Here is a 72089-nt window from a genome sequence, read left to right as displayed (position 1 = left end):
ACTCCATCCATGAATACATTTATGAATTCATATTCAGATACTTCCATGATCATTAGAGAAAACTCAATTAATAGAGTTTGTGTGGCTGTTATCTGGTTGTTCTTCATTAGTTTGTGCTGAGTTAAACATGGATTTACATTTTGAACTATATCAAGTTATCTTACTCTGCATTTGACACAAATAATGTGAAAACAGGCTGACAGACATAAATGGACCAAAGCATGTATTTTGCACAGGGAGTAACTTTATTTTCTGGCTGACTTGTATCAGAAAAATGTTTTGTACATGTTCTATGGCTTGTATAAAATGCACAAAGTAATGAGGCTCATAATTACCATGCTATTGTCATTTCAAAGCATTGAAATGCAAAAATTAGCATTATCATTAGTTCCACAAGTTTTTTCCACATAATGAAAACAATTAATCAGTATAAACTGAATGTTTCAACTGACTAGCAAGGAATGAATTCATAGACTCCTTGGAAGTAGTACTTGCACATATTTTTTACCTTCTCCATTATGCATGTATGAAGATATTAGATGTCTGTTCTGGTGTCCAGGCATAGAAAATGAAGGTAAAATAGAACTTATTCAAACTATTTGCTTACCCTAAGGCAGGATCAATTATATCTTCATCAGTCCAGATTAGAAAAAACTATAAGTTTTTTTTTAGAATTGATTTACATAGCTCTGGAAAATCATAGCTCCGGAAAAATCATAGCTCCTCTGAGATTACATGTTTTTATGTTCCTTTGTTAAACCTATTTGACTCTCTATGGGTTCGGAAGCAGTTTATCCACTTATTCTTGAAAGTTCATCATGTTATTTCCTCATTCTTCACCCAGAGCTTAGCAGGCATCAGTCTTTCAATCTTTTATCAATGCTGATGTCTTTCTAAGCCTCCAATCACTCATGTTTCTGTCCCCTGATTACCTTCAACTTATGCACAAAACTCAATGCAGCTCTCTAAACAAGGCTTATTAATGTGAGAGAAAAAGATTACTTCTTTGCAAACAGCATGAGATGTCCCTCCTGTGCAATATGACATTTAAACTTCTGCTCAGTTTGTATGTATGAAATTCCCAGGTTGCCTCTGAACTATTGCTGCCTGTCTGGTTACTCCCCACTGTAGGTCACATTTATTTTTCTGAGGCGTGGTGTGTCATACAGGACTTTCCTTCTTACTTACCACTCCACTGTCTGATCTGTCTTGGACTCTTTATTCTAGTCCTTTTTCCTAGTGGTCCCCAGGGCTTCATTTCATGTGCCACTTTCATAAATGTTCCCTTTTTTCTACCATTCACAAAAGTAATAGTAAAAAGAAATCATTCTCTTGCAAAACAACTCTTGATAGAGCCCTTCATTCTGACAGGGAACCATTTATAACAACTTTCCAAGTACAATTTTTCTGCTGGTTTACACCCCTTTTATCTGCATCATGCTTTTCTAGCTTGTTTATCAGAATGTCACATCAAAAGACCTAGGAAAGGGAAGTTATGACATCTGCTGCTTTTCCTTTCTTTTTACGGCCTCCTAACATGTTAGACAGGGTGATTAAAATGGTTGACAGGATGACTTCTCATCTCTGTTTCTCCATGTACTTAAAGGAGTTTATTCTAGTTTTATTATTGCAGTCAAGAAGTCTACAAATATAAACACTTGGATCATACCTTTTAAAGAAAAGTATGTTTCCACATTTGTTTTCTGAAATTTCAAATATTATTAAAATTTCTCCAATAGCTAAAGGCCGTTGCTAAATGCTCCCACTTTATACTAGCTGTAAGACTGAGTACCTTACCTACTTAACTGCCCCCTGGGGCTATGGTCGCCATCCTGAAGGCGCTAAGCTTGATCCCTCTGTGAGTTTATTTTTGTCCCCCAGCCCAGACCTGAGTCACTGTCTCATCTCCATCAAGAATACTTCAGGGCCTCAGTCAGAAGGTCTATTCAGACTCAGTGGTCTTCTTGCAGCTTTTGTAATACAGCTTTGCTATAATAGGCAAAGGTCCTTCATGAAGATGTTTAAGCCTTAAATTATAACATTTGCATCTCCAACACCTATTAATAGTCTCTTCTTCAAATCAAAATGATTTACAGAGAAGAATAAATTATTTGTTTATAGAATAAGCTTATGAAGGCATTTAGTCCTGTAAAAATTGCATAGAATATTACAATTTTCTTGAACTGTAGAAATTGTTTGTGAAGAGTTAAGACAGGTTTAAGATTTGCGTCATGCACCTATTCTTTGGATGCCTGATGCATTTGTCTCAAGCTATTAAGTTTCTATTAGATATGAACTGCTTATTGTTTTCCAGGTAGTTTGATTTCTTTTTGAAGAAGTTACTGTCTCTAGAGAAAAAGCAGTTATGAATTTAAGGTGAGACATTCTGTAATCCAGTCTTTTCATATGCAACAAACAAATATTGAATCCAATTCACAGTTTTAAATAGGTAAAAATGTTTTCTGAGAGACTCATGTAAAAAACAGAAACCATACAGTTTCATTCCCAGATCACATTATCAAACTGTATTCTGAATTTATATAAAGTAAAGTTAAATGTTTAAAGACTACAGTATTATAGGAAGGTAGTCTGGTATCACACTAGAGGCAATGTGATTTTAAAAATTGCTTTGAGGTAATATTTTGCTATTGTGTATGAGTGTGAGAAAGTAAGAGCTATGAGTTCTTTATATATTTGGAAATATGGGAAATTGATTGCCATCTTGGAGTAGTAAAAATAAATGATATTTCATCTAAAGATATAAAACAAGGAATCGTTTAATCAGAAGTTAAAATACTTATCTGAGTATTGACCAAAAGAGGATCAAGAGGTCTTTTAGTCCCTGATTGTGGGAGAATTGTTTGAACCCTGGCTAGAGAGGCAAATGCTGATGTTTATTAAATGCTAACTTAAGATTTATCTATTTTTGAAATAGCTATCATTTACAAATGCATTTTAAATAATTTCTGCAGCAGCAGTCTCTCAGGGATATTTGAGTACTAAGGCTTAATCTCAAGTATGGTATGTTCATCTAAGGTATGAGCTGAGTGAAATGGAGAGACCTATGTTCAAATTCACAGATTCAAATGGTAAATTACACTTCAAGAATAATAAACAAGGATCTTCCCTCCTCCTTCACTCTAATTCATGTCTTTTTCTTTTCCTTCAGAGCAGCTACTATGCCATACACACAGGCTTCACTGGAGTGCTGCCAGGTGGGTTAGACATAGCTCAAACTGCTGATTTAAAGCGTGATACAAGTTCAGAATCATATGGAGTTCCAGAGTTTTTCAGTCAACGCAGTTTATTAGCAGCTAATGCTGCAATAATACTTTAATTTATTGTACATTTCAGGCAGGAATTAAATTAATCCCATGCCCATTGCTGACCAGACCTGGTAGTCTATTCAGAAGTGTGAACCATGCATAGCACTGAAAGACGACAAATAGATTCACAGAAATACATCACTTCTAAATCTTCTACTAATGTGTTCTATTTTCCTGTGAATTCATATCTAAATAAAGGTTACAAAATATTTTTTTCTCCCTAAACTTTTCTAGACTGCTGCTCAGATAAGGCCTGTCAACTTTCTTACTCCAGTGATTTTGCAGTACACCTTTATTTAGTTAGTCAATACAAATGCATCCTTTGGACCTTAATCCTAGAGACATTCATTCAGCTGCATTTGGTACTGACAAGCATTGATAATGAAGCTGCATATAATAGCTGTAAATTAGGTATATGGAGAACATGAGTGCTATGAAAATAAATTTAATAATAATGTAATTGACAGCAAAAGGGATGTCTAATCCTTTAAAAATTGCTTTGTTAAGCCTGCAAACAACAAGAAATATTCAAATTGCCATATGGTTGGGTATGTAAATGATATATTTCTGTCATATAGAAATATATATTTAGAATTACAGTCTTGTATGTTGGAAATGGTCTTCACAGTTCATGTAGTCCAAAGCAGCTGGACTACAAAGCAGTTAGAGAAGGCTCATGGCTTTGAATTTATTTTACCTATCAAGTTAACCCACTGGCCGTTTACTTATTCCTCTTATTTTGCACCTAGATTAGACATTTGGGGGTAGGTTTGAAAGAAAAAGGAAAGATGAGAATTTCAATGGAAAAAAAAATTCTGAAAATTAGGCATTTTTATTACATTTTGTGTCCTAGAGTTGTTTTCTCTAATTTAGTAGTTGGGGTACCTGCACTCCCCCTTGTCTTTCCCTGACCTGTTCCTGAATGTCTCATTAACTGATTGCTTGTCATGAAATCTAAAATAAACTGTTTCAGCCCTGGTTTGATTTAAAACACAGGGTTGAGCATCTTTTCCTATGACACGTGGCAATCAGTGCCTTTTGTGTGCTTGTGCAGATACCTATGTACAATTCCACTTGCTGCAAAGACAGAGCAGATGTCAGGAGCATGTGACCGTGGTGGCCACAAGGTGTGTGACTTTTGTTGGGGTATGCTCTGGTAAAGTTTTAGTTTCATGAGATCTGGTGGAGTATGCCTCACCCCAAGGTGGCAGGCCCCTGAATACAATTGCTATTAGCAGTTTCATTGCTCTTTAGCATTGCAGACAGTGCCTGCAAACAAACAAATATGCAGTTTACATGGCAGAGGCTGTGGAATTTAAGGTCCTGAGAAGAGTGAGCAAGACAATACCAGAATCACATCTCTGGACTTCAGAAGAGCACATTTCAGCCTGTTCTAGGAGAAATGGTCCTGGAGTTCAAAGGGGTCCAGGGGAACTGACTCATCTTAAGCATACCTCTTCAGGGCATGAGAATTGTCCCTTCCTTACAAAGAGGCAAGGCAGAAAGCAAGTGTGGATGAACATGGAGTTCCTGATTGAACTCAGACATGAAAAGGAGATATACAGATAGTGACAGCAGAAACAGTCTTCATGGAAGGATACACAGACATTAGAAACCCATGTAGAAATGACATAACAAAGGTCAAAGCTCAGCTGGATTTGATCATCCTGGGGGCCCTTTCCAACCTAAATGATTCTATGATTCTATAATCTTTCTGGCCCCAGAGGTGAGACTGACTGGCCTGTAGTTCCCCAGGTCTTCTTTGCTTCTATTTTTAAAAATGGGCATAATATTGCCCCTTTTCCAGTCAGTGAGTACCTCACTGGACTGCCATGACTCTTCAAGTATGATGGGTAGTGGTTTAGCCCCTTCATCTGCCAGTTCCATCAGGACCCATGGCTGCACATCTCATCAGGTCCCAGGTACTTGTTCCCCTTCAGGTTTCTTAAATTGTCTCAAACCTGTACTGCTCATGTGGCAGGAGGTTCTTAATTTTCCCTGTCTCTGCCTTTGTCTTCTGAGACTTGGGAAGTGTGGCTGGAACACTGTGCTGATGAAAATTGATGTGAAAGTGTTCTTGAATACCTCAGCCTTTTCCATATCCTGGCAACCATGTCTCCCATTTTCTTTTGGAGAGGGCCCACATTTTCCCTAGTCTTCATTTTTATTAAGGTACCTATAGAAGCTTTTCTTGTTGCCTTTGACATCCCCAGTCAGATTAATTCTACCAGGGCTTTAACTTTCCTGACCCTGACTGCTCAGAGAAGTTGAATGTATGTTGGGAGCATCCTCTTGCAGCCAAGGAGACCAAATACATCCTGGGCTCTGTTGGCAAGAGTGTAGTCAACCGGACCAAGGACATGCTTGCTATGTTTGACACTTGCAAGACCTTATCTGGAGTACTCAATTCAGTTTTTGGGCTCCCTGCTGCAAGAAGAATATTTATGTTTTGGACTAAGTCCAGGAACGGTCACCTAGATGGCTGAGGGCTGGGGTACAGGTTATATGGTGCGAGCTGGGGAACTGGAGTTGTTCAGTACCAAGGAAAGAAGGCCCACAGTAGACTTTGTTGCTGCCTATTGGTATCTCACTGGAGGATCCAGAAGAGCTGGAGCCAGACACCTCCCAGAGGTGTAGTGATGAGACAAAAGCAATGGATATAAGTGGGAATGTAGGAAATTCTAATTAAATGCTAGGATAGAGTTGGTTGGAGCATGGTGTGAATAACACCAAGGTTGCCAGTTTGATACCCATATGGGCCAGTCACTGCAGTGCTGAATTTGATGATCCTTGTGGGTGCCTTCCAACTCAGAATATTCTGAGATATTTATCTTTTTTATTATAGCAATGATAAGATACTGTAAAATTTGTATTATGTGTCCAGATTTGACTGGCCATGGCTGTGAGTAACCTGGTCTGCTGTAGACTTGCTTTGACCAGAGAATTGGCACAGTTAACTTCTGTATCAGATTTCAGTCTTAAATCATTCTGTGATTCTCTGAAACCTGTACACTGGGAGGAAGAGGGAAGACTTAGAAATGGCAATACAAAGAATATATAAGCAAAGAAACACTAGATGAAAGCATAGTATGATGAATTCTTTTTCTTTCAGCTGCAAATTTTTCAAAATATTTATTGCAGACATTTTTGCAACAAAAATCTGAAGTCTGAGGTCTTATCTGGGGTAAATTGGACAAATTTCAATTTACTGTTTCTTTTGCAAATTTCTTTGGTTTTTCTTAGGTCTACTTGAATTAATAATCTTAGTGGCCGTATTCCCCAGTTCTGTTTTCTTGCCTTTGTTCTTTCTTTAAAAATCCTTGTCATTTTAATACATAAAAGTTTTAGAACATCTGCAGAAAAAATCAACAATGGTTATAATGCCATTGATTATCTATGCGTAACGCTGTACTTTATTTAGCAAAGAACAAAATGACTCAATAATGGGTCATAAGTTCCAGGCTAATTGATCTTCTATCATCTGGTGAGATTGCCTTAAAGAATAATTAGTTCTAGCTGTACTTATGATATCCAAGTGGAAACATTGAACTGTATATCTTACATTATCACGGACCCTGGTAAGCAAAGTTATTGAAAAAACCAAACAACAAAAATAAACTCCAAAATGAAACAAATTTTAGCTATTTCATGGCACAAAGAAATTAGCAAGAAAGAAATGAGAATTCTTAATTCTACATGGTACTAGAAGACACCAGTCAAGCAGAAAATTTATTTTAAAACATAACTTTCAATCCTGAAAACCACAGGCAGTTTCACAAATATAAATTCTCTCTCCACTGATGAGCATTTGTGAAGAAAATTTCATTTGTTATGTAGTGAAGGAGCTTTACAGTTTGCTTTTAAGTGACTTTGATTAACCTCAAAAAGAGCTTAAAATACTTCAGTTGGAACTTTTCAAGAAGATGTAAGACTTCCATAAATGAATCAAAGGAGAAAAAAAAAAATCTGGATACCATATCAGCTATGAGGTGATTGTATAAATTAACTACAAATCAATAATTAATAGAATTATTGTCTGTTACAAAATTCTAACAAAATTACAATCATAAACTTTAAAACTTTTCTAAATAAAAATGTTCCATTATAAAAACATGTTTATATATAGCTATATAAATACATACGTATGTGTGTGTATGTGTATATTTGATTTTTAGTGTATAAAATTTCTGAACTTTTGATGTGACTTCAAAAAGTTAAAATCTAGCAAAGGAATTAATGAAGGTGCACTGATGAACATTAAGTTCATTGAATGTCAAATTGTGTTATTTCCCAAATGTTAAAATAGTACTTAATAGCCTTTGATGCAGCAAAATAAAATAGATGTTTTCTTTGATATGCATGTGCAGAACAAAGATGGCTTTGAAGTCTGTTTTTGTGTATTCCTTTAGCAGCAAAAACTGACATATGATTGTAAACTTTGGTTATTTGAAAGTATGAAAGCATATGAGACTTAAAAGGAAAAGTGGGACAATTTTCTTGGCAGAAAAGTAATGCTACCTTTAGTGTCAGTGATGCTAATTGACTGCACTTGAACTTTCCTAAGGCTTTAGGTGATCAGTTTGTTTAAATTAAAGGGATACTATTGTGGATAGACTTTATAAACCATAAATGATGTAGAGAAATAATAAAATGCAGTTGGAAAAGTGAATGGTTTAAAGTGACTTCTCATTCATTTTGTGTACAGCTACTGTTTGACAGTAGATTTTTGAGAACACAGGCTTCCACCAGATAATAAAATGTAGGTATGTCCCTTTGCTCATTCTGAAGAGGGATGCAGAATCTGATACATTGCCTTGTCTTGATTAGCTTCTTTTGAAGTCTGTAAACAGCTATTTGAGAGGACATTTGTCCTGCACAAAGACTAAACTAAACCAAATCTCCCTACCACTTTGTAATATTTAGATACAACCCAAAAACTTTCTGTTCATTGTTTCTGCACCCATACTTCAGATTTGGTAATAAAATACATTTTGTTTCAAATGCCCTTGGCGAAACTTTCTGTCTGCCAGCCAAACAGCTCTTCAGATTCTGTGACTCTCTAAATTTGCTGTAAATCAACAACAATTTCACAACTGTTTTATATCTACATTTTGATGACTGATGAATATATGAAATTTCTTTCACTTTTCTTATGTCTCTATATCCAGTCTAAAATTAGGTTTCTTTGGAGAACCTTTGCCATTCTTGTTCTCCTGTTCAGTGACATTAATGATATGCTTATCTTGTCATTCTCAACCAAGTCATTCTACGATAGAATTAAATGAATAGAATATCTAAAATCAGGCTGCACTAACCTGAAGAGTTTCTCTTATTTCCTCCAAGTATTGGAAAAATATGATTACTTTTTCTGTGTCCTAGAATCTTCCCCAGTACTTTAAGTTTTGCTAGGGAACTGGTGGCTCACAGATATCCTCAACCTGTAGTAGTCTCTCAGGCTGCTTCTGTGATATCTTCGGCAGCAGAGCTGGTGAGCACCTGACAAAGGTTTTAGACTCATGCCCTTCTGCCATTGTTCTTTTTTCTCTCTGCCCTTTCCTGACTTTCCATAACCTCCCACCACTCCTGCTGTCTCTGCCCTATATAAAAAGCCCTTTTCCATAGGCTCAAAGTAGCCTCTTTCCAATCTAACAGATGTGGAAATTCTTCTCAGTCATAATTCCCAATGATGTCATCAAGGGTCTGAGACCTGAGTATTCAGTAACTGTCTTGAAAGAGGTTTCCTACAGCAGTCTCAGTTTACAATCAATGGAGAAATAAAAATATTCTAGGTCTCTTCATTAGTATCTGTTTCATGAATACTTTCCTAGGCTTCTGCGTAATCTGTTAGGACCAAAATATGCATGTTAGCATGTGGATGCCTAGAGTATTTTTGTTGGTTTTGAATACTGAAGCAGGAAGGGAATGCAGAAGAGAAAGGGGAAAAGAAAATGAAAGGAAAAGAAAAAAAAGATGCCAAAAGCATATTCTGTAGTCTTTAATATTTAATACTTTTCATTTCTTCTGAAAGGATGATGTCAATGTAAAGCTAGCTCCTGTTACAAATGGAAATGGGGAATAAATGAGAGAAGCATTATCAGTTAGATGTCCTGACCTATGTAGTGTATGTGGAGGTAGTAGTAGATTATTCTTTTTAAGTATCTAGGTCTACCCAGGACTCCCTAAAGTATCCTAGACATTTGTACATATTACTTTGAAAGTATTTGTCAGAGACCTAACAAAACAGAGATTATTTACATCTGGAAGGCTAAGAAAGACATTTATTATTCTTCCAGCCTTGGTGTAACCACGTTCTGAAACTGTTTTTAATTAGTCTGGATTACTGAGGATTTGAATTTTCCTGTTCGAAGAAAGAAGGATACAATTACACTTAAATGAAAGAGTAGAAGGCTGAATCAGGTCCATAAAATGTTAGTGATGTGACATTTGAAGTGTATTTGCCATTGAATGAGAACTTGTCCAAGAAAATGAAAGTTACACATGGTACAAGGAAGGAAGAAAATCAAGGTTTGCGGTCATAGTTCCTATCCTAGTAAAATATCTCTGTAATAAAAACATGTTGGCAGGAGACCCAGGTTTACATTTCATTTCAAACTCCTAGAAAATTACTTTGACTAAAAGTAAAAGACTTGAATGAAATGAAAAGTTAAATAAGATGATGTTATCTTGAATTCTCGATGGAAGCTATTGTCCTACATAATTTATAGCAAGTTTTTCTTTGATCTTTTATGTTTACAGAGAGTATTACTAGTGAATACAAATTTTAAAGCTAAAATATTCCTATTAATTCTACAATTTATACTTAAAGTAATTATTTGGATTTAGTTTATTATGAGTGAGTGAATGTTGTAATGACAAACCAGTCATTAAAAACTAAATCTATGTTTCTACATCTACTTACAAAATCTGCCTACAGGGCTTCCATCTCAGTATCTGAATCATATTCTGTAGTTATGACAAACTTGCAGCTAACTGAAAATCAGTCACTATTTTAAGCTAACAAATTACCTGATTCTTGCTCTCTGCTGTTTAGGTTTCCATTTATCTGTCATTCTAGGGAACTCTGATGTAATGGACTTACACATTTGTTGACTTTTTTTTTTTTAAATTCCCAGAGCAGTATGCCAGAAGAACAATGAAGCTAGCAGTTGAAAATATTTAGTTGTATTTGATAACTGAAAGAAAAAAAAATCTTGAGAGAACTAAATACTTAGACTGAGACTTGGCATACTAGCAAGAAAATTTATAAAGTCATTTCACTCCATCACTAAGAAGCACAGACTGGTAAATTCTACAAAGTACTTTTTCTTACAGGCACATCTGGAAATTTCTCATTTCTCATAAGTCAGAGAAAAATCACTTTATCGGATTAATTAATTTTGCATCAGAATAATAACATAAAACTAAAAGACAACTTTGCATGTATAAAAGACTGGAATCTTCAAAAACTGGATGAGGATTATCTCTCTGTTTATTTCAAAAAAAAAAAAAAAAAAAAAAAAACAATATTAATGAACCTGTCTGTTTTCTAGTTACTGTAGACTTTTGGTGATTCCTTTAACTTAGATGTCTGGCATGGATTTTGCCAAGCAGTAAAGTGTCTAATTTTAAAGGTGCCATTAAATGAATTGGAACTAAATGAAAACTAAGTCTTAAGATCATTTCCCTTCTCTTTCTGGGTACAGCAGAGTGCTCCAAGCCTAGCTGTGCTTAGAGGACTATATATGTATTGACATCTCCATCATTTACAGACTCAATCTAGCTCATGACACTGGAGGACATAAAGAGTTTGGCTTTCTTTGTAACTGAAGCACATGGTCACACTGTTCTCTGGAAATTTATGAAGCCAAAAAATTCTTATAAAGCATAAATATTTAATTTGAAAATTAGAGTTTCTGTCTCTAATATTTCAAACTTTTATGCATGAGAACACAGTCCTGAATGGATTTTATAGATTAAATCGTTGGAGATCACAGTTTGTAGTTGCACAATTATTTGCACAACCTTGCAGAAGATAGAAAACACAAAAAAATGGGAAATTAGGACAGCATTTCAGATTCTGCCTGAAAAGCTGCTTTAATTTCTATTTAAAATTTCAACATGACATGTTACCTTTCAAATAGCATTGACTTTCCCTTTCTAGCAAAAACACTATGCTAGTAAAACTGGAGCGAAGGATATTGATATTGTCTGTTAAATATTTTCTCCATATCAATAACTATTCAGGGTCTCTTATTCTATACTGGATATATATTTTAAAATATTAACTTTAAGACAAGTTGCCTTAGTTTTAAAATCAATGCCTTTTTTGTGAATTGCATATTTTAAAAGAAATTAATAAAATAAAACATTCATTGGGGGGAAAATAGGTGATTGTTTATCACCGTCCCAGAGCAAGCTGCAAATTAGATGTATTGCATGTGATGATCTGTGAGGTTCTCTCCACCCAGATGGTAAAATCATGCCACAATTCAACAGCTCATGTGGCTTTACCTCTTTTCTGCCAGCTTCTCTGCTTCCATTGCTGTAGCCACACCCACAAGGCATTGGTGACCATCCATGAGTCACTATAGAAGTAAAGTATTGGCCATTTTTCTCATTCAGCTATTTTAGAATCTAAAGCCAGTTGGATAACTTTCTCCTCTGCAAACTGACTCCATTCACCTTCACTTTTAGCAGTTTCTGTGACTTGTTGGGGACTCCACATAGCCGCATTCCACCTTCAATGATTTTCTTATATTACTACAGAATCCATCAGTGAAAAGGGCATATTGTTTATCTTTTTCTGGTAGATCTTTGTACAGTGTGTCCTTCTCTGGCAATATTCTGAAACCTTAGATTTCTCTCTATTCAATCCATGATCACTTCCAAAATTCCTGTGTCTTGGGTTTCCTATTTGAGTCCCTTGTGAGTTCAGTGTGACCTACTTACTCCATGTAGCATGAGTTTACATGATGTATAGAGGAGATCCTCCCACTGAACACCCAGGTCAGCACCAGCAAATGGGATGCCAGGAGAAGCTGTGCATCAGTACCAATCTCTTCCAAAACAGCTCAAACACCTTCAAAAGCTGCCAGTATCTCTTTTTCAGCTGGAGTATAGTGGGCTTCAGATGCTCTGTACACCAGACATCGAAAACCTGGGGACTGATTTCTAGTCTTTTCTGGTGCTTTCTGCAAGATTCTCCAGGCAAGGCCATTTTCCCCAGCTTCAGTGTAGAGCATATGTTTGAATCTCTTGTTCTGTCCAGAGTGGCCTGAGAGCTACTGAATGGACTATCTCCTGTTTGATTTGTTCAATGGCTTGTCATGAATCAGGACCCTATTTGAAATAATTTTTCTGTGTGACTTGATGGAAAGGGCTGACAATCAGGTTGTAATTTGGAATGTGCTTTCTACAAAATCTCACAATGTGTAAGAAAAATAAAAAAAAAAAATACACAATGTTAATTTTTTGCTAATTGGTTCAGACGTTGCTGTTATTTTGTTGATCACAACCATTGAGTGCTGACAATTTCTATCTTGCTAATTTTATTCCTAAAAACTGAATATCTTGTTCAGGTCCCTTGACCTTACTTTATTTTATGGCAAAACTGGCTTTCAGAAAGATTTGGTCTATTTTCTTCCCTTTCTCAAAAACTTCTGCTGTATTGTCACACACAATGGTATCATCAATATAGCTTCACACTGTTCCAGTGCAGTCTGGATCAGTTCATGGTTGATGGTAGGGCTGTGTTTCTAGCCCTGGACAGTGGAATTCCAGGTCTTCTGAATTTCCTTCCAAATGGAAGCAAACTGTGTCCTGCTGCTGCCCAAGGAACAGAGAAAATTGCATTAGTGATACCACCTGTGGCTTACTGCTTGGTTTCCTGTGACTGCAGCTTGTATTTAAGTTCCAGCATGTCCAACATAGCAGAGCTTGGGGTGGAATGACTTCATCCAGGCCACAGTAGTCTACCATTAGTCTTCACTCTCCGTTGGGCTTTTGCACTGATCATATGGGACTGTTAAAAGGTGAGAAAGTTTTGCTGATCACTTCTCAGATCTCCAGTTCAGGAGCCATCATATGGATGAGAATCAGGGAGTCTCGGCATGCTATTGCTGTCAGAGCACCATTGTGGTAGTGACTGGCAACTGTTCTTCAACCTTCAGCTCCCCCAAAACAGAAGGGTTCTTTGGAAGGACTGATACTGGCATGGATTGATCCTTTGGTTCAGCTGGAGTGCCTCTCACTGGGGTTCGCATAGCCATGATGCCTATCACTGAGGTTGGAATATCCTGCTTCCTGTCACCAGGGTTGGAATAGCCACACGATGTTTTGCCATTGTGTTCAGAGGCCTTCCCTTCCCCTTGAGGTTATTTAATAGAACAGGACTCAGTAGGCCTGGGCCAGGCCTCAGTGCATTGCAGAGATTTGTGTCTCTGGATTTGCAAGCAGACAGTATATTTTTCCAAATATTTAAGTAGTTTTTCTGATTCTGCACTTATTCAAGGGCAATTCCAAAAGTCTGGAACTGACCACTGTCCTAGGCTCTTGTCCACACAACCCCACACACCCTGCCACTCATAGCTTTCCAGCCTCAGGGCAGATCTCTGGATGGTATTCTTATATAGTTGTTTACACCTTAAACAAGACCAGCAGCACATTCAGGAGCCATAGAAATAGGAACACCATAATTTAAAAATTCCATCAATATTCAAAATTCTCAAGAACTATTTTAATTTTGGAGAAGGAAAAGATGGATAAGGTATCTCCCCTGTAGATCAGCTCTCTGAGGAGAAAAGGTAAAAGGTGTAATTATTAATAGTTCCCAATAGATGGCTCCTGAAGTACAGAGTTGATGGCAATACTGAGTGCAAATACCAGATGAGTGTCACGACCAACAGTTTTATCATATCATAAGTCAGTGTTACAAAGTACAACAACATGATAACCTTAACCCAGCCTCCTCCAGAGATGATAAACAATGCATCAGGGAACACATATTACAAATGTGTTACATGACGCAACTAAGAACACGTGCAACAGCTCTGAGAGCAAATAAACCAGCATTGTTACCAGCGACTATGAAACTAATATAATGAATGCATATAAAAAATTGTTTTAATGCACTCCAGTCAGCTCTGTTGTTATCTCAAACCTTCAAACCCTGTGTTGGGTTGCAAAAAGGACATAGTTTGATGTGACAGGCAGTTAATACCACACAGAGGCTTGCTCACTACTCTCTGCCTCATACATATAGGAGAGAGTTGTGGGAAAAAAGAAAAAGGAAAATTCATGGGTTGACATGCAGACAAATTAATGAGACAGAAAATTAAGGGAAAATAACAACAACAACAATAACAATAACAACAATAATAATAGAATTGAAGTACACTAAAAAGATTATGCACAATGGAATTTCTCCCCACCCACCAACAGACGTTCAGCCAGTTCTGGAGCAGCAGCTCCCAGCCAGTTTTCCTCCTTGTTTAAATACTGAGTGTGACACCATATGGTAAGAATACCCCTTTGGCCAGTTTGGTGCAGCTGTCCCAACTGTGTCTGCTCCCTGCTTCTTGTGCCCTCCAGCCAACTTACTGGTAGTATGGTGTGAGACACCAAGAAGTCTTTGACTTAGTGTAAACAGTGCTTAGCAAAAACTGAAACATTAGTGTGTTATCAACATTATTCTCATCCTAAATCTAAATATATGACTGTAGCAGCTAGTAGGAAGAAAATCAACTTTTCCCAGCTGAAACCCAGACACAGTACAACAGAGCTAAATTCAGTAAACAGTGCCAAAATAGAACTGTTTAACTCGAGTGGATTTAGATCACAACTACATGGCGATGTGTGACTTCTTCATATCTCCTGAAAGTATGTGGATGAGGTCCAATTCAGCACAGTCAGATTCCCAGTTCTGCAGTCCCATCACAAGCTGGAGTCCATGCAGAGATGCCCTGGAGACTGCTCTGAGTTGACACAGTAGAGTCCCAAATTGTCTATTAAATTACAAGCTTTGTGCTTCAGGCTAAAGACCCTGGAAATACTTTTAACATTGTATCAAAATTTGAGTTAATTATGTCAGCATTCATTGAACTTGTTTAAAAAGTATTCTAGCATAATTTGAATATTTTCTAACATAGCTGGCTACACAGATTGTTTTTTTTATTCAGCTGAATATACTTTAACTCAAGCAAATTTTTTACTCTTTGCTAAAAGTGTTACATTTTCCAACTCACAGCTGTAACATGGTGCTCAGTTTCAAATATCTCTTCTGTTTGTGGAGTCATAAATGTAATGAGTGCTTACTTAGACTGTGACAGTAATGCCAAAATGAAGTATTCTTGTAGTTTTGCTCTAGAAACTCCAGAAGGGGAAAGAAGCAATAATAACAGAATAGGAACAGGGCTGTCTATTTTAAATGCCTGGCAGTTGTTTAGTAATAGTCCCCACAGTATGTGGGAGAGATTTAGCATTGTGCTGGCGCCAGAACTTTGGTTCTGTTTTCACTTCTGGTAATGTGTTCAGGGAGAAGAAATTACTCAGTAAAGTAGTTATTTCAGATTTACATTAGATAGAAAGCACTCAGGAGAAAAAATTAGGAAGCCGAAACATTTATTTTATATATATATTTATATATATAAATATCATGTAAATTTAAGGAATTAGCACATATCCAAGCTTACCTCCCACTCTGCTCACTGCAGCACCTGTATGTATGAGTCAACTTCACATAATATTAGAAGTCCTTTATATCAGTGTTTCTTTAAGGACCTCTGAGATTGCAAGCTAAAAGAAGACCAGAGATTGATAGAATCTTTATCCATCAGCATAAATATCTTAGCAGGAACCAAAAAAATAAGATCAGAAGTGAGACATGTAAGAACTGAAGGATCAAAATTTACTGAGGTCAAAGGAGCTAACACTTGCAAAGTCAGACTGTGTAAGTGATCATTTTCACAGAGTGAATCAGGTTTTGAGACAGTCTGATCTCTCATAGTTAGGGATCCTGAGACATTTGCAAGACTCCATCTCTGCTAAACTTTACTTCCAGGAAGGTTGAGTCTTCAGACTTTGCCTGAAGAACAGTTGAGAGAAACTGTTTTGCAGTCCAGGAAGGCAGACTGTGTGGGTGGGTAGAAATTCATTGATACCACAGCATCACAAAAAGTAGCTTAAAGAAAGCACAAATGCAACCTCTCTGAGAACATTAAACTTAAAAAAGACTTTTGTTACCTTTCTTTGCCAAAAAAAGAATCAGCCAATCAATGAACCAGAAACTGTGCATCTGATTGAAATTCTGTGTTGAGTCTCTTCAATAATTCCTTTGAACAATGAAGCGCAGCTTAGAGCTGGTGAGTGGAAAAACAATCCTTTGATGTCAATTGTTTCTCTTGGATAGATAAGCTTGACTTTTCTGAGGGAAAGGAGAGAGAAGGTAAATTCAAGTTTAAAAGCAAATCGAGACTGGGGCACATTGCTGGCTTTTCTAATGACGTGTGATTTAAATAAAATCAGTAATTCAAAATAGTTATGATATTGCTTTGTTAATAGATAACTGTCTTCTTAGATAGTTTGAAATCCAGATTACTTGATTAAAATTACACATTCAATTTCAATCTGCAATACTGTAAATAGTATATTTATTGTTAATTTATTGTTATAATTATGTTTTTTGAAAGTATTCTATTTTTTCCATCACAAAGTTAGCCTTGCAGATAACTTAATTTCGCTTGAACTGTCAAAAATGTGTAGCTAATAACAGCCAGTCCAAGTTCCAGAATTACATTTGGGTACTATGATAATTCATTAACAAAGTTTATACAGGAGTGGAAACCTACAGGAAATAATTAAAACTTTTTCCGTCACTTTCAAATTATTTTAAAAGCAGCTTTTTATTTTTGCTGTTATTAGGACACTTAGCCTAAAAGCATTTATTGGCTCTGAAAGCATGTATATTAATTTTGAACATTTTAATTTTCAATTACTGGGTTTGAACTTTTTTTTAGATGACTAATTAATGCAAAATTAAAACAAACTTTAATTTCTGAGTGAAATAAAATAATTAGGGCTGACTCAGCCTGTTTTTCCTGTTTTTTTGCCATTATAACACAAACCAAAGTAACATCTCAAAATTATTTTTCAAATAGTTCAGCTACCCCACAAAATAATATCTCATTTAATTTCATTTCAATATTATAGGTTTGTCGCTGTTGAGGCAGGGATGGGAATGAAATTACTCCATGTTCAGAAGGCAAAGAATGAACATTTATTCAAAATACATCTCTCTTTTATAGAGAACATCATGAAGACTAATATCATTGGTCTTAAAGTAAAAACATTTCACCTGATTGGTACACTGGACTTAGGTCAGTGTGGTAGAACATATCTATAAACAATATGAACAGAAAACAAGATAACAGATGGTTTACATTCCTCCCAGACTTTTTCCCAGGCTTAGCCTGGCCGAAATCTTTCTCCTTTTCTCTCTGACTGAACTGAGGATATCCATATAGTTTGATTTTTTTCCTTGAAACAGTGCCAGATAATAATTATACAGTGCCATAATACCCTGTGTCTAGCCCTATTAAAAAGAAGGAAAAAATTGCAGTGTATACTTTTTAAAACAATACTTTCTAAATGACAAATTTGAAACCAGAAGATGTAGAAAACTGGGTTAGTTTCTTAATGTATTTTCAACAATTTATTGATAGGATGTTACTAAGCTAGTTAAAAATGGAAATTACTTTGGCAGTCACAATTTCAAACACACCTTTTTACATGAATTGGTAAGCAACAGTACTCTAACTGCTGATAACCTGTAACGTATTATTGGGTTTTTTAGTCATGTATGCTATGTAATGTGTGCTGCACAGATGTTGTAGGTTGGGTTGGTTTAGTCAGAAGCTCAGTTAATGTTAGTTAGGTATGTTCCTTGTACACCCCTATCTTTCCCTCACAGTGGTTTGCTCCAGGTTGTTTACCCCAAGATTTCCCGCCGCGCGGACCCACAGTTAGCTGTCAGTCTTCTCACTCCTCCCGAGTTTTCTCCTTATTTGGTTCTGTCAGTCAAGGTTTGTTCACTCCCTGTTGAGTGTAAATCATGTAACCACCCCTGGAAAGTTCTGAGTCAATCATCCCACCTTAGCCTTTCTATTTGTCCCAAAACACTGTACTCACCTCTGTTATGCTAACATTGGTTGTTATAATCCATGTCACTCCGCTAATGTTTGTCCCCATAGGGCAAGGCAGGTTTCCACTCCTGTCCTCCCCTATTTAATCAGCTGTAATCTTTTGTCCTGTCGCAATTTTGCCTTGCATTGCACTGAAGGCGGGTCGCTCAAACCACTCATGGGGGAATTAAAGTTCTGAGTTTTGCAGGCAAAGTGTCCTTCTCTCATCCCTTCGCTTCCTCTCAGCGTGAAGCTACCAAAGCTGCGTTACCCACACTGGGGCACTCCGCAACCCTGGAGTGCCCGCTCACGTGGTGGCTACGGCCTCACAAGGCAGCGCTAGCCGGCGCTTTTACTGCTTGAGGTTGTAGCAGGCAACTGCCGCACATGGAGGCCCTTCTAGAGATGCATGTTTTACCCACCCTTTACCCCTACTAATCAGATAAAGTCTCATAAAATTGGTGGGAAGTCTAGCTGTATGCAATTATTACATTAGTCTTGATCTGGGTTTTTGTGCTGCTTTTTTGTAATGTGTGCCTTTCTGTCATGGTTTGACACTGGCGCCATGCCAGCGCCCCCATGAAAATGCACTTTTCCAAATAATTGCTGTGAGATGTGATCAGGAACAGAGCAGAGCAGGCCCAAGCTTGTAACAAAGGAAAAAAACTTTATTAAATACTACCACTATAAAAACCCCAGACACTAAATCCAGGATGAAGACCTTCCAAAACACTCCTCCACCTCCCATCCAATTTCCAAACAAACCCACAGTGAGACACCACCCAGGATCCTGATCAAGTTGCCACCCTTCAGATAATTAATACTCAGTCCATCAAGGGAGACAGGAGTCTCTCCTGTGCCACAGACCCCCCAGGAAACACAGCTGCCACCCTTGTGTTTCCATGTCACACATGGCAAACGCCCGGAGAAAATCTGCCATGGTGACACTCTCCTTTCCATGTCACAGTGCTCTCACCACCGTGCATGGACAGACTGCTCATAGGGCTCCTTTAAGGACGCTTTGCCAAAGACCAAAAGAAACAACAGTTCAGCTTCTCATCTTGGGACTACAGTCCCCCCCATTTCCCCCCTGGGGCCGACAGTCCAAGAACAGAGATCTTCTTCTTCTTCTCTTCTTCTTCTCTGAAGACAGAGGGCCACTCCACACCCTCTTCAGCTTTCCTCTGTTCTCTCCATTCCTCTGCTGGTAATCACTGAAACAGGTCTTTTGGCCCACCACCGCATCCCCCTAAGTGCAGCCTCTGTCAGGAGAATTTGGTTCAGTCTATGGCTAACAAGAAAAGTCCAGACACAAGCCACTCCATCATCTCCTTCCACTCCAAAAATTTCCTCTTCCAACATCTCAGATCCCCGACTGTCTCTCTTCTACTTCAAATCAAGGAGGAGTAATATTTTACAAAGCCTTCATTTTTCAGGAAAGGGTTAAAAGTTCAGACTCCCTGGACGGCTGAAATCTCTGCCCAGCAGCCAATTCCCAAGGCCAAGGCTGGGCACCTTCCCCCCCACCTCCTTCTCCTCCGCGCCGGTAAAATTACAGGTGCCGTCCGGACTCTCTGTCTCTTCCCTCTGTGAGGGGGGACGACAAAGGCATCTCCGCTTCTCTCCACCCTTCTGTCCACAGGAGCTGGCTCGGTTCCAGTCCTTCAGCCCCCTCGGCTCACCTTGACCAGGCTGCATGGCTTTCCCTCCCCCACCCAGCCCCATGGCTGGGCAGGGGAGGTCTGCACTGCACTCTGACCGGAACCAAAGAGAGCGAGCTCTTGGGAGTTCTTGCTTTTTAACCCCCTGTGTTCTCAGAGGCGTGTCCATACCTTCAGTGGTCACTCCAGGTGACAATATTCAAACCTGACCACTGATTGGTTTGACCCAACTTCCTGAAAAAATTCACTTCCATGTCAAACCACAACACTTTCTCTGTCCCATTTGCCATTCAGTAGTGATTAACTCTGATTTTGTATTTGACTTGGTCATACAATAACACTATATGAATCATATAAAACTGTAATAGTGAACTTTAATTAATGACTTAGTCATTTTAAATTTTATTTCTTCAAATAAAAGAAGTGGGGTTTTTTTGTCCAGGGCTATGGTTTCTCCTTGAAAAACAAACTAATAGTAATGAACCTAAGAGAGTATTTTGCATATCCAAATTTATGGTTCAGCATTCATTTTCAGCAGTGACAGCTTCAAAATATGTTTCAGTTCTGAACTTTTAGAACAAAAATTAAAGTAAAATCCTCATTTTTAATTGCAGCAATTAACAGTTAAAACATGAATGAAGTCCAAACTTTCTTAACATTAGCATTTCTAATTATCTTATGTCCTATTTTTACTGAGGGTTATGTAGCAATTTAATTGCTTCATAATAACTTGTGATCTATATTTGCAGAATGATTTTTCTTTACTTCTTTGCTTTACTTACATAATTTTGCATAATGAAGGTTAGGGTTCATGTTCTTCTGTAGTTTTTTTTTTTTCTCTTATAATTTGAAGAGCTGAGTTAGGTAATTTCAGCTGATTCATGCATTATTCTTTTCAGTCTTGTATTATGATTTTTTATTAGATCTGGCTGAGATGGAGTTAATTGTCCCCCACAGAGGCCCCCATAGCACTATGCTCTGCATTGGTAGCTGGAAAGGTTTGGTATCATACTCGTGTTTTGGCTACTGCTGAGCAGCTCTAGCACATCACTGCTGCTCTCTCCCCAAACTTTCACCCCTGAACCAGAAGACTGGGCTTGGGCAAAGTTTTCTGAGGGGCACAACTAGGACTCCTGGCCCAAGATGACCAGACAGGTGTTTTGATGATCTGACATATGTTGTCAGATCAGATATAAAAAATAAGAAAAGGAGAAGGAAATAAATGGGCATTTGTTATTTACAACATTTACCTTCAAGAGAAACCACTATAGTGCTAAAGCTCTGCTTCCTGGGAAATGGCTGGAAATATCCTGCTGATGGAAAGTAGAGAATAAATCTTTGTTTCATATGCTTGTCTGAACTTGACCTTTGCTGCTGCTTTAGTAAAATATCTTTATCTTGACCTATGAGGGCTTTTTTTCATTTTCTGTTCTTCACCCTAGTCCTGCTGAAGAGGGGAGTGATAGGATGGCTTGGTGAGCAACTGGCACTCAGCCAAGGTCATCTCACCACAGATCTACATATGGGTTTATTAAACTTTCACCTAGTCATTTAATAGTAATTTGAGTGAAAAAAAAAATCAAAACAGGGATAAAATGATGTAGCATTTATACAGTTTCAGTTTCAATTGGTTGATTTTCATAAGCAACTGTATGTTCACATTTTAAAAGGAATTTAAAATGGATCTTTGAATTCTCAATGCCTGTAAAAGCAATAGCTAAGTAGAAGATACATATGTTTAAAACTGCAGTTTTACACTGAAGGGTAAAATCTCCGGAAAGTTTAATAAAGCAAGTATATTTTAAAATACTGCCTTTCAATTTATTTTAATTTTTTTCTCAGATACTTTTATGGTAATGAGTAAATTATAATTTACAGAGATCAGTTTTCTTTTGTATGTAGAATCCTCTACAGAGTATAAAAAAAAGTCTTTTACAGAAAAGGATTATAATAGGCAATCAAAAATGTGAGCAACTCTAAAAGAAAAATTAAGGTTTCTGTGTCCAAATGGCAAATGAAACATTACATGAAACAGAATATGATACTATTCTAACTCAGGGATGTTTACACATTTTTAGATTAGTAGCTTCAGAAAAAGACCCTTTTTTTTCCATACAATTTGAAATGCATAAAAATTTCAAAGTTGTAAGTATAAAAACTTTTTACACCCAATCTATTCGCAGGCAAATTTGACCATGTAGATTACATCTGGTCTGATCACAGCCAAATCAGACCTTGTCCAATTTTTGATAGATTTCCATGACAAAGTTAGAATACCTAAATCCCAACCTCTTATCTGTATTTCGTAACTGTACCTTGATATTTGGAGTGTGGAAAAGTGTAGGAAAGACAGAAACGTGGACAACCTTCTTGATTGTTTCTGAAGTTTCACTGGCATTCTCCCATGCAGAGAACAAAACAAAGGCAAAAAACAGTGTCACAAAGGCAACAAAATTCCTTGAAAGATTTCCCCAGTGTTATACAGCAAGGGAAGAGCATATGGCTAATTCTTTTTGTGGTCACTTTAAGCTCTCTACTGATTCCCTAGGTGTGCTTCTTTTGTTTTGTTTTCCTTAATTACTTTTTATTTGTTTGTGGGGTTTTTTTAATTAATTTTTAAGTTATGATGTGGTGTATGGAATCTCATATGTAAACAGAAGTGCTGAGTACAATTCTCCTCTGGAAAGATAACATTGGTCACACACTCTGTGTGCCAAAACTACGAATTCTAATGAAATTTGTATGTGTTCTACTGGGAACTAAGCATTGATTGCACTGGAACTGCTTATTTTTTTTTTGTCTTGGATTATTAAAACATCTATTCTAAAAATTTTCATAGAAATTAGGTAGAAATATTGTCTTAAATGTAAAAAGTACCAAGGACAATTCTGCTAGAGAAATTTGTAGGCTTCATAATATAACTGGATATTAAATTAGTCTATTAAGTAATGCATAAAAGAAGCCATATATAGACATAATTGGAAACAGATGGACATCACAGGTCTCATGTAAGCCTATGTGATTGGTCTGTTTGCTCTTCAGAGAGATGGGCAGAAGACTACTAAAATGCAAAAGACATGCTCACGGTCACATCAGAACAACCATATTCTTTCATTAATAAATCCTGCCTCAAAACAGGGCTTATTGGCTTGAGCAAATACACATTTTGGAGCTTTCCAGTTCTGAATTTCTTGAGTTTTAATCATTCAGCACATCCTATGTATCTGTAAATATATATACAGGCCTATCTGCAGTTACTTACCCTAAACATCTGGAATATTGTGTCCACTTCTGGGCTACCTGGTACATGTGAGACTCAGAACTACTGCTGAGAGTCCAGCAAAGGCCCACTAAGATGATGAGGGGATTGGAGCATCCTCCATATGAGGGCATGCTGAGGGAGCTTGGGCTGTTCCGCATGGAGAAGAAAAAGCTCAAGGAGATGTGTGTATATGAATATCAGAATCTTTTCAGTCATACACAGTCACAGGACCACAGGCAAAGGGCACATGCTCATACACAGGAGAAGCTCTATGAACATCAGGAATCATTGAGAAAGGTGACTGAGCATTGCCACAGGTTGTCCAGGGAATTTTTGGATTTTGAAACCTTTAATACATTCAAAAGACATCTGTAGATGGTCCTGTGTAGCCAGATGTAGGTGACTGTACTTGTGCAGGGTAGTGGACCCAATGACCTCTAACCTGTGTGTGCCTTTCCTTAGGTTAGCCTTCTCAGCCGTGATTCAGTCCAACATCCAGCTCTGGCCCCTCCCGTCTTATTTGCACTAATATCTTAAACAGCATAGAGAATAGAGCTCTGCAGCATTAATTCTCCTATAACTTCTAATGTGATCATCCTAAATGCATGTTAACATTATTTTAATATAACAGCATTTGATGAAATATATCAAACTAATCTAACTGTAATAAATAGAGCACAAAATGTGTGAGGTAGATATTGTTAAAGTATAAAAATCAATACAGTTATTTACTTCTGATCTGCTTCAGGAAGTTTATTCTTAGACACTACTTACCTGCCATTGAAAGGTTTTTAAAATCCTTCTTTGAAGCATCTGCTGTGAGACATGTATAGACCCTGTTATATTAGCCATCTGGATAGTCCTCTGCAATTATAGAAAATTTCATACAGATATTGCAGGAATTGTTGTTTTGTGAGGTCCTCCTCAATTAGATGTTTGCCAACGAGAGAGCTAGCTTTGATAAATACTTGCAATTTTCTATTTAGTCTGTTTTTTTCCTCATGGCTAAACTTCATTCATGTTTGGTAATATCCCATTATATCACTTGCAAAGAAGCAGAGTAAGTTACATGTTACTTAAAATCCTAGCATGTATCCAGATTCTGCCAAAATTGTCACCTAAAACAGACCTGCCTCTCTAAAAAGAATTTGAAGATGATGCCCGTGGTTTAGCAGTTTTGTAGTTGCATGGCTCAGCCATATTATATTCTGGTTAGATGAGCAGCTTAGGGTTATACTGTTTGTGTCTTTTGTTTAGTTAGATTTTTTTCTTTTGTACTGTTATTTATTCACATTTCTTCTGTGATATAGGACTACTTGATTTGAAGTCAGTCTAACAGGAAAAATTTTCCTCTATAATCCCCTGTGCTTACAGAAAGTGTTGATATGTTGAAATTGTAATGTGTAGTTAAATTCATAAGAGACTTTACATTGCACATTTCAGAATGTTAAAAATGACATACAGCAACTACTGTAATTTCCTCAAGTGTACTCTACCATAAATCTGACAAAGATGTTTTTACTGCTGTGTGATTTTTTATTTGATTAAGTATGTTGATCATTCTTATATGCCTTCAATAGAACAGTTGATATTTTGCAAAAACCCTTCTGAGTCAATGTAAATATAGATTGTCTGTGAAGTGATGCAACAAGTTAAGACTCACAAAAGAAAAAAAAAAAAAAACTTCTTAATTTTCTTTTTCTATTTCTTTTTTCCCCCTTCAGTAATATGAAGAATTCTAACAACTGAGTGTGGACCAAAATTTTAACATCACTTGAATATAAACCTCTAACATGCATGGACATAAAATGATGACAGTGTATTTATCTAAGATACACTATAGCCTCAGCCAACTGAGTGTTTGTTGGTTCTGGTTTGAATGAGTTCTGTCTCCCCAGAGGCACCCTCCTTCCCCCAATAATACTGACTACCTTTGTGAAAAATGGAAGTTAATGATCTGTATAAATACTTAAACCCAGAAAAAAATTATATTATCGCAATAAATATGTTGACACCAAGCATCACTATTGTTAACAAAGAGCAAAATGCAGGCAAGAAGTCTTGACAATTCATCTGTAATAATTCTCTTTAAGTTGTGAATTTTCCTGTATCTGGTTTGGATTATAAAAATGAAAGGTGTTTTCTCTTTATTTTCCTATATTGAAAAATACAGACTATGGCTTTCTCTGTAAAGTATTTTACAATTTGAAGGACTAAAAATGTACTATGTAAAATTAGCTATTTTAATTAAAAATTAAATAATGTGGATTTTTGAGACAGCTGTAAAAACTAAAACAGTTATCCTCATTTTACGAAGTAAAAATGGATATTTAAAACATAGAACTGCAGAATAGAAACTCATCTAGGCAGAGTTGGGGGCAGAAGAGAAGAAAAGCAGCTCTTCAAGCATAATTTCATATACCTTGTGCTAACTGAAGTGCTTTAGGGAGTTCATGGAAAGCCTTGTTTCACTATGCTTAGGAGACTTGTTTCACTGTGCATTTTCTTCTGGACTGACAATTCTTAGGAAAGGACACTAAAATGCAAAAAACCATAAAAGGCAGTAATTTTAGTGATCCTCTTAGGGATCCTCTTATATTTGTCACTTCCACATATCATCTTGCTGAGATCTGTGACTTGGGTTTAGGAAATAATATTAATGTTCCTTGGGCTTAGGAAATAATATGAATGCTCCTGTATGAATTTGACCTACTGCTCTTTGAGTGACTGAAATGAATCATATTCTGAGGGTCTTGGAGAGATGTGGTAAATATTAGCCTTGCAGGAGATAGAAGCATTATGTGTGGGAGATGCTGTCCTTTCATAAAAGCTGTAAATCCATAGTGCAGATGATGAGATACAAGTAAAGATAAAAATGTGCTTTTAAGTGTTTTGTTCCTGCTTTTTGAAAAGTAGAATGAAGAATGGCATATAAAGAAATGAAGATGAAAGAAGTTAATTCCTTCCCCTAGAAGTCAGTAATACCTTGCTATTTATGCCATGTTTAAGAGAATGAGGTAAATACTCTGTGACACATTGTAGAAGAAGCACTGTTAAAGCAGTTGTTTTTTATTAGGAAAACAGATTCCAAGATTCCTGTACCTATTAGTCAAAGCTGGAAAACAGTAGTGTGACTCTGACAGATTCAAGAATAATTTCATTCTATTTTTCACTAGGATGAAACTGAGAAGTCTTCAGATTGTCTAGAAGAAATATTTACTTATTAATTTAAAGCAGTAGAATAAACTGCTTAGAGTAGAATAAAGTAGTATCATGGAGTTATAAAACTTTTCAAAGCAAGGGATTGAAACAGGATACCTTCTGTTCCATATGGATAACCTCATCATGCATGTGAGGCTTATGTTTTTCCCTGTTGTACTTTCTGTTTTGACATGTGGTTTAACCCATACTATCAAGTTTAGTATTAGCACTTTAGATTTTTTAAGGTAAAAGTTTTCATTTTTTTTAGGTTTACTTCTGAGGAAGATAGTGGAAACCCTGCATTTTATGTAGAATATATTTTGTTCTAGTTAATTACCTAACATAGAAATATCTACAGTCTTACTAGAAGCATGAATGCAACAGCAATGAAAACCAAAACTGGACTTAGCTAATAGAAGCAGTGGTAGCACAATCATAGAATATACTGAGTTGGAAGACACCCACAAGGGTCACTGAGTCCAGCTCCTGGACCAGTACAGGATGACCTCAGGAATCACACCATATGCCTGAGAGCATTGTCTCCAAATGCTTCTTGAACTCTGTCAGGTTTGGTGCTGTGACCACTTCCCTGGGGAGCCTGTTCCAGTGCCCAAACACCCTCTGGGTGAAGAACCTTTTCCTGATATCCAGCCTAAACTTCCCTGACACAACTGCAGGCCACTCCCTCGGGTCCTGCCACTGGTCAACACAGAGAAGAGATCAATGTCCCCCCACCCTCTTCCCCTCACAAGGAAGTTGTAGACTGCAGTGCTGTTTTCTTCTTAGTCTCCTCTTCTCCAAGCTGAAGAGACCGAGTCATCCTAGGCAGTCCTTGAATGACTTCTCTGGTCCATTAACCATCTTTGTAGCCCTCGTTTGGATGTTCTCTAATAGCTCTATATTCTCCTTATACTGTGGCACCCAAAATTGCATACAATATTCAAGATGAGGCCACCCCAGTGCAGAGGAGAGCAGGACAATCCCCTCCCTTGCCTGGCTGGTGATGCTGTGTCTGATGCCCTCCAGAACAGAGCCTTTGGCTGCCAGAGCACTGCTGGCTCATGTTCATCTTTCCATTGACCAGGACACACAGATCTCCATTTGCAGGTCTGCTCTCCAGCCCCTCGTAACCCAGTCTGGATATACATTCATGGTTGTCCTGTTCCAACTGTAGAATCTGGAACTTCCCCTTGTTAAACTTCATGTAGTTTGTGATAGCCTAGCCCTCTAACTTGTCAAGTTCTCTCTATAGGGCCTCACTGCCTTCAAGCAGGTCAACAGCTCCTCCCAATTTGATGTTGTCAGCAAGTTTACTTAGTTATACCTTCTAGTCCTGCATTCACATCATTCTAAAATGGAGGTCTGTGGAGCACACACTCCTATTTATGGTTTATACCATCTAGTACAGTCTGAAATATGCTTTTTCACTTAAGTTTTTCCTGAATACTATTTTGCTACCTAAACAACTATTTTCAATATATTTAGTGCTGAATACATTCTTGTTAAGAAGCTTCTGCAGCCTGGCAAGTAGTATGATAAAATACCAGCTTTGAACCTCAATCAGACACACAAAGTACTAAAAAAAAGCAGAAAATATTAGAACATCCAGAAGCAAAATTGATATAACAAATCAATATATCTGATATGCCTTGTGATACTGATGCAGAAAGGAAGATCACACAGCTATGGAATTTGCTTAAAAAGCTTACAACTTAGCTGATATATACAATAGCTGTTATTGTGAAGTGCAGATACTGGAGAAAACAAATAGAAACATTTCTATTGTGCAGACAAGGAATTGGGGAATAGAGGGAATTGCTGAAGCCAATTCTCACAGCATTTGAACTAATTGTTTTGTAATGAAACAATTTAATTTTAAGGTAGAAATTATCTTCAGCTTAGTCTGACTAGGTAGGAGTAGTGTATTCTATTTCTTAAAATAAGCTTTTCAAAGTATGTGCTCAGGATATAAATATCCCAGCTTAAAATATTTCAGAATTCTGAAGATCCTTCCATGTTTGAATTTCCCTGTATGTTTGTCACATGCTTCTGAGAAATTAGTGTAATCATGATACCTTGACCTCACTGTACAATCATTCATACTCCATGGGGCAGGCCAAGGGGAAAATACTAGATTGTCGTCTTTATTTTTCTCTTCACTGAACACATATTAATGACAAAACCTCCTAAAATCATGATCTTTTTTTGTTTAGTTTATGGCCAATGTAGAAACCTATTCTTGACATGCCTCTGAAACTGTAACAGGTGTGAGGTGAACCAAGTACTGTTATGTTACCTAGAGGAAAACACTGCTTTATTCTCAGTCCTTTCAACTTAGCTGGAAAGATAACTGTTTTCATTAACTGCTTTCTAAAAAAAACTTCCATGAAATAGAATGAATCCCATATGTGGTGCTATGGATATTTCTGTGCTGATGTAAGAAGCAGATTTACTGAAAGCAATAGGTTAGTACAGCCTATCGAGTCTGTGCAAGGCCAGCTCCGGTTACCTTTCCTAAATCTTTCCACATTCATTACTTCTCTTCATGTGGGAGGCACATTCTCTTGGCTTTCTTTTCTGTAATATAAATGGAGAAAAGCATGTACATTCAAAAAAGATGCAGAAGCCTATCAAAAAGAAAACACTCCAGTGCACACAATTCTTCCCTCAGGGACAGGCTGAGAGGGAAAATGAATTGTACATGACAGCTGTTAAAGTTTGGTTTTGTCTAATGTAGTGCAGACAGACACTGGAAAGGGTGGCATCGAAATCCCAAACAAAATGAAACCTATCACTGAGCTATCAGGAAGCTGTGTGGAAATGCACATTGCTGTGGTTGTATTATGCCTGTAGATGAAACTAAGCATCTAAGACCTGTCATTTTCTTCTTTAATTGACACAAAATGCTGTTTAGGTATTTTATTAAAATCTTGCTTATATGGCATGTAATAGCTAGGAGAAAATCCAAAAGAAATATTAGTCTACATTCTTCACATCTACTCCTGCAGAATTTTACAACATGCAAGTTAATGAATTTAAAACATAAATATCTTCAATCTTTGGTAATATTTGAATTCCACTTTATTTTCAATAATGAAATATTAAGAAATACAATTAAATTTAAGCAGCACTGATGCAAATAATTTTAAAGAATTTATCACTCCTTAAAGTTTTGAGGGAGTCCATGGCTTCTTTTGCATGTGTTCTTCCTCCTTCACTTTTTTAAAATCTTCTATAACCAAGGCATGAGGCTGGTGAGAGGAAAAAGCAGACCTTGGTGTAGAAAGAAGGCAGAACAAGATCTTAGGCCAGCTGTCGTCTCAACTAAAAATACATTATAAGTATTCCTGGGTGTTATTTTCATATTAATTAATTCAGGCTTCCCACCAAGCAATGAGCGACTCCCTTCCACTAATCCCTGAAGATATTTACAAGTGCAGTCTTTAGTAGAAGAAATTAGAAACTTTCTTTTCTTCTCCTCCCATCTCTTCTTTCCCTCCTGTCTTCATCTCCCTGGAATATTTTGGCTAGAATTCCAGCCAGAAGTAGGCAGGAACCTGCTGACTTCTGGCTTCTCTTGGACAAGTGATACAGCTTGCATTAAACACACTAGTTCCCACAGTCGAGCCAGAGAAACAGATGGAAAAAGTGTAAAATAAAGCTGTGTAAGCTCCAGTGAGGCAAAAAATATATACTTTTTAAAGTTTTGTTAGTTTTCTACAAAAATGGCACCCTAGGGAAACTTCTGTCAATGAATTTTATAGGCCAGGTGTTCATCTGAACAAAAGCATAAAGAGATGGGCTTTTTCTGAAAAAAGAGCAGGGAGTTTGCTGCTTTTTCAATTATGTGAATGTTTTCACAAAAGTAGTCACCAGGGGTCCCAAAAAGCAACTTTAAAACCAGCTTAAAAAGCTTTCTTAAAGTAAGTATTTAAATATTATAAAGGTTTATTTCCAGTTTCTATTTCCCCTATATTTTTTCTGTTTTAGAATTATAGCTTTAGTTGCTTCTGGAGTGCTGAAAATTACTTATAAGAAGCCTTGTCAATGGCAATGGGGCTTTTTTTTCCTCTCTTCAGTATTCCGGATATGTTTTAAAGAAAGATTTCAAAGTGAAAATGAGCATGTATTAAAATTCAGTTACTTAAAATTATTTTATAATTTTTTCCTTTTTTTATATTTGACCTAGTTTTGACCAATGCTTAAATGTTTGGTTCTGACTGATTGATAACAAAAGTGTGCATCACTAAGGCTCTTGAAACAGTCTGTGTAAGTCAATTTTATTTGTTTGGGTTTTTTTTTTTTTTTTTGTGTTCAGTGTTCCTTCTGGTGTGAATAATAGGAGAAAGCTTATATGGAAAAGAATTATGATAGAGAGAACTATTAAGGGAAAACATTCGATGGGAACAGGCTCTATAATTTTGTCATTCTTTTATATCCATAGTGAGAACTTTAATGAAAAATAATGGAAAATAATTTTTCTTGCCTTCCATCAATAACCAATCTTTTATATTGTTGATTGTGTTGTTTGGTTTTTTATTTCTTTAAAACTAGTTGACTAATAAGTCCTTTTGTTTTGAGTTGGAAAAATATAGTATAACATCTTTTTTTATCTGGAAACTCAAAACACCTCTGAAGGCTCTTATCTGTCCTGAGAGCTTTCAGTCTAATGTTGTTCATGTAGAAATTTCTGAGGCCATATGGACACAGTAGGTTTCACAGAATCATTTTCAGTTTTCATCTATGTCTAACATATTGCTATGCACAATTGTAACTTGAAAGACAAGACGGTTCATTTAAGATTTTAAAAGTTATAAAATATCAATAGATTTCTAATTGCAAGTTTTAAAAAATATCTGGACTTAGATGAAATAATACAGGTAACAATTATGAGGTTTTTGACACAAATGTTGACTAACAGAATTAAAGAAAATCATATTACATCCCTAATAAACCCAAACCTTGTATTTACAAACCCTGGTGTATTTGCCAACTTGATGTGGAGATTCTATATAAACATTTTTAATCCCTTTGCTTACACGCACAAAACATGAGACAGTTATTCAACTGAAGGTCTTTAAGTAACCAGCCTGGAAGGTGGTTACTACACCTATGTAGGTGTAGATTTCTCCTTGCAAAGAGAAATATATTTGAATAAAGTCTCTTACATGCCATACTACTCCAATGAAGACTGCCTGATGCTATTTGCTTTACAAGTTAGTCTGATATTAATGAGGGAAGTAAGTAAGTTGCGATTACACCCTGGAAATCTGGGAAATGGATCCTGGGAAGATGGTATTCTTTTGATGTAGTGATCTGCTTTAAGCTTCTGCTTTAAATACAAAGAATATCTTTCACAGCCACCATCGGTGTTGTGTCAGCATTTGCAAATAATGAAACATAAGCAGTAGTGAACATAGTAAATGAGGTTGGTATTAATAAAAAAACAAATACAAATGGGACGTAAAATTTCACATTATGATTTTGGGCAGCTGTTCAAATAGAGCCTAGAGTTACATGAGCCTAGAGTTACGAGCCACCTTGGGAATATTTGGCTCATTAAATTGCCTCCACCACGTCTATCTTCTGGAGCTAAAATACTACAGTAATTCCACTTGACTACTTTCCTGCATAAGTTTGTACTCAGAATTTGAGGATTTGAGTAACTGCAAGGGGAGACAAGGGAAGACTGAACTATGCCATCTAGACTTCTGTAAGGCTTTTGACATATACTCACACAACATCCTTATCTCCACATTCGAAATAAATGGTTTTGAAGGGTGGACTATTCTGTGGATAAGGAATTGGCCAAAGAGTTCTTCAGCCAATTCCTAAATACAAAACCAGTAACATATTGAGAGTCAATGAGCCAGAGACTTATGGTCCATGGCTCTATGTCTAGGTGGCCCTCAGGGTTCTGTCTTGAGATTTATATCTTTATCAGTGACACAGACAGTGAGATCAAGTGCACCCTCAGCAAGTTTGCAAATGACACAAAGCTGAGCAGTGCAGCTGACAAGACAGAAGGATGGACGCATCTGGGAGGACCTGGACAAACTTGAGAAGTAAGCCTGTGAGCCTAACCAAGTTCAGCAAGTGTAAGTTTCTATACCTGGGTAGGGGCAATCCCAGACATGAGTACTTAGCGGGAAAAGAAATTGAGAGCAGCCCTGCTGCTGGACATGGACAAAGAATGTGGGCTTGCAGCCCAGACAGCCAACCTCATCCTGGGCTACCTCCAGAGTGGCATGGCCAGCAGGTCGAGGGAGATGATTCTGCCACTCTACTCTGCCCTTGTGAGACCCCACCTGGACAATACCGTGTCCAGCTCTGGGTCCCCAGACATAAGGAGGACATGGACCTGTTGAGGCGAGTCCAGAGGAGGGCCACGAAAATGATCAGAGGCTGGAGCAGCTCTCCTACAAAGTCAGGCTAAGAAAGCTGAGATTGTTCAGCCTGGAGAAGAGAAGGCTGCAGGGAGACTTGTTGAGGCCTTCCATTACCTAAAAGGGCCTGACAAGAAAGCTGGAGAGGGACTTTTTACACAGGCAGATGATGCAATTACACAAGTGTAGTTCCTTTTGCAGGATCGATTCCTTTCAGATGTGTTGTATGAACTGCTTGTTCCTGGTTTAGTTTTTTTTTTTTTATATTATACAAAAATACTATTAATTAAACTCAGGACATACTTTTTTGGTTTTTTTCTCTTTAGATTACTCCCTTACCTCTGTCAAGACAGACACTTAGAATTGTTACCAAGGGTTACATTCTACTTTTACTTCACAAATATGCACGCAAAAATGTATATTATAATATATTTGAATCCTATTTTTAATAACTGATGATTTTGTGTTTTAAGTTTGATATTGCAGAATGTATGTCCACAACAGCTGAAGCATTTGGTAAATGGGACGTTCTGGTTCCATTATACATTGATAACAAAACTCAGACTTCAGTGGGGTTAAATTAATGTGAGTCTTTTGAAAGGGTTTTGTGTGATATTTGAAGGTTTCTAACTGTCTAAGAGACATCTGAAATCATATACTTCTCTATGTGGAGAAAAACCTGACAAACATTGTGGATTTATTAATAGGTACTTATTTAAAATTTTGATCGTAAATAAGAAGTTTCAAATTAGGAAATAAAATAATTTTTTTTAATGTCTCTAACTATTAAGAATTACTAATATTTTTATCTGAAACTATAGCTATCTCCTAAAATGCCTTCACTGTTGGACTATTTCTAGCAGAGATACAAATTATATCACTGCATTTTGAATCACTAGATAGCGTTGCCATTACTGGAATGACACACCCTATATAAAAAGACAGATTTCCAAACTTTTCCTGATCTCCAGAGGCTACTCATGTTTTACATTTAAAGAGCTGTGAAGAAATTAAAAAAAAAAACACAAACCAGTAACATATTGTATGTCAGACTGGGTTTGGACACACTCTGAAGCAAATAGGATTACTTCAGTTAATAAAAAGAACACTCATGAAGACTGATATGGTATAAGGGTATTAATTTGAAGTGGAGATTATAACTTTATTTTGACATATGCTGAATATTAGCCAGACATATCACAGATAAAGAAATTCTGGGATGACAGCATGCAGTCTGACTGAGCATCTGCCTGAAGCATTCTGCAGCAAATTCCAGATTTAAACATCAGTCCAAGAAAGAGGTAAGGTGGATTTATTATTAAGTCACTAGATGGGTATTTGCAGCTCTTTATTACTTTATTACTTATTAGTTCTGCTAATAAAAGGCTAAAGAGGAAATAAAGAAGTGGTGAGGAGCAGGAAAAGGTTTGTTTTCAAGGGCTTATCACCTCATGTTTCATTCTATTTTTCAAGGACAGCAGTAGCCATGCTGTACCTATAAAAGCTCATGCCAAACATAACTCTGCCCTTTTCAAATCTTTTTAAACTCCTGCCCAGAAAAACAGAGAAATCAGAAGTACACAGCCACACAAATATATCATCAAGTGACTTACCAACTGAGGATTTTCAATAATGCAGACTACATGCAATGATGTTCAATAGGGGACCACTGAACAGCTTACAAATACGGGGAGAAGTCATATGTCCAGCAAACGACTCAACAGGCCTCTCCTCTAGGCAAAGACCTGGTTCTGCATTGGATATACAGATTTAACAGAGTATGTGGGCCATGTTCTGCAGGCTGTTAGGGCACTGATCCTTTGGTAGGATGAGTTTAGCTGTACTGATTTAGACTGACTGAGAACTGGACCATATTGTAAACATACATACAAACACAAACACTAACATTAGTGAAGACTGCAATAGAGAAATAAATGTAGAATAGGTAAAAGAGATAAATGGCATGGAAGAGAGGAAATTTTTGGCACTTAGTTTGTAGAATGCGGTGCCTAAAAGTACAGCCAACCAAAAAGAAAAGGAAAAAATAGGGTCAGGGAATAGGGATGAAATCAACTGAAATTAATTTTATTAGAAGCTATTTAAGTGAAAATTCTTGAAGCTTTTCCTAAGTTAAAACTTTGTATTTTCTTAATCTTTCTTATTTCAAAAGGTTCAGTCATGTAGGTCTATTGAATGATTAATTCTTTCAGAAGTGCACTGTTGGAATGAACCTTTGAAAACACAGTTGCTAGGCATGCAATTGGTCTTCTTGAAAATTTCTGTTGAGAGACATTACTGAGAAGTGGTTTCTATGGATGAATTTATGAGAGGAAAAATAACAACATGGGATTAATTATTTCATTACTAATGATCTGCTTTTTTCTTTTCAGACTGTTTTTCTTCTTTTCCTTTTTTGCCAAAGAGAAGAAAGTGGTAAGAATACAAAACAAAATACCTTATTGTTTATATTCCCGTACTACATGGGGGGAAGATTAAAATACTAAAGAGTAAGCAAAAAAACCCTGAAAGTCAGTTTGTTCTCTAGAAATTACCTAATTTAAGTTGACCCTCTTATAGACCTTTCATAAACATTTTCCGTCTTTCATCTGCTCAATCACTGCTGCATAATATCCTAATAAATTCAGTGAGTTATTTCAGAGATATATTTTTTCTGACACATGCTGCCTCAGGCTTCTCCTGAAAACATCATTCCTGAGATTTTGGCAATCACTTAGTGTCCATCATTCTTTGCCATTCTTCCAGTCTTTCTCTTTTCATTTTCACTACTTTCCAGGCATCTGTTCTCATTGTCTCCTTTTAAATTTGTCTCCATTTGGAAAAATGCATCAAGTTTGAAATAATCAGTTCATTTCCAGCTCACTGCCATCCTTTGTTTAGAACAGTCTCAGAGTTTGCAAAATACAAGAAATTATTTGTGACTCATTCATGTAGTATTTGTCAACTTTTCTTTTTTAGAACACTTGTCTGATAGATCTTTTCCTCAAGGCAAATGTAAACCCCATGTGTTCAAGATTAGAGAAAAGCAATGTAATAACAAATTGGAAGAATAATTTGCAGGTGGCATGTATTAATTAAAGAAGGCTATACTGGATACAAAAATCAATCCTTCACACACAAGATCTTCAGAACTGAGCTGTTAAAAATGTTCCCCAGAAAGGGGCAAAGCTTGGCTGTTAAAATCATAACTGACAGAGTACAGCCTATAATATGGTTTATTTAAATGCAGTGCTCAGTCATGTGAGTGAAAAATTGGTAATATTTCTTCTTTATGCAGGAGAATGAAAAGTCTGAAAAAGATAGCGAGTAACACTATCACTGCAAGTATTCAGAAACCACATTTCTGTTCTTACAGCAGGAATCACAGCTTTGTGTACTTGAACAACAGCCTGTCAATGTATTTGTCAGTATGTAGGAGCAGTAACAACCTACACTCACTATTATCTGTATTCTCAGGAACAGTGTGATATACAAGGGAGGAAATACTGAATAGCTGGGTGGGTTTTTTTTTTATTTAGAGTAATCAACTGAAAGATCTAAACTACACCTCTGTGTTAATGGTTCATTTACTCTTAGGAATTCATTTGTGCAGCACTTCAAACAAACAGTGCTTGAACATTAAAGACTGGTGGAACAGATCAGTTACTCTTTTAGTTAATCTTTGCTGTCTTTGTCCAGGAAGAAAAAATAATTCACTTTGACAGGGTGAAAAGGTGGACTTGTATTTTTCTTTCACTCAGATGGAAAAGCAGAGTCTCCAAAAAACCCCATACTCTTGTCTGGCATAACACTTGTTTTTTTTCTTATCAAATTGTTAAAGTGTTTTTCCTCCCTGTTTATTTATGTCTGCTTTTTCTCTTGTTCTGAATAGTGGATACTATGCAAGCCTTTCATACCACACGGACCTTTGTTCAAAGAGCAAATAAATAATCCACACTTCTAGATGTTGGAGTGGAAATGGAAGGACAATGCATTTAAAAGACAGCTCTACCTATGCTGTGGTTCTGTGACATGTCCATGTTACTGAGATTAGAAATTGTACCTGAATAAAAAAGAAGGGCTGCTGAATTTAGCTTTCTCTCCCTGGTTTTCTAAATAGAGCTCTGACACAAGTACTAAAGATCTCCCATCTCATCAGGAGAGTTAGGTACCTTCAAATAATATTAGAAATATCCTTCACTGTAAATGTGAGCTACATACATCTAGTCAATACTTGCTTGGTTCTGAAGTGCACTCTGAAGTCTTTCATCTGACTTACGACTCCAGGCAGACAATTCTTTTGATTTGATACAAAGAATCCAGTTCTGCAGAGAACTGAGAATGATATTCCATTTTTTTAAATGCACTTTTTATATAAAATGTTCCACTGGCTAGAGAATTACACAAAAAAGTAGAAGCATTAGGTTGTTTTTAATAACTTGTAGGATAGCACCAATCTACTCTTTAGCTGAAGTTGTGCTATTCCATAGCTTTGAAATGTAAGATAAAGAAAGAAGTGAGATTCTTTTAAGCTGTACTTATATTTCCATCTTCCATTAAACAGTCATTTAATCAATTCTTCTTTCAAAAACAGAGAAATTTCACCTACTCCTCTTTAACTAGTCTTCCCTTTCTTTGTTAGCCCTCCCCCCTTATGCTATCCTTTACTCTATCAGATTCATTTTGGCCCAATTTTCTATTGCCTTATCTAACCACAAAGTGAGTGAGTTAATATCACAAATATCTGGTTGTAATGAAAGCTAATGGAAGCAATTGTCTGGTTTCACAAGATTTATTTATTTCTATGATAATTGTTTCAACATCTATGGAGGAAAGGAAACTTTATGTCTGGACTATTAGATTTTTAACCTTTCAAGAAATTTTAAATTTTTTCTTGAGAGAAATCAGCTCAGAAATAAATGATTAAAATAATTAAATATGAATGGAAGGCGTGAGGAAGAACTCATTGTGCAAAGTTGTACTGATGATTAGCCATTCATAATCTTAGGTTCAGTGTGACTAAAGCATTAAGGGTTACTTAAACAGCAACAACCTCAGGTAGCTTATAGAATTTATAGAATAGAATCAAAAATACTTCCTTTACAGTAACTTCACTTCATTTTCACTTTTTTTCCTCCACACAAATAAAAAAGGATAGCCTTTCATAAAATTAATTCATTGTTATGATACTGGAAATATTTTATGAAGAAAAAATTGACTATAGAGAAAGTAAAATTATTGCAGTATTTTACAACCAATTTCAAAACTTAGAGATCATTTCAGGAGCAGACCTGGTATAATCTGATGCACTAAATCACCATGATAGTTCTCAAAAGGCCCTGAAGAAATACTTACTTAAAGCACTTCAGGATAATAGCAACAAAAATGAAATAAAATGAACAAAAACTGATGTCAACAGTGTACTATTTCCATTTTATGACTTATTTAGAGTCAGCACATTTTAGATAAGTAGGCTTTTTACTCAGTTGAAGATTTTGGCTGGTTGTGTACATACTCTCAAAAATCAGCAAGGTAATTGTAGTTTGGTTTGGTTAGTTAAACTTCAGCCTGGACAATGCTTGCAAGTATCTTGACCATACTCATCAGAATTTAAATTTATGTCTTAAGAAGCTATGTCTGAGAAAATTGTTTTTAACTACAGAATAATATGTGGAAAGCATGTGAAGTATATCCAGTGGGAAGTGCTCATGTTCTGGATAAGAACACACTTTTCCCATCCTTGTTTCCCCAAAAAGTTTTCTCAGCATCCTGGAAGGGTCTTAGAGAAGTAGCTATCCTCATGGAAAATTTTCTATTCTCTCTTACTCTAATAATCTGTTAATTTCTGTAACACTATCTTCAAATAAGAATCAACAGCAGATTTTATTCCCCAGGAGGGAAGTAATTTTCTTACTTCCCACACAATTCCTCTGAGGGTATTTCTAGCTAGGTACTCTCAGAATACTCTATTTTATTAATTAAATACACATACTATAGTGTAGTGGTTTGACCTTTGCTGGACACCAGAGACCCATCAGGCCATCAGGCCTCTCTATCACTTCCCAATCCAGCAGCACAGAGGAGAGAATATAAGATGATCAAAAATAGTAGGTTGAGACAATGAACTTTATAAAAAAACCAACCCCACCTTTTCTTGAAAAAACCCAACTTTTCTTGAAATCAGTAGATTTCAGAAGTAAAAGTACTTCTGAGCTCTGGAGTCAGCACCATGTTTCATCTGGAAATTTGAGATATGTGTGCATAGAGTTGGAGATCAGAAAGGGCTTTGAGACAGAAAGTACCAAATATTAGAGAAAGTATTCTTTAGGAACAGCTGTACATGGTGGCAAACTTGTGCTGAGAAGGAAGAAAAAAAATTCACTTTTAAAAGGCCATTATAATGATATATTTATATAAACTAGACAATGTCTACAAATAGACATTGTTTATGCTATTTATTCCAGGACAGTTCTCTGTATTGAATGCATGCTTCACAAATGATCCGTGATGATCAGACCTGATGTTCCCAGTTTGGGAAGAAAGTAAGTTTAAAAAAACTCTTCAGAGGCAAGTAACTTGCTTTTTGTTAAATGCTCTTGTTTACTTTCATTTTTTTTACATGCTACCTAAAAATACATTTATATACTACCATGTGTATGTGGCTGTGTATATATCTATATATCTATATATATATAGATAGATATGAGTATGTGTTATATTAATTTCAGAAAACTGAAGTATTTATGTGTGTATTGCAGATTTGTTGTTCAAAAAATATGCAGTCTGGAAATGATCAGCATACACAACTCTGTGGGCAGATCTGTATCCAGAACAGGTGTAATATTTTGGAAGAGTGAAAAGCTGACTCAGACCAGTGTTGGTGGTGGGTGGGCCTCCTACATACTCAGCTTGATTTGAAAAGTGCAATCCTGCTCAAGGAGACGTGCTGTTCCAGGTAGTAGAGAACTAACAGCACTTAACTGATTTGCACAAAGCTATATACTGTTAAATTAGTGTCAACCTCAGAATATCAATTTTTATATCTTTCTTAGCTTGTAAGTATAAAGATAAATGGCTACACAGTTGTCAGACTTTGTGTATTTAGTTTCAATTCAACTATTTTCTACTTTATTACTCTTCCAGTGGTTGAATTCCCTCTCTGCTAACCTTCCATTTCCTTGTAACTATATTTATCTTTCTAACACTTGATTTAGCACCAGTGTGAGACTTTTGATTTATACCAGGTATATTTATCTTTTCCAAGACACAACAAATCCAGGCTTCTGATATATTTTACATGAACTTCTTTACAGCACCATATATTGCATAAATCTAAACTTTTCAGTGAAACTTTAATAATGCAAGCCATTATACAAGCCATTACAGATACTTTGTCTGAAAATAATTACTAGGTGCCTTTTAGCTTTATATTGTAAGTTAATAGTGTAGCAACAGAACACATACTTATCAAATAGGATTTTATCTTTTGCTCATTTTCAGTCCTGACTTCATGGAATACTGCAAGAAGTTGTCAAAACAATTGACATGGGAAATATGCTCCTTCATAAGAATGTGATCATGATTAGCATAATTCAATTGCAGAATGATGTTAGTGGTGACTGATACTAAAGTACTGATGCTTTCTGATATTTCAAGTAACATTTAAAGCAACAGAAAAGGTTTGGTGAGACCTGACTTCCCAGAACTGTTGTCAGTTTGATGTGTTTCTCTGTTGAGAAAGCCTGACCTTATACACTATTGTTTCTGTAAGACATCAACTGTGTCAATGTGAACATGGAAGTAAAGTGATACAGGTGTCTTTTTCTTACAATTCAGATTGGAAGAGGAAGAAAGGAGACATAGTTTCTTACCTGTTCTGTGAAGATCTTGTCTGTGCACTGGTCACAGTCCACTGGAGGTCTAGGTGTAAGCATTTTAAAGAAAAAGGGTCTGTGGCTGCTTGGCAGCTGGGATAATTATGACTTGGGGCATAATTGCAAGACCAAGTAACAACAGAGAATGAATTAGGAACAGAGAAATCCAAAAAAGTCCTTAACTGTGAACATGATTTAGTGTTATGTTAACTTTTACATTTTCTCTTTTGAGTCCATGGGGAAGATGCCCCCTCCACTCCCCCATTATAATAATCTTAAAAACAGAGAGTATACAAGTGATCCACAATACAATTCCTCACCAGCTGGTGATCAGTGTCCAGGCAATTCCCAAGCAGTGGCTCCCATCTAGCTTTCCCCCTAGATTACATTCTGGGCATGATCCCTACGTATGGAATATCCCTTTGGCCAGTTTCTGTTTGTGTCACTCTCAACTTCTTGTCCCCTCAGCCTGTGTGATGGTGGGATCGTGTGAGAAACTGGGAAGTCCTTGATTTTGTGTAAACACTGCTTAGCAACAACAAAATCATCAGTGTTATCCAGGTGTGGTTTCATCTGTGCCATGAAAAGGTGGAATTTTACCCTGATATCTTAGAGAAATACCTTGAATGTACCTGAGGTTGGGTGTCGTAGCATTGTAATATTTGTCACTTGGTAGTGATACAAAAGACTGAGCAAGAGTCACCCTCCTCTCTGTGGTGGTAAGATTTCTTCTGGCATATTTAGAACTCTAATACTTACAGTCCCAGACCCCTGCATCAGAAGGCATTGAATGCTGAATTTCTCAGCTTGCAAAATGGTTCTGCTTGTTATCAAGTGACCTTAAGGTTTTCTTCACTAGTTTAAATTGAATAATATGAAGCCTGAATTCAAACGTGTCTATGGCAGCCATGAGGAGAGAAAATTGTAACTTCTTCAAGATTAAAAGTTCAAACTGTGATGGCTGTACCTTTTAACTCTATAACTGGCTTTTACCCTGATCTCTGTAATCCCGTTAGCTTCATCATATTGAAGAGATCATGACATTTTCCAAAGCACCTGGGGGAAGCATTACCTTCCAGTTCATTGACTAAGCTTTTCTCTGGGACAGCAGTGTCACCCAGCTGTGTCTAGTCTTTTTATGCTTCACAGAGTGGCAAAGGTTGGAAGCAACCACTGGAGGTCAACTAGTCTGACTGCTTAAGTAGTTGCAATTAAGGTTATAGTGATCTTTACTACTTTGTAGTAGTACATTAATATTTTTAACTATTTCAAATAAAAACCAAAAACAAACCCCAAATCAGCTAGGATTAAAAGCAAGTGCATAGAGAAGATGAGGATTTACCATGTCTTTTGAAATAAAATTTATATTGGAAAACTGTAGAAGAGCTTATAATAAAGAGAATGGGTGTTCTAATAAAATGCATTTTTTTCTCCTTGTGATTTGTAGCATACTCAAATTCTTGAGTCTTGCTAGTTACTAATCTTAAAAATCCTAGATTCCTAACTAGGAATTAGGTTTAATTATATTTCTTTTAGGCACTTGTGGCATGTAATCTTGGACTAACTAAGCAATTTGTATGTCTTTTTCACAAATACAAAGGAGATTATGTTTTCCTTTGGTGAGATTTTGGATAGGTAAATTGTAATGAGTGGCATTCACACTACATGCAAAATAAGTAAACTTCTGGAAATTGGTAATTTCTTGAATGAGAAGAATAAGAATTCACTGAGATTTTTTTGTGACAGGAGGAAAGAGAAAGAAATAAGATAAAGTGTGACAGAGAGACAAAGAGGAAAAAATTGCAAATCTGTAAGCTACATCCCACTTAATCAGAGTGGTATGCCCACATTTGTTTGGAAAATTGAACTTTGGTAGCTAAATCATCTAGTTTGGACAACCTGTAAAATACAGAAACAAGTGCTAGGTAACATAGCTTCTTCTAGATTTATGGGAAGCTTATATAAACTGACTGGTGTCATGCTTTAAAATTTAGGATGTGTTTCCTGGGTTAAGGTATGGATATGGTTTTAAAATATAGCATGAAGCTAGGCTTAGGTGAGGAAAAATTGTTCAGCTTTGCAAAAGAAACTTAGTCTCAAAAAAAAAAGCTGTTATGACCTGCATGATGTTAGAAAAGAGAGTTTTTCTATTTCCTTCTTTCTCTGTTTGAAAAAATAGTAAATTTAGGATGAATTATGATCAATGTCAAAAACATGAAGCCATCTCTACTCCCAAGAGAAAATAGTAGCAACTTTAAGTAAGAGCAACTGTTTTCTCATTATATTTATTCATAGAACAGTAAGTTTTGACAGGAGATCAGGACCTCTAGGCACTATTGCTATTTCTAATTTATTTAATACAGTGAAGGAATTCATCTTAAATAGGGAATGTTTTGACACAGAGCTGAATTGATGCCTCTGTGTTAATCTTTAACTGGGCTTTAATCATTACTTTTTGTTGCAACTTATGTCATTAATTCCACTTAAGCTGATTACCCATTAACTATTTCAATGGTGTGATAAGCACTTTAAAAAATAACATTTGAATGCTCTTTGTGGTCAGCAGGATCAGGGCAGTGATCATGCCCACAGGTGGCTGAGGCCACACTTTAACTTTGGGCACTGCCCAACAAAAAAGTCCTTGAAGTGCTGGAACAAGTCTGGAGAGGGGAAACAGAGCCGGTGAAGGATCTGGAGCACAAGTCTGATGAGGAGTGGCTAAGGGAGCTGCACATGTTTAGCCTGGAGAAAAGGAGGCGCAGGACAGATCTTATTGTTCCCTAAAACTGCCTGAAAGGAGATTGTAGTGAATTGTGCGTTGATCTCTTCTCCCCAGTAACAGGCAATGGAACAAGAGGAAATGGCTTCAGGTTGTACTAGGAGAGGTTTAGACTGGATATTGGATATTTGGATATTTCTTCACCAGAAATGTTGTCAAGCATTGGACCATGCTGCCTAGGGAAGTGGTTGAGCCACTACCCCAGAGGTGTTTCAAACACTTGTAGATGTGGCACTTTGGTACATGGTTTAGTAGCAGACCTGGCAGCTTATGTTAATGTTTGGACTTAATGATGTTAAAGGTATTTCCCAATCTAAATTATTCTCTCCTATGATTCCACATACTTCTCACTGTTTTACATTAGGTGGAATACTTTGGATACCTGCATAATGACTATATATAATAGGTATGAAAGGAAGTAACATGGAAGGGTGTTATAAATTCATTGATTTATCTTGGGCTGGGCACAGTTTTTGGAACAGTTTTCAGTTTCTATGTCTTGCAGGGAATATCACCTAGTTTGTGATGTTATTAAAATTTCACAAGACTGTCTCTTCAGAACAAGAAAGAAAACCAGGAAATGTCCTTAGCTGAGAGAAGGACCAAGTTGCCAATAACAAACTGTGGGGTTTTTGAGTAGTATAACAGATTGTTTTGAATTGTTTAATTGTATAAGTATTCTCTAATCAGGAATATTTGAGCATTGGCAAACTAAGAATACGTTGTATTTGGAATTAGAAAATTCAATGCACAAATATTTACCTACCTAAGTTCTTGATGGGCAAAGAAACATAATAATCGTGATTTCTTACTGTCTTAGTCACCTGTCTTACTGTCTTAGTTTCCTGCCAGATAATAAAAGTAAGACTATTGATCTGCGTATGTCTTGTATTTATGACTTTGACTTCCCAGTGTAAAACTCTTTAACATATTTTTGCTCTTAAATAAAAAAATGTTGCATTGAAAGCTAATATTAGCTATAATTAGTGGGTACATTTAAAATGACAAATGGATTGCCACACTCTTGTTGTTTGTTTTTGAAATTCTCTTTGAGAACAATAAAAAACTAAAATTTCCATGTAACGTGTATTTTTTTCATTATCCTCCCGCAAATCCCTAAAAATAAGTGAGGTATCAGTATATAGTCTGAAAATTCTCTAGCATAAAAACAGATATGAATTAGAAATGTTTGGCCTTGCTAAAAGGTAAGTCTTTTGAGTCAGAAAGTGCTGGACAGAAGGAAGAAGTCACAAAATGGGACTAAGAGAAAAATATGAAAGGGGTATTTGTCTGGGATCATTAGTTGAGTGAAATAGCCAAGGGGTATAGTGGATGACCCCGAAGACTCAGGTAATAGAAATGGGATGAAATTCAATAGCACAGTATGAAAGGTCATGCACTAGGGGCTAATAACAAGCATTTTTGCAGTAAGGTAGGAGCTGATCAGCTGAGGTGCAGTATTCAATCACAGGATGGCTATAGGTCTCCAATGCAATGCAAGCCAAGGATATGTTAGCTAATATATTTGTAGAAGAGAAAATGAAATCCACCAACCAGTATAGAAACCTTATTGTAAAATTAAGAATTATTTTGATCATCTTGTTTTCAAAATACATATATTTATTCGTTAATAGGTGCAGAAAGGTATTACTGAAATATCTTTTAACCCTTAAAATAAATTATGAGAGGAGGTATGATTCGTTCCAAATAATCACTTTAGGAAAGTGATTATATGGAAAATATAATATATATATTTATAATATGTATAGGAAGGTAAATATCAGTACTAGCCATTAAGTCCATGTGTTTTGCTGGGATGTGAACAGATGCATATTAACTGTCTCTGGGTCAGATTGTGTGGCAATTTAAAGGCCAAAAGCTATCAGAGCTGTGATGCTCTGGTTTGGCCTGCTAAAATAAGTAAAAGTAGTCACCAAAACAAATAACCTAGATAAAGTCAGTCTTTACGAATTTTAGATTTTTTGGGATCCAGCTATCTGTAAGATCCAGTGCTGTAATGGAAATAAAACTTTTAGCTAGGTCTGCGGTAGGGGGTTGTTGGGATTTTTAATTCCTAATTTCTGTGTGGAAAATTACATTAACTAAGGATTTGGCCTCAACCTCTCTATGATCTTCACTGACCAAGAATATGGACAATCAATATTTTCATATTCATGCACAAACAGTATGTGCCTATGATGGATTAAAAATCTTCACAGAAGAAAGGAGAAGCTACATTTAAAAAGGAATGTTTCAGAGAACAGTTTTGGCATATAAATAGACTTTGGACAAATTGAGGATTAATTTTTTCAGATGCTCTGGTGAGTGAAGGAAAAATGGGGAGGAAAAAAAAGCTGTTTTGGAGCTAAATATACTAGTCAAGATAAATAAATGAGCTGTAGTTGAAGAATATTTTTTCAGAGAAGAATAGATGTTCAAAGACATGCAGAAGTTTTTTTCTGTCTTGGTAACTAAGTAATTATCAATGACAAGATGATTTTTTCTATGAATCCACTCAAAGAGGAGTACTTACTTGCTACTTATTTGTATGTAATACAGGGAGTAGCAGGCTCATTAACTTTGACTTTGGTCAGCAGAGCAAAAGGATATGATGGAGGAAATTAGCTTTCCCGGTGGTGAAAGGCTCTGACACCTGCCATGGCTCTTTTCCTGACTTGCAATTGCCTCGGCAATTTGCTACTCTAGCTGAATGCTCCCCAAACTCTGGGCACATGGTAATTCACATGTGAGTACTTAATTAATTGGCTCATTTAATCAGTGTGTGAGCAGAAAAGACCTTATACTAGCAGTATTTCTCCCCAGGAGAGCTTGCCCATTTGAGAGGCATGGTCTCCATGTCCCCTGATAGCAATTAACAACTACTGAATTGCTCCACTGAATAATCATGAAATTCGTCTGTCTCGGATCATTTCGTGTAGTCTAATAGTGCTTAAATTTAGTATCTTGCCTAACTGGGGCCCATTAGAATCAACAGTGATTTCATGTGCTTTTTTGAACTAATTTAAATGAATGCCTTATCAAGAGATGAAACTACTTCATGCTTGATGTTTACATATTGATAGTTTTTTGAATATTTTTACATCTATTTGAGAAAAATTGAAATTGAAAAATTTATATTAAGAGCCTTTGAATTAAAAGCCTTCTCTAAATAATCAAAATAAATAACAGTAAATAACAGCATAAATTTGTACTTCAATAACTAAAAGTTAAAACTAAATATCATATTTGTGTACATAATTTTCATACTAACACTTGATATAATTTCTACAGAATGTGACTTTTTTTTTTAAATTTCTCTTCAGGAAAATATGGTGACCAACGAAACATTAATCTTGTATGTTTTTGTTTAATATCTTGTTTGGAAAATAAAAATTTGCCAAGGTGTTGTTTGAAAGAGACACACTCATCATTTGGCACCTTTGAGTGAAGCTTCTGACCAGCAAGGGTCATTCTTAAAAGCAGGTTCTCAACGTCTGAAAAAAAATCATAATGGTAGTTGTGAATGAAAGCAGTATTTCTTTAAACACACTGCTTTTTGAGTCTGTAAAGAGCCCTGACCTCTAAAGCTTCTGATTCTCCCTGTAAAAGAGGTATTTTCTCCACTAACTCTTGACATCCAGAAAGGCAATCTTTGAAGGCAGAGATCATTTGAGCCTGCATGCTTCTTATAAAAACAATTAAATCTAACTCCAAGCTGTTTGAGGTTTTCAATTTGGATTTCAATGCTGTGAATAATTCATCCAAGATGAACTGGGACTACCAGTCTGTTTTGAAAGGTCATCAGCCCCTGTCAGAAATTTTGGAAAGGACATTCTCAGGGGTCTCTCAGATTGTGTGTCCAGGGCTGGATATGTTAGTTTCTTAAATACTCCAATAAAATGGTATTTCAGTTTAATAATGAAAGTTATTTCATATGTCAAGCAAAATGACATAGATAGCACTGTAGTATCATTGCAGTAATGTGAAAGTGTAATTGACTTTCATCTTTTGATTGGCAGACTAGATTTCCCTCTCTCTACTCATCTTAAAGTATTTTGAATGCACTGAACATATGTGGTTACATCCAATTCACATCAATGTAAATCAAGCATATTAAGAAGTACTTTAAAGCAACACTGACTTTAAAGCAGCAACACTGAATAAAAGGTTCCTATTTTTGATATAAAGGACAGTTCTTACTATAAAGTTTCTATAGTCTTAATTTCTATACAGCCACTCATATTTTAAAGAAAAAAGATTATTGAGTGGAGAAAGTATTGAACTAAAATAAAGCAGTAAGAGTGTTAAGCCTTCTTCTTCAAATGGCTTCTATCACATTTTTAGCGCTAATGTAATTTTTCCTTTTACTTCAACCAATTTTTATTTATTTCTTTATTGTCCCATTTGGTATGCTTTCACATTATTTCCTAGATAATCTGCATTAGTTGTTGGGGTTTTTTTGTGTAACTTTAGTATAACTTCAAGTGCTGTCTCCCAGGTATTGTGTATTTTAAAATTACCTCCTCTTCTTTCTTTTCAAATTTTCTACAGAGAAGCATACAATGGTTTGGGTTAGAAGGGACTTTAAAGATCATCTAGTGTTGTCCTGTTTTGACCCCCTCCCTCACCCCACCATGGACCATCTTTCACCAGACTAGGTTGCTCAGAGCCCGATCCAAAGTGGCCTTGAACTTCCAGGGATGGCTCATCCATAACTTCTTTTGTCAACCTCTTCTAGTACCTCATTACCCTCACAGTAAATAATTTCTTTGTAATATCTTATCTAAACCTACTCTCTTCCAGTTTAAAGCTGCTCCCCCTCATCCTATCACTATAATACTCTTGTAAAAGTCCCTCTTGTAGGCCCCTTTAAGGTACTGGAAGGCTGCTAAAAGGTCTCCCCCGAGCCTTCTCTTCTCCAGGCTGATCAATCCCAACTCTCCCAGCCTGTCTTCATGGGAGAAGTGCTCCAGACCTCTTCTCATCTTCGTGGTCCTCCTCCGGACTTGCTTCAATGGGTCCATGTCCTTCTTATGTTGGGTGCCCTAGAACTGGACACAGCACTCTAGGTGAGGTCTGATGAGAGCAGAGGGGCAGATTCACCTCACTCAATCTGCTGGTCACAATTTTGATGCAGCCCATTATCCACCAATGCTGTAACCCCATCACAGAGAGCCACTGAAGTTTTCAGGCATGATTTGCCCTTAGTGAAGCACTGTTGGTTATCACAAAAAGCCCTGTTGGGTATTGCTTATTTTCCATGTGACCTAGCACAGTTTCCAGGAAAATCTGCTCCATGATCTTTTCAGGTAGTGAGAAAAGACTGACTGGCCTTTAGTTCCCTGAGTCTTTTTACCTTTTTGAAAATGGTTTTTAAAATTACATGTCCTCTTTTTCAGTCAATGGGAACTTCACTGGACTGCCATGACTTTTCAAATATGATGGATAGTGGTTTATCCACTTCCTTCACCAGTTCTGTCAGGACCTGCAGATGTGCCTCATCAGATCCCATATAGTTGCTCACCTTCAGGTTCCTTAAATCATCTCAAACCTGTACTGCTCCTACAATGGCAGCCTCTTCATTCTCCCAGTCCCTGCATTTACCTTCTACAACTCAGGCTAAAACATTTGCTGGTGGAGACTGAGACAATAAAAAAACATTGATTATTTCAGCTTTCTCTGTGTCCTCTGTTATCACGTCTCACATTTCCTTCCAGAGAGCACTCATACTTTTTCTGATCTACTGATCTTCCTTGTATCACTGATGTACCTATAGAAGCTTTTGTTGTTTCACTTGATGTCCCTGGCCAGATTTAATTCTGTCAGGGCTTTAGCTTTCCTAACCTGATCCCTGGTTGCTTGGACAATTTCTCAGTTTCCCTTCCAGGTTACCTTTCCTTTTTTTTTTTTTTACATCCACTGTAAGCTTATTTTTTTGTTTTACTATTACATTTAGTATGAACTCTTACAGAAATTGTGCTGTAAATGGTTTCTTTTTACTATTTTCATGGGACAGTAAAAAACACCTTTATAAAGCTTATGTTTTGTTTTCCCTCTGTTCTTCAAAAAAATCAGCTCCACAATATTTTAATCTAAAAAGTATTCTGAGGATTAGTTCTCTTAAGAAACTTAATACCCAAACCCAAATCCTTGTCAGATGACATAAATTTGAGCACACCTGCACACGTGCCTGCCCTACTCATATCACAGACTTCCACTTTATGTACCTATTTAAGAAACAGTCACAGGAAAAAGTGACAGAAGTCTCCTGCAGTATATATATGTCTCTGAAGTCAATTCTAGAAAAAGTCAACTCATCACTGGAAGATTAAAAAAAAAGGGAAAATATCTAGCATGTTAATTGATGAATATTTTTTAACTCTAAAAAAAATATTCAGCAATGTTAGTTACATTTCTGCAACTGCAAATGCCCTTCAGAACAATGAAGTCAGTATTAGAAAAAGAGAAGACAATTCTAGAAATACTTTATTCAAATTAAGTTCATTTTACTTTTAAGTTTTTCAATATCTAACCATATCTCAGTCTAGATAAAACTTACACTAATATGTCCTGGATAGACTGGAATCCAGCATCAACAGACAGGTGTCCTTATGTCCTCCCTCCAGTCAAGGAATAAGGTAAGATGCTCACATCCAATTTTCTTGTTGATGTACTGTAAACATGTAGCAGTATAAATAAGAGAGAGGAGTCATTAGTTCTCAATATCACATTAAAATTGCAACATCAATGAAAATCAGAGATTTAAAAAGAATTAACCAAATGGTTTAAGAGAAGAATGACATTAAAGGGTTGCTATGACACCTTGAAAAACTGGACATAGAAATTCCTTCTATATTCAATGTTCAGTGACAATTTCAACATCTAGATAGAAGTTACACAAACAGTAAGACCTAGTGCAGCAGAATGAGTTGTATACAGCTGGGTTTGTCATATGGAATTATTTTTACCTATTATGTTGATGACTCAATTTACGCTAGTTAAACTGCTGAAAACTACAATAATTTTCTTTAAAATCTACTTTTTTTCAAGAAAGATGTAAGAGATTTTTTTATCATTTTTTAAAAGTCTGAAACTGCTGAACTAAAGATTAGTTATTTTTTCTGTAAAATAAAGCAGAGATAACTTCAGCAGAAATTAATTTAATCTTTGTACTATTTCATGTTTATGCAGTCAGAGTACAGTAAGAACCTGTACATTTTTTACAAATTCACAGATAGTGAAAAGTAGTTGTGCTCATGTCTCTTTGAATAGAAATTAGAACATGTATTATAATAAATAATGGCAAACAGAAATCTACCCTTAGCTATGGGTTGTGCAAGGTTATTTTAGCATATAGTGCCCCCGAGAGTTCTAGATTGTTGCCAAAAAATTCTTCATGTTCAAATTAATTAATGGGTACCAAGTTTAACAGAAGACAACAGCAGATCTGAGGAGAGAACTATGCCATTAGCCTAATTTAATGTGAGTTCAAGATTAAAACAAAATGAAGAAACTTTAGATTAAGAAAATGGTTTTTATTTTTAAAAAATATTTGGTATGGCTGCAGTAATAGAGTCTCAAAGACACTTTGAAGATTTTAATATCCCATTTACATTTTCAGCCATTTATTTTAAACTGATTTGTCTGTCTTTGAAAGTGGTTAATGCATGGAGCCTAGACACACTGACTAAATAAAAAAACCATCCCCCTTAGGAACACTTCACTGAAAACATTGTCCTAGTTACTAAAATAATAATTATAGTGAAAGTTTCTGGAGATAAAATTATATCAAAATATGCCTCTGAGCTTAGAACTTATTTAGTCAAGCTAAAATTTAGCTTGACCCAAAATTTATTGAACCAAGCTATGTGTTTACAGAGCTCTTTGAAGAAAAAAATAGCTTGATAATAAATCTGAAAATGGAAATAGGAATACATTCCATATAGGAAAGGCCTTTTACATGATTTTTTTTTTAACTTTTTTTTACATACATATTCTGTCTACAGTGAGATTTTATTCTGATCTGAAGCACACTTATTAGATAAGAAGAAATGATAATATTTCCCAGAGCTGCATTATTTTTAATTAAATTTGCATTCCACCTATCTGTGATAGATAAGCAGGCCCTTGACAGGAGATTAAAGTTAAATGATGTCCCTTACCCAACATTTAGTTATTATTGTATGTGAATTTATGAGTTCCTTGGCAATAACTTTAGATTAAAAAAAATGACAAACGTACATACCTGTGTGTGCATGTGTACACACACTTGATGAACAGCAAAAGTGCAGTTTACAATAAATTGTTCATGTCTGAATCCTAAGTTTATTTCTAACTGCCTGAGGGCATTTTGCCCCTCTTTGCATTTTAAATACTGAATATCTGTTTAATCTGGACATTTAACATTATTATTGTCATCCAAGCTCCTACTTCTTTATGTTAGGTCATATGTTTCTAGTTCCCTCACCCCAAATTTCACTGATTTATTATAAAATACTAATTATTACATTAAATTCAGTTTTAGCCACAATATGGTTTAATTTTTCCTAGCAATTGTCCATGTATTTTAGAGCAAAACTATAGCATGTTAGCAAATTTTTCTTAGCTGATACACTTGGTAAGAATCATAACTGAAATTGCATTTCTGAAAATCTATATTGAAATTTCCATTGAAATTTGTTATCACTTCCCAAACAGGATTTTAGAAGTTGTGGCTAGAACCATGATGCCTACCTAATGGATCATGAAAATTAAAAAAAAAAATATAGAGAGCTTCATTAATTCAGTGCTTTACAGCAACAATTCCAGAAGTGTGCTGTAACATATGGCTGAAAAAAAAAAGAAATTAAATGACAGCTGTTAATCCATTGGTTAAGAACATGAGAGAAAAAACTTTGTTTTGTCTTCAACATGTATCTTTGTCTGAGGCTTATATCTCCAATATTGCTAACTTAGTAGATACAGCGCATGTATTGTTGTAGATGAACTTCCAGTAAAGTATAGAAACTGTGCAGAGGTAGAAATTGTGCAGATGGGGATAATAAAGGAAGAAACCAATGACATCGGGCAAATACAGAGAACAAAGTAAAGCTGATGTGTTAATTTTATTACATGGCTGGTTAATAATTTGCTAATGGTTGATACAATGATCTGAATCTTTCTTGCAGCTCCCCCATTCCCTTCTTACAACTGTTCTCTCCAGCTCTTACAATCCAGCATTAGAGATCCCATGTGAATTTATTTCATTCACTAAAAAGGGGTCTCACAGCAGCTTTGTGCTGTAAATATAAAGAAGAAATATAGAGCTTAGCTCAGTTCAGCTATATAACATATTTATTTTCCTTTACTGACAACAATTTTTCCATATTGTTTTGTGCAATTACAATATTGGTGGAAATCTTGCCTTCCCATACCTGTAAGAAAAAAAGCTCATTTTTTCATTTCTCAATCTATTTCCTTTATTCTACTGAGCAGTCCCATTAGCTTTATGAAGAAGATAAAATGCAAGAGCTGTATGATGAATTGCAGTTTCTATCTTCCTTTATCTTACCTTCCTGTAGTACAAATATGCTCGTAATACATGCATTTTTTAAAGTAATGTGTCATTCTCATGCATGTACTGTATGCTTGACTAATATAAAATATTTGCCAGACAGAGGAAGCCGCTTCTGGCAGTTTACTTATGGTCTCACCTCATTCTTTTCACAGCATCACACTTTAATGGTTTATTTCCAAATTTGGGTGTGGGCGAATGGGGAAGAAAAAAAAAAGTAAAACATAAAAATTCAAAGGAGACAATTTTCCATCTTTTTATTCTCTTCCAAAAAGGATCAAAACCAATTTAATTCTGTAATTTCTGCAGTTCTCATCAGATAATGAATTTAGGAGTTGTGAGGATGAGCAACTTTTTCTATATAAAAAGAACTATATTGTCTGGTCCATGGCATGTTTCAACATTAATTCTGCTTTCAGTCTCACCAAAATAATTTTGTGTTCTGCCTGCCCCTGCAGCTCCTTATTCATCACTAAATGTGACTAAAACAAATGACAGAGAGTGGTTTGAAGCTTCCACCATGGGAAATTCTTGGCTCCAAAGGCATTTGCTCTGGAGGATTCACTCCTGTAACAAGCCTATTTCTTTATTACTTTGATGGTGAATGAAGAAGCAAAAATCTTTTTTTTTCAGGTCCAACAGGTCGATACTGCATGCACATATTGGAAAATACATTTGAAAAAACAGAATTACTGCCTGTGCAGACAGCATACTATCAGTGTTGACCTCTACTAGTTAGTGAATGAAAAAGTCTTGAGACCTTACAGAAAGTGCAGTCAATGTTTTCCATTGGTTTTTTATGTCTTTAATATAAAAGGAATTTTGATTCTGCTCTTAGGCAACACATGGTTCATAATCCAGGGGAATCTTAATTTTTGTAGAGCTGTAATTATTTTTCTGATGTTTAGATATGATATCAGACTTCATCAGCACTACTCTTATCAGTACAACTCATTCTCTTTGAATGCATCCTTCATGACTGCTCTCCATCAGGAGAAAGAGCAGGTGAAAGTACTGTCCCTTTTTCTATTTTCTTGTTCACTTAATGTGATAGAAGTTTTGATGGTTTGACATAAATATCCTCAGGGCTACAAAGGCTTAATTTCTCCAGACCCTTTATTCTTTCAGGAATTTTAAATTAAATTCCAGATTTTCTTCATTTGTTTTGTTGCTTGGAGAATAAAAGCACATGGATCTGACATCACAAATAACACTACATCACCCTAAGATGAGCTCAGTTGTTTAGAGCATGCTGCTCATAATGCCACTGTATGGGTTCAATCCCCAAATGGGCTATTTACTTAAGAGTTGGACTCAATGATCCTTATGGGTTTCTTCCAACACAGAATATTCTGTGAATCTGTGAAATTAGGATCCCTCTGGGCTACTAAACATGGGAGTTTGGAATTACATTTTATGGGAAAAAGCTGTAACCTAACTCCCTAGATACAATTCTCCAACCTACTTCAGTGGGATAACTTGTGATACATAGCAAAAGTTTTCATTAATTAGTGCTGTGTCCATGTGTTTGCATGTCTGGCAGAGAGACATCAAATCATGACTGAACAAATTTGTTTCTGGATAATTATGTGCCCTTTGCCCTGAAGATATTTTCAATACAATTAGAAAATTGGATGGGTTTGATGTTTTGTGGATGTGTTCGGGAGAAATGCGCTAGACATTTTACCAAGACTACCGGAATTTGGCTTCAGACTTTGTTCCAGTGTGAAACAGTTCTAATAATGGGTATTGAAAGAAACTTACTGAGAGGGACTAATCTGATTTTTCTTTATGCCTCAGCATATATAACACACGAGGTGAAAAATGACTGCGGGGGCTGTGCCCGTGCCGGGAGCCCTGTCCCCGGGGAGGCTTCGCCCGGCAGCCGAGCGGGGCAGAGAAAGCTGCCGCGGCCGGGCTGCCAGCCACCCCCCTTGCGGCGGGGCAGATCCCTGTGCCCGGGGGAAAATGCCCAGGAGATCGGGCTATGGGAGGAGCTTTAGCACATGAAACCAGTGAATGCACCGCCACAACCCGGGGTCATTTTGTTTGGGTTTCCTGGAGGGAGCGGGGGCTCAGCTCGGTCCCCTCCTTCCCCCTCGCCTTTTTCTCCCTGCGGTCCTGCTTCTTCCCTGGCTGCCGGCCCTGTCCGGCCGTGCCCTGCCCCGTTCGCCGCTTCCCCGAGGCAGCTCGGCCCCACGGCCCCGCAGCGCTCCGCTGTTTCCCCGCGGAGCCGCCGCCCCGGCCCTGAGAGCCGCAGCTGCTCCAGGAGCGCGCCCGTGGCCACGGCAGCCTGTGCTCGGCCGGCAGAAGGGACACGCAGCCGGCTGCTGCTCGGAAATCGCGCCCGTGGCCACGGCAGCCTGTGCTCGGCCGGCAGAAGGGACACGCAGCCGGCTGCTGCTCGGAAATCGCGCCCGGCCCGCCCCGGCAGCCGCGCAGACTCCGCGCGGCTCGCGGCACACACGCTCCGCCTGCCGAGCTGCTGCCGACAGCGCGCCCGCGGTACAGCGGGGTCCTGACATTCTGCTTCTCTGTCTCTCTTTTCTCCTCTTTGCTCCCTTTTCTATCCCCGCTTCGGTAGGAACACTTATCTTCCTTTATCATTAAAGAGTTCTCAGATTAAATATTGCCGCGTTTGTGCTTTACTTTTGTCCGAAAAATCTATAGACAACAATCCTCCCCGACTCCCCTTTTACAGGAGGACGGGACACCTGCTCGAGAATATTTGTTGTAAACATATTTGTTTTCTTATGTATGGCTGGCAGATTGATAATTTGAAACAGAATTCTATATTTCTGGTAGATAAAATAATTCTAGAATATTGACAACATTTTGAAAAGTAGTAGTATTAAATTTCTTTTAAATCAAATTTGAAGCCTGATCAGCTTTGGTTAATATTTTTTGATTGCACAAAAGTTCGACTATTTATAAAGTTCTTGGTATGGCACTGAGCACTACCTTCCTAGTAACACATGCCATGCAACTAAATGAAGTTCAGCTGTTTCTAAATTGCCTGAGTCCATGTGAATTCCTTGATGGCACTGACGTTACAGATCAGAAAGTTGTCATGCTATCGGACACAGGGTGACAAGACTATAATTGATTCCAAGGCCTTACATTTATGCATTTTTACTGCCCTTTCCATTTGGAGGTACCAATGATCATTTTATATTTTGTGGATTTTAGTACCCTACGTTTAACATGGTGTATTTATCTCTGACTTTTAAAGCTGAATTCTTACAGAGAATTTTTTTTCTTAATGAAGCTGGAACTTCTATTGATCTGCTGCATTTTCTTAGGTTTTTATTGTGTATTATGTAAAATATGATCTTTCAAACTGTTGTAAATACACCCACCGTCTGTGAACTTCATCGTAGAACACTTCGAAATTTTCAAGCAATAGGTAAACTATTTTTGTCTTATTTTGTGGTACTAAAGCCAATTTCAGTTTGAACATTTTTTTCTTAGCTGAAATGATGCTGCTTTTTCACTGCCTATTCACATGGGAGACACCAACCAAACTGGAAATAGTCAGCTACAAATGCAACAGCCTGTGAAGTTGCACAAGGGATTTATTTCTACTTATGAGAAGATTCTGTGCTATAGTTTGTTGTGCCACTGGTACCGTGGCATCTGCTATTTTCATGGCTTTTCCACCTTTTAGTTTGTAGTAAAAGACATCTAAGGAAGTTTTAAATCACGTTAAAGATCATATATTCACTCAATATAACCAAAATCATAATGGGAGCAATATATAGTGTTCATTTTATTATTCAAAGTTAACTTTTACTGTCTGCATACTATGATTCTTCAAGTCTTAGAAGAAAACTTTTTTCATAGAAAAACGCACTCCATGGAGTGCGCGCTATATACCTCTCGGTCAGCAGATAGTTTAATGCTTCCCGGACATGCTTATTATTTTACCACTTTCTAGGAACTTACGTACAAACTCTATTTTACGCATCTTTTTTTTTTTTATCTTGACATTTTTTTATCACTTTTGTTAAAAAAAACCCGCACTTTTCCTACATTGTCCAAACGATTTACAATTAATTCTTTTTCAATTAATCATCCTCTATAATTTCATTATTTTACAAACCAAACAATTTATCATCATCATCAAAAAACTAACCCAAAAAAATTACAGAAATCACGCTCGAACCAGCCACCACTAACTAAAGGCGCCCGCGCCGCACAAGATTTACCCCCTCTCTGCCTACTTCCACCACTCACAAAAATCAAACAAAAATACAATGCAATCAAACAACTGAGCAACACAAAACTCTCTGTTTTTGTAGCTTATAAAAAGCATGACACTGAAGATGTCAAGATGGTTGCTACGCACGCACCCAAAGACAAAAGACTTAGTCCTAACTTTACTGTTAGTTTTTGTTAGGTTTATACATACAAGTATCCGCATTCCAGTGTAGATGCCCTGGACACCCCATAAGGGTAGATAGGAGCGGGTATCAGGCTCACCTCTACCATAGCCCAAGACGCCTTGCAATTGCCACGCCCCCACGGGTATTCAGCAGTAGTTAATATTAAGCAATGAGTGTAAACTTGACTTAGCCATAGCAAATCTAGGGTTGGTAAATCCTGTGCCAGCCACCGCGGTCATACAGGAGACCCAAATTAACTTCATAATGACGTAAAGAGTGGTGACATGTTATCCAAGTAGCTAAGATTAAAAAGCAACTGAGCCATCACAAGCCCATGATGCTAATAAGGCCTCCACGTCAAAGATCTTAGAACAACGATTAATTGAACTCCACGAAAGCCAGGGCCCACACTGGGATTAGGTACCCCACTATGCCTGGCCCTAAATCTTGATGCTTAAACCTACCCAAGCATCCGCCCGAGAACTACGAGAACCAATGCTTAAAACTCTAAGGACTTGGTGGTGCCCCAAACCCACCTAGAGGAGCCTGTTCTGTAATCGATGATCCACACTACACCTGACCATTCCTTGCCAAAACAGCCTACATACCGCCATCACCAGCCCACCTCCCCTGACAGCATAACAGTGGACGCAATAGCCCTACCATGCTAGTAAGACAGGTCAAGGTATAGCCTATGGAATGGTAGTAATGGGCTGCATTTTCTAGTATAGAACATACGGCAAAGGGACGTGAAACAGTCTCTGGAAGGCGGATTTAGCAGTAAAGTGGGACAATCGAGCCCTCTTTAAGCTGGCTCTGGGGCATGTACATACCGCCCGTCGCCCTCCTGATAGGTGCCCTCTTCCCCATAAATGAATAAGCTATCCAGCCAAAGAGGAGGTAAGTCGTAACAAGGTAAGTGTACCGGAAGGTGTACTTAGACTAACAAGACGTAGCTTAAACTAAAGCATTCAGCTTATGCCTGAAAAATATCTGTTACACCAGATCGTCTTGATGCCAAACTCTAGCCCAATCAACATGACCTGGAATAACAAAGCTACTTACCACACCCAACTAAAGCATTTACTAGTCCCAGTATAGGCGAAAAGACACCATTGGAGAGATAGAGACCACGTACCGTAAGGGAAAGATGAAATACTAGTGAAAAACCTAAGCTAAAAACAACAAAGATCAGCCCTTGTACCTTTTGCATCATGGTCTAGCAAGAAAAACCAAGCAAAATGAATTTAAGTTTGCCATCCCGAAACCCAAGCGAGCTACTTACGAACAGCTATTATTGAGCAAACCCGTCTCTGTGGCAAAAGAGTGGGATGACTTGTTAGTAGTGGTGAAAAGCCAATCGAGCTGGGTGATAGCTGGTTGCCTGTGAAACGAATCTAAGTTCACTCTTAATTCTTCTCCAAGGAAACCCATGAACCCTAATGAAGTGAATTAAGGGCTATTTAAAGGAGGTACAGCTCCTTTAAAAAATAATACAATCTCAACAAGCGGATAAGTACTACCAATCGATTAATACTGTGGGCCCTCAAGCAGCCATCAACAAAGAGTGCGTTAAACTCCGTACCGAAAAAATATAAGAACATTATGACTCCTTCATCATTAACAAGCTAACCTATACATAAATAGGAGAACTAATGCTAGAATGAGTAACCAGGATCCTCCCTCTACGACACAAGCTTACATCTGTACATTATTAACAATTTACCAATATACGACTAATCAAACAAGCAGAGTATTAAACATTTTGTTAACCCGACAGAGGAGCGTCCATTAAGAAAGATTAAAACCTGTAAAAGGAACTAGGCAAACCTGTCAAGGCCCGACTGTTTACCAAAAACATAGCCTTCAGCAAACCAACAGACAAGTATTGAAGGTGATGCCTGCCCGGTGACTCACGTTCACCGGCTGCGGTATCCTGACTGTACAAAGGTAGCGCAATCAATTGTCCCGTAAATCGAGACTTATATGAATGGCTAAACGAGGTCTTAACTGTCTCTTACAGGCAATCCGTGAAATTGATCTCCTTGTACAAAAGCAGGGATAAACCCATAATACGAGAAGACCCTGTGGAACTTCAAAACCAGCAACCACCTTATTACACATATCTACTTACTGGGTTCACTGACACGTAAGAGACTGGTTCGCGTTTTTTGGTTGGGGCGACCTTGGAGCAAAACAAAACCTCCAAAAACTAGACCACAGCTCTAGACTAAGAGCGACCTCTCAACGTGCTAATAGCAACCAGACCCAATACAATTGATCAATGGACCAAGCTACCCCAGGGATAACAGCGCAATCTCCTCTGAGAGTCCATATCGACGGGGAGGTTTACAACCTCGATGTTGGATCAGGACATCCTAGTGGTGCAGCAGCTGCTAAGGGTTCGTTTGTTCAACGACTAACAGTCCTACGTGATCTGAGTTCAGACCGGAGTAATCCAGGTCGGTTTCCATCTATGATGAACTCTTCCCAGTATGAAAGGATAGGAAAAGTGAGACCAATACTACAAGCAAGCCTTTGCCTTAAGTAATGAAACCAACTTAATTACGAAAAGCTATCACAACCAACCACATCCATGAGAAGGACCAGCTAGCGTGGCAGAGCTCGGAAAATGCAAAAGGCTTAAGTCCTTTAATTCAGAGGTTCAAATCCTCTCCCTAGCTAAACAAACTACCCAATGACCAGCCACCCAATACTAATTAACCTAATCATAGCCCTATCCTACGCCCTACCAATCCTAATTGCAGTAGCCTTTCTAACGCTAGTAGAATGCAAAATCCTAAGCTACATACAAGGCCAAAAAGGTCTGAACGTTGTAGGACCATTTGGACTTCTACAACCCCTAGCAGATGGAATTAAACTATTTGTTAAAGAACCTGTTTGACCTTCAACCTCCTCCCCAATTCTATTTATTATAACCCCCATTTTAGCCCTTCTTCTTCCAGTCTCCATCTGAGTACCACTTCCCCTACCATTCTCTCTAGCAGACCTAAACCTAGGCGTGCTATTCCTGCTAGCCATAACAAGCCTGGCAGTATGCTCCATCCTATGGTCAGGATGGCCCTCCAACTCAAAATACACCTTAATTGGAGCACTACGAGCGGTTGCCCAAACAATTTCCTATGAGGTAACCCTAGCAATCATCCTACTATCTATTGTCCTTAATAGTGGGAACTTCTCCCTAAGCACCCTAGGAGTTACCCAAGAATCTATCTACCTCATCTTTCCTTGTTGGCCACTAGCTATAATATGATACATCTCCACATTAGCCGAGACAAATTGAGCCCCCTTCAACCTAACAGAAGGGGAATCAGAACTGGTCTCTGGGTTCAACGTAAAGTATTCAGCAGGACCATTCGCCCTATTCTTCCTAGCCGAGTACACCAACATTATACTAATAAACACACTAACCGCCATCCTATTCTTCAACCCAAGCCTACTTAACCTTCCACAAGAACTATACCCAGTAGTACTGGCCACAAAAGTACTACTGCTATCAGCAGGATTTCTATGAATTCGTGCCTCATACCCTCGATTCTGATACGATTAGCTGATACACCTGCTATGAAAAAACTTCCTCCCACTCATGCTAGCCCTATGCCTATGACACATCAGCATACTAGTTTGCTACGCAGGCCTACCCCCTCACCTATAATCCCAGGAAATGTGCCTGAATGCTAAGGGTCACTATGATAAAGTGAATATGGAGGTGCAACAACCCTCTCATTTCCTAGCAGCTAGAAAAGCAGGAATTGAACCTAGACTAGAGAGATCAAAAGAAGCAGGAGTACCGCAGTAATTAGTACTGATCAGACGAATAGGGGGGTTTGGTATTGTGAGAGGGCGGGAGGTTTTATGTTGATTGCTGTTGTAATAAAGTTGATTGCTTCTAGGATTGAGGAGATGCCTGCGAGGTGTAGTGAGAAGATAGCTAGGTCGACTGAGGCTCCAGCATGGGTCAGGTTGCCTGCTAGTGGTGGGTAAACAGTTCAGCCCGTTCCTACTCCTGCTTTGACGGTTGATGATGCTAGGAGTAGGAGGAAGGATGGGGGAAGTAATCAGAAACTTATGTTATTCATTCGAGGGAATGCTATGTCTGGGGCTCTGATCATTAATGGGACTAGTCAGTGTCCAAATCCTCCAATCATAATTGGCATAACTATGAAGAAGATTATTACGAAAGCATGGGCTGTGACTACAACATTGTAGACTTGGTCATCCCCTAGGAGGGCTCCAGGCTGGCCTAGTTCTGCTCGAATGAGGAGGCTTAGGGCGGTGCCCACTATTCTGACTCAGGCGCCGAAAATTAGATACAGGGTTCCGATATCTTTGTGGTTGGTCGAAAATAATCATCGGTTGATAAATGTCATAGGTAAGATGGCTGAGTGTATAAGCGTTAGGCTGTAGTCCTTTTTACACAGGTTCAATTCCTCTTCTTATCGGCTCTGTAGTGAAGTTCATGGTGAGTTGCAAGCTCATTGATGTGCATTAGTTGTGCGCCGGAGTCTTAGGTAGAAGCCTGTTGGTTAGGGCATACAGCTGTTAACTATAGTATTGTGGGATCGAGGCCCATCTGCCTAGGTAGTAGGTAAAGTCCTAGCTTAATTAAAGCGTCTGAGTTGCATTTAGAAAATGCAGGGTAGTATCCTGCGGACTTTAGGCAGAAACTAAGAGAGTCTCACTCTTGTTTCAGGCTTTGAAGGCCTTCAGTTTAGGTAATCCTAACTTTCTTAGATGATGGAAAGGATTAGTGGGGTGATTGGTAGGAAGATGATGGATACGGTGGTTAAAATAGCAATTAGGGGGCTTGAAGTGTTGTTTAAAGGGTTTTCTACAGAAAAAAACTACTTCAATATAATCCCTTTTAGAGTTGAGCCATTACACTTCATTTTTTGTTCTCAAATAGTCTCTTTATGTCTTGAGTGACTTCTGGGTGTCAATTTATTTTCTGTTAACTCTTTCAGTGGTGCTGAACAGCATATTTTCTATGGTATCTGGAGGAATATTCTTATAAAAAAGTTGTTCATTTCCAAACAATCTAGACATTTATTGCCTCAAAACAGTATTTTTTATCAAGATACTTGTTCAAGAGTATTTTCAGTAGCATCAATAAAGCTCATAAAACATGTTTTAAGCACCAGTGAAGCTCAAAAAACTCATGAGTTAATAAGTTTATTTAGTGATGATTATTGGTTATTTCACAATCTGAGTACTGTATTTTGGTGAGTAACTACTGAATCAACTAATAGTTGCCAACTAACATTTGACAACTGTTTTGACATCTCTGTCAGTAACTGAATAGTTGTGCATGAAATGTGATGAATAAAATTAGTATTAACCTGTATACCAATTTCTGAGATCTTCCTTATCTTGTTTGTTTTGGTTCAATATATTGAATGGTAGGGGAAAATCCTATTATTTCAAGCAAACAAGTAAAACTTAGAGGAAGCAGAAACAGCTTTCTGACAAGCAAGTAGACTTAGAAGGTTCTGAGAACAACATATAATCTACTTAATATAAGTTGGGAAAGACCTTTATACATAGACGAACATATATATCAAGAAAAATAAACTAAAAATATACCAAAAGGAAAAGGACAACCCTATTCTCCCTGTATCTGTATACTAAGTGAAAAGAAATTAATTTGTTCTAATAATTATTAAATTAATATGTATTGTTATCAGTCACAAAAAATAGTATTATCACTGCGATACTTTTTTTTGCTCTTAAGTGTTGCCTACTTTTATATGCCTTCCCTTTTATGCTACATGTGGATATTTACATGGGTATGAAAGCAGTAATCCTAGTTCTCTGATGTACTCTCTTGGTGTAGGTAATGTGTCTTGTATTAGTGTTGTAAGTCGTCAATGGCTTGAAGAAACTGGAGCTGACAAAGGCATTCCTCATTCGCCATCTGAATGGACTTTGGTTTAAGAAAACAGGGAGATTTATGCAGAACTGTCTTGTGTGTCTGTTTCCTCAACTCTCCAATGCAAATATGCTTTATGCCTCCTGAATGCCTGTGTTTTCAGTGAGACATGTGAAAGTGTTAGGTGGAGAAGGCTCAGTCATGGGATTCCTGGCTGGAAATGACCCCTGGTACACTCAAATCTTCTTATGGGCAAAACAGGAAGACAGAAATACTCTACATGATAGTAAAACAATTCATTTATATTCCAATTGTTCATCACTTCTCTGTTCTGTTGTTTTGAAATATGGTTTTAATTGAATGCTTAAGGTTGCATTCTAATAGTGACCAAGAATTTTTATTTTATAAACTACTCTCTGGGATGACGAAGATTTGCTATACCAGTTATTTTTTAAAGAAGGAAAAGAAACCAGTGATTTATTAACTTGATTTTTTTTGAGGAATATTTCTTCATGTCAACATTCTTACAGCCACAAAAATGTGTGCAAATACAGCATGAATACTATTGTGTGAACAGTAGCATTCAATAATGAAATGCTCACAGATCACTATTGTATCACCTAGATTCACAGTATTATAAGAAAGAAGAGGGTGACTTTTTAGTAAGGCCTATGCAATAGGGCAACAGGTAGTGGTTTGTCACACAAAGAATTAAGTGTCCTGATGTTGCAGCAATGTCTGGAAAGTCCATGACTCAATAGTATATTTTTTTTTTTCCTATTTCTGTTGGCACTGCTATGACAAATAAGGCCACAGTTTTACCATCCCAAGTGTGGGAGGATGGATTGTAAGAACAGAGATAGTGCTGAAGGCAATCTCGCCCCTGAGGAGTTGCAGCCATGCTAATTACCAAAGAGTAGGAACAGCCTTGCCCTTAATAGGTCACAGCTGTGTCCAGTAAGGATGGGTGTTATAAAAGAGTGGGTTAGCTGGATGAGAGGAGAGTTGGAGTCAATTGGCTGTCCTGACATGAGGAGCAAGAGTTAGGCGGTTGTGCTAGGGACAGTAGGGGTTGGAATGTGCTGCTAGAGACAGGAAAAAATCAGCCAGCCATGCAGAAGGAAGAGAAAGAGTGAGTGCTGCAAGGAGCTGCCCATGAGATCTCACAGAGTGAAGGTAGAAAAGTTTTACAGTAGGATGGTGAACTAACAGCGACAGTTACTTCCCATCCAGCATCAACTGGTGCCAAACACCGATGCCGACACCCAAGGTCATGCCTGAGATGCCTACTGTGACTGTTCCCTGATTTTCAAAGGTTTATTTAATTTTATGTTTCCTGATTTCTTCAGTGGCACTGCAAATGAAGTGTGGAGAGAACATCAGAAATATCTATAATTGCACAGCAATTACATGAGGTGACATTTTTTACAGCATGCAACATATGTGAAAGTTCTTAAGGCATTCTGTAATGTGATTTTCTTTTTTTTAATAGATTCAATATGAACTGTGATACTATTAATGTATTCTCTTATTAAAAGTTATTAAAAGGACAAAGCAATAATCTTACTCTACATCTCCAATTTACTTTGATAATGTAATTTTACATTAGAGGGATTGCAGAGTTGCATAATGTCTCACTAGCTTATAGGCTATGATTCTTGTCACCTTTCTTAAAGAGAAAGTCAATGCTTAACAGTTTTTTTCCCAGGCTTCTAATTAAAAGGTAAAGTAATTTCTATTACTAGAAGAAAGTAGACTAGGACTCATAACTGGAAAATTGCAGCTGAGGGAAGGTGTCTGGAGACAATGGTACAAAGAGAATGCTCTATGCTGCTGTTATTTTTGATGAGTGAGACAAAGATTTTCTTTTCCCATTCTTAGTTTCATTTTTTTTACACGCAAGGATGGTGTTGTTGATTTAATCCTGCAAGAAAACTTCAGTTATGACATTTTATGACTACATTTTGAGAGAATCAAGTTAAGAAGGCATTAGGTGCTGTTAAAGTGAATGTGAAATAGCCAGGACTCTTGTGATGATTTGTTATTTTCTTTGAAATAGATTTGAGATATGTCAATAGACTTACACTTGTGGTGTGTCTTTTCATAGCAAGAATATGCATTTGTCTTTTAAATTATACAACAGATTATTGCTCCTATTTTCACAGTAAATTTACAGATTTTTTTAATGAGAATTCCAGGAGCTGGGGGCGACTGGAGAAATGCAGCTCACTATTTCTGATAATAGTCATTACCTCTAGTCATGATTATTCACTGTGCTAATCTTTGAGGAACTAAAAGATTAGTTGTCCTTTAAAAGTTTGTCCTTTAAAATATGTGAAGCTGCTGTTAGTTATTTGTCCTACATTGCAAGGTAATGTGTGTATTCTATTCCCAGCTGTTAGAGGTGTGGCAGTTATCTTTTGTTAATTGGGCAGTTTTCTTTATCTCTTCCACAAACCAATCCTCCCTCCAAGGATTCATCTGCTGTTAATGCATTGCAGTTAATTGCATTGCACTGCATGACTGATAAAAGTTAGGGCATCCTACTGGGAGATGCTCTGCCTAGAGGGAGGAGTCAAGCATTCCTAACTGGATATAATCTGAGATTTTGGGACATCAGGGCAGCCTTTTCCACTGGATTCTCAGAGGAAGATCAGGCGCATCTACACCACCACTGGACCTTCAGAGGAAGACTACACTCTTCTACAGGATCACTGCTTCTACAGAACCACACCTGCCACTCCTGGAGGAATGCAGCCACCATTTCAATTGGACTGCTGCCAACACTCTGACCAACAGAGTGTCAGGTCATATTCTGACTCTGTCAGTGTTGTTTTGTATTCCTGCATTGTTATTTTATTCTTATTTTCTTCCCTAATAAAGAACTGTTATTCCTGCTCCCATACCTTTGCCTGAAAGCTCCCCTTAATTTCAAAATTATAACAATTTGGAGGGAGGGGGTTTACATTTTCCAGTTCAGGGGAGGCTTCTTTCCTTAGCAAAGACCTGTCTTTTCAAACCAAGACATTATTAAACAACAGTTAAAGAGACATTAGAATGTTTTGACAGTGGAGCAGCAAGGGGGAAACAAATTAGAAAATAATCACGAATCTGAATGAGCAGCAAAAGATGTAGTGCCTGTCATGAATGGCAGGTGATGCTTAAAGAAGTTGCATGGTTTGTCTGTGTTTAGAAAAAAATACCTGCATAGAGAACAGAAAATTGGAGAAAGGTCTTTGCAAGAAATCCTCTGAACATAGATTTTAAGGAAAATGGGGCACAACTTACCAGTCTTGTTTATCTTTATTCTGATCTTTTTTTTTTTTTCTCAAGATTGAAAAGGATTTAAAACTTCTCAAAACAAGGGGATTGAGCAAGTCTATTTTATTTCCTGCTGACCTCTGTTCCTCTAAAGTCTCTTTTATACTACCAATGTGATAATATCCAAGCATGGTGATACAGTGAAAGTTACTGGATGTATTTTTACCATACATTTGACAACTGAATTTTTTCTGTATTAATCATTCCTGTTTACATGGCAGGAATCTCCACCCATTCAAAGGATGGCCTGAGCTAATTTTACATAGGTGATGTAACAGAAATATCCATGGGTCGGGGGCATAGGAGGTCAAAGGGACAGAGAAAAACCAAATAAGCAGCTGCAACAGTGAAAGTTAAAGGTATCAGGTGGTCAGTCTTTTTGCACCTATAACAAGTGCCCACATGACAGCAGGGCACCATCAGGATGACAGCATGAGGGAACAGTTCTGCATGACAGTAGTAAACAAACAGTTTTGCTATACTTTCCTATAGTAAAAAATGTAATAATATATAATAAGATAATTTACATAAAGGTAAATATTCCTGGCCAGTGTATTGTGGTTTTTTTTGTTTTTCCTAACTGATTTGTGTGTACATGCATCACTAAACACTTAAATAGGTCAGAGGAATGCTTGTGCTGAGCATTCACAGTTTGCTGTGTTTGGAGCTCTTCTGTCTTTCTCTCCCCTCTGTTCCATTCTTTGTTATGCCTGTGCATATAGAAGCCTTATGATATGCTGAGGTAGAAAATTCTCTGCCTCATCCCCTCCTAATCCCTCATTACCGGATCTGAAATAAATCACACTTCGTTTAATCACTATATGGAGACAGCCTGTGCATCAGCTGTCCTGTGCAGTTCAGAATTTGTTAGTATATGGAAAAGTCAAATCAGATACTCTCTGATAGGTAATTTTTTTTTATTAAACCTAGGATTAAAAGAAAAAAAGTGATTTTGTAAATCACTTGCACTATATTTTCAGTTGTCAGAAAAGAGTATGGATTCTTTCCCCTTAGTCTGGAGCTTTTTTGTTTGCACTTTTCTTCCTAAGCAGATTATATTTAAAAGAAACTTTAAATCTTTTTCTAGGTAAAGAATCATCTTTTGGATTATAGAGGGAAAAAAACCCATGAAAAAGTATCCATCTATCAATCAAAAATAACATCTATTCCACTTATGTTTTTCTTGTCCTCTCCAGAACTCTCAGTCTCTGATGAGCAGATATGAAAATTGCATCAAAATTTGAAATGAACTTTTGAACCTGCAGTGCTGAAAATTAATAAAACAGCTCTGTCCTCTCTGGCTGATAGAATAAATTATATAATGCCAGTAAGAAAATACGGTTTTGCAGAGTGGTTTTGAGTTAGAAGGATTACACTGCACCAAACACACTGTAGTTAGGGTGATCCTATTAACTGGAAGTATGAATGGAGATATTTGTTAAACCAATATACACACAGGAAGATGAAATAGTGCAATATTGCTTTCACAGGATAGGCTTATTTTGTTTTTAATCATGCTGCTACATACCTAGGGTAGATTCAATTTTTTTTTAATAATATGATAATTAGAATTCTGTTCCCCTCTAATAATTTAATATTGTTTCTGTGTAAAAGTTTATATGTATAGAATTTTATAAAGTGTATGATCTTGTGAGTAATTATTTGCTAACGTATCCAAATGTCAAACATTCATTTTGATTTTTAGGAAATCGGTGTAATAAAGACTTTTGTGAGATGTAACAGAACAGGAAAATGATCATTAAAATTAACAGTTTCTAGTGTCTTGCCTTTTGTCTCCACCTGATTGCAGACATTCTCACAGATCTCTTCCCCTTTAGTTTAGATATATGTTTGTTTTTTAGAAAAAGCTACACTTCAGTATTCACGAAAATCTTGCTTAGAGGAGGGGTCAGTCAGAAAGTGTAGTGTTACAGAAACTCAATATGTATTTTTGAGCTCTGATCAATATTAGAAAATTGAGTATAATTTTCAAATATTGCCCATAAACACTCATTTATAAGAAATTGATGGACCAGGGATTTTGTTATTCTGGAAACTTGTTCTAGTTATGCATATCTGAGATGCTGTGATAGCTGCCATAGATAGAGAACAGGGAAATACAATAATTACGGAAGTATTTTTTATATTTTGTCTTATGCTGCCAAATTGATGAAAATTCCTTATTGGTACAGCAAGTCTCAAAAAAAAAAAGTATCTCCTGTTCTGGAAATCGTTGCTGAAGCACATAGTTAACTTCATTATCTTCACATATTAACTTTCTCAAGCTTTGTACTTCATTGTGTCAAATGGGGCATTCAGGTAGATTTGAATTTTAATGTTTTCTTTCTTGATATTTTAGTTCTATTAAGAAAAATAAAAGGCTTTGCTTTTCATTTAATCTAATGCACTTTTATTATGCTGAAGTATTGTGTCAGTCTTTCACTTTTAATTCAACTGTCTTTTTATGTAAATTGCAAATTTTATTCAAACCAGAGTTTGGTATAAATGAGAATTGATCCCAAACCTTAATAGAGTGAATGCAAAATCTGCTTGTTAAACTACATATCAGTGATTTAGAGATGCTCAGTATTTTATTACAAATTTCAAACCAAGTTATTTGTGTCACAGTGATGCACTGTCTTGACAAATTTTATTCCTTGACATACTTTTAAAATGAATTAAATCTTTCTAGGGTGGTAAAATCAATTTTTACCTCTGTGATAATGAATTCAAATAACTATGCTACTATATACCTTGATAACCTTGGAGCGTAAGTATAATATGTAAACTGCATGCTATATTTTTATGTTAGTATTAAAAGGCCATGAAGACAACGCTGTTTAATTATTAAAGTATAAAGTTTAATTCAGATATAGAGCTGTGCAAGTAAATCATTCACAGTGTGTACTCTGGCTGAAAGTAACTTGTGTTATCTATAATCCTATCCCATGTCTACTGTATCATGAGTCATTTGATGGACTACTGTGTAAAATACTGAGAAATAATACTCAGGTAAAACACTTGAGTTTTGTTATCCCTCCTTTAGGGAACAAAATTAATATCATATGGCAAATTTCTACTTGCATTGTTCAGAAATTCTCATAACCTTTAAAGTAAAGGGAGAAAACATCCTGCACCTTAAGAAGCAATTTTAAATATAAAATAGTGGGGAGTTGCATGTGCTATGTGTACAGTTGCTTTGGAAGGACAAAAAGAGAGGCTAAATTCAACAGATGGATATATATGTTACAAATTCTAGTTCACAAATGTGTCACATTTTTAAAAATTACGTGGGGTAAGATAGGCATTTCACTTTAAATAATAGTAATCCAGAAAAATCTATATGAGTGACCCTAACTAGTTAATAGAAGATTCACATCAGAAGCCATAACTGGGTATTTTTCCCCAACAATTCTAGTGTCCTTCATGAACAGACTTACTGTCCCCTTCTTATTCAGGTTCTGCTTCTATGTAAAGTAGAAGAAAAGTGATAGGGAGATAAAAAGGAAAAAAAAAAAAAGAAAAGGGAAATATGTGTAATACTGGGGTTTACTTATTTCAGTATTCATCTGAAGGTGGGTGTTCAACTGAAGTCCTGAGTTTCTGACATTATTTTTAACAACACTGTAATGTAAAATCCATAAGTGATATTTAATCAGGATGAAACTCCTCCAAATAAATCAGGTTTTGTTTATAGTTTAATGGAAAAAATGGTGCCATTTCCATGATCTTTTCCCATGAGGAAGTTTTAAATTCTTGTGTGTGTGTGTATGAAGAGACACTGCAGGTCTTCTAACTTGCCTCCTAACGTGCTCCCTGGGTCACTCGCATTTGTGTATGTAGTCCTAAATGTATCATTCAACAAGCCTGTACTTAGAACTTCACAGATGAGGTGAGCTGTTAGAGGCTGAACTTGTACTACTTCATAATACATGAATCAATAAGATCTTTAACAAAATATGTCCCCATGGAAAGCACACTGAATAATACAATAGAGAAAATTCCAGTTCGTATGTCTTTCATTCTGTCTGCTACTTGTTTGCTAGCAATACACAACCAACTGGAATCAGACACTCTCTAAAAAAATCATTCTCCACCAAAACAACTTGAAACTTTTCAGAAGGTTGGATTTGTCAACACCATCATATTCTGTGCCTGAATATATTTTAAATAGGAATTAAAGTTTATAATTTACAGACATGAAATTCTGGAAAACAAAAGGGAAAAAAAAAGCAAAAGACAAGATTTCGAGGGCAATATTTCCTTTCTATGTATGTGCAACAGGTGTCATGGTCCTAAATTTTTACAAGATCACAGGATAATCTGAGTTGGAAGGGACTCACATGGAATCCAGCTCTTAAGTGAATACCTCATACGAGGAAAACGCAAACCTTGGTGTTTTCAGCATCATGCTCCAACAAGGTAATCTCAGGGACTGTAGTGGCCTTTCATTTTATATGTGCCTATTATGACTTTCTTGGCAGCAATTTTACAGTATTACTCGTAACATTACAGCAGCAATATTACAGTGTTGCTCGTTAACTGTTTTTCACCATAAGGACAGAGCAAGCTTGTTTTATTAGAACAGAACAAACCTATTCCATCAATCAAGTGCATATTACTTTTAGGGATTTTGTATAAAATGAAATCATACCCAAGCCAAAATCTTTGTTGCAATTCATCACATTTGTTTAGATTCTGATGACTAATAACTTAGTGCCATAGTTAGTTTCTGTACAGTAACAACCTTAATGGAATTCTAGAATGATTCATTTGTAACAGGAAAGAAAAATATATTCAGAGCATCACATTGTATAGGTCAACATTGCAAAATACTCTGTCTAAAAGATGTATTGATTTTCAAGGTTATTATTACAGTCCATCTGAATTGTTTTACTGCTGGAGACCATGAACGTTCCTGTGTGTTGAAAATTATAGATGTTGTCCACTGTTTTCATCTTTAAAATGTCCATCAGCAAAATCTATTCCAGCATAGTTTATAAAGGGCTAGGTGCAGATGAAGAGAACAGTATAATCAGGATCGCTGTTCCTCTTAAGGCTTCCAGGAAATGTTTTGTAATACATAAACATATTTAATAAATTTTATTACCTTTCCTTCCCTATTAACGATGTAATTTTGTTTAGGTGTCTGTATTTTTGAGAGGATCAGTATTTTAATTTCCACATTCTTAAGTCACCAGATGTTTTCAAAATATTCTAGGTCCCATTTTAAAGATACTGGAAGAGTGATTTAAAAATAAATTCCCTATAAATTTGT

At 36.9% G+C, this 72089-nt stretch overlaps 1 long non-coding RNA gene across 1 annotated transcript; it reads left to right on the top strand.

Annotated features, from left to right (window-relative positions):
* Positions 1-13052: 13052 nt before the first annotated feature.
* Positions 13053-37089, top strand: LOC137473113 (uncharacterized). The gene is made up of 3 exons (XR_010998616.1): positions 13053-13357; positions 34201-34313; positions 36902-37089. It is a non-coding gene; the product is annotated as an uncharacterized lncRNA (long non-coding RNA).
* Positions 37090-72089: the final 35000 nt, after the last annotated feature.

Source organism: Anomalospiza imberbis, chromosome 4 (genome assembly GCF_031753505.1).
Source record: "Anomalospiza imberbis isolate Cuckoo-Finch-1a 21T00152 chromosome 4, ASM3175350v1, whole genome shotgun sequence".
In the NCBI taxonomy this organism is placed as follows: domain Eukaryota; kingdom Metazoa; phylum Chordata; class Aves; order Passeriformes; family Viduidae; genus Anomalospiza; species Anomalospiza imberbis.
The sequence above is the reverse complement of the archived record's forward strand: the minus strand, read 5'-3'. Positions and strand labels throughout refer to the sequence as shown.